This window comes from Desmodus rotundus, chromosome 10 (genome assembly GCF_022682495.2).
Source record: "Desmodus rotundus isolate HL8 chromosome 10, HLdesRot8A.1, whole genome shotgun sequence".
NCBI lineage: Eukaryota > Metazoa > Chordata > Mammalia > Chiroptera > Phyllostomidae > Desmodus > Desmodus rotundus.
In genome coordinates this window covers 105,646,030-105,718,118 of record NC_071396.1, presented here as the reverse complement: position 1 = coordinate 105,718,118, position 72,089 = coordinate 105,646,030, and the positions used below count along the sequence as shown (strand labels likewise).

The following is a 72,089-nucleotide window of genomic DNA, read 5'->3' as shown; positions in this document are numbered from 1 at the left end:
CAGGGACAGGTGCTTGGCTCATCCTGCGTGCTCTCTGAGTGTTTGCTAAATGACTTAACGTATGCGTAGCACATGGTGACGTATTTCTCTTCTCCTCTCCACTTTGAATGAGCAACCACGGGTACTTCCATAATTACCCTCCACACGGGATTTACTGGTAGATTGGAAATATTCAAATTAGAAAAATGTGTCATCCCTGCATCAGCAGTAATGTCCCCACTGAAATTACCCAAGTCATGACATAACTGTAGGTCAAAAAGGAGTCTTGTTTTGGCATAAAATTCCATGTAATAATCTTATTTTATTAATGACTTTCAGTTAAATATATTAAAACACTGGTTTTATAACAAAGATCCCTAATACTAACTAGCCTTAGTATTTAGGTAGCACGATTTGCTCCAGAAACTTAAGGATCTGTTGCTGTGAGCAGGACCAAAAAAATGTATAAGAAGGTGGTCACCTCAACGGTGTGAATTTGGGGTCCCCTGGACTAAAGCAGCCTCCAATATACACTTCTCAAAATATCTTTATCAGAGTATAAACATCCCCTTTTATAATTAGCAATAAAACTTAGTATGTTAATGGCTCTGGGAGAAGTAATGAATGTATCTAAGTTCCTGCGGAGAGGGTGTTGATGGGGTGGAGGGAAGCAGTTTCAGGGTGTGTGAAGAGAGTAAGGGAAAGAATGAGGCTTCACATGAGAGAGAGGGACATTCCCAGAACCCAGGGCAACAGAAAGCAAACCTCGCCTATTTGAAGATAGTGCCCTGAGCCAGCCGTGAGTGTGAGAAAGTTTGCACAGGAATCCAGCTTTGCTGGGGAGTGTAACACCTCAGTCAGAGTATTTATCCTGTTGCCAAGTGACAACCTCAATGGAGATGCCACAGGTGGGATCTGTGGGAACAAATATTCAGTGTTCTGTGAGTCAGCACTTGACAAAGTCAATCATCTGCCCAAAACGTGTCATGCCAAAAGCACGCACCAAGAGAAATTACCTTTTCAGGACCGCTCCAGAACGCCCCGTGAATCAGGAATTCACTGACCACACGCACCAGGTGGAACTCTGGGCTGACACTGTTACATTTCCTTCCTGGATCTAATGATATGATATGGGACTCGTAACCACAAGGGACGTATTATTCAACTTCGTATTATCCTTGGATTATGTGTGGATAAATGGGTTATTATAGTACTCAACGAGTCTTAGTTCAGCCACTTTCTCCTCTAGCACATTCGTAGCTCGTCTCAGCCGATGCTGGACAATGCCTAACAAATGTAACGCATTTCCATGTTAACTTTTATAAAACATATTTAGAAGGTGAACATAAAACCACGTAATATAGGATACATTCCAAATCCAGATGTCAATGACTTCTTTTTACCCTTTTGAGGATTTCTGCACTTGTTTTTTGTCATTAGGAGTGGATAGAAGACCAGAGACCAAGCAAAAGTTGCCATTAAAATACACATGCGACTCACACACGGACACACAGAATTTGGCCCATATAAAATGATTTGGGCATCCTCTGATTTCCAGGAAGGAAATATCAAAGAACAATTAGAGGACTGGTGAGCCAGTGATCACAGCATTGAACCAGAGAATTTACGCTGTCTTCAAACCATGACTGCCTTATTTAGACCTGTGTAACAACGAGGAGGAAGGCCGGAAAACTATTACTCAGTTCTTTCATCCATTAATTAGTCAGAATCCATGGAATGCATGGACAAGAATATGGGAATGTAAGTGTGCTGTGTGGGTGATTTGGGAAGAGGAAAGGAAAGGAGACGAGAAAGGCACCTACTGCAGTATCTCCAGCCTCAACCTCTCCCCCAACCTTGAGACTGCCAAAACTAGCCTCCTAGAGGAATCCCACTTGACTGCCCATGGCCACTCCACTTTCAACATGTCCATTACTAGACACATTACACCCCATCATTCTGCCATACCTGTTTCTTCCTATCTACTTCCCATCTGTCTACTAGCAATCCAAGCCAAAACCAGAGCAGCATCATGGACTCCTCTTTTTATTCATTGTCACATCTACCCCTTAACAAATCCCACTAATTTTAGTTTTCAATTATTCATCTGTAAAAATATTGCTCTGGCTCTGGTCTTCATCATCTCTGGTCTGATCTCACTGTCTCTAGTGTCTTGTCCCGTAAGCCATAAGCTTGATCTAGTTACAAGGCGAATCTGTCCCAGGCATGACTCTTCTTCAAATTCTTCAACAAGTCCCATTCACCAGATGATGAATTGCTAACTGGGTTCACGTGAGTCCAAGACCATCTGTGGTCTGGCCCCTGCCTTCCTCTCCACTCACATTAAATTCAAGGCTCTGGATAAGCCTTTATCAGAATATCTGGCACATAGTAGGTATTCAAAAATGTAAGCATTAATGATTACTATAACTTTTATCTCCATTACTGTACTTAGAAAATTTTATTAAAATTCTATTTTTACCTATCTCATTTTTTTACACTTAGTATAAGATGTGCCCATTAGGGATGCCTACTTAATGTTTTTTGAACTACACTGAACACAAACTATTGTATTCCAATTTTGATGCTCCCTAGCACTACTGAGATATCCCCAAGCCCAAAGCCAGGTTTTCCTTCTCTTCCCCCGTCTGTGAGGATAGAAAACTATCTTCCAGGATAGGAAGGAGTGAAGGTGGAGTCCCATGAACTAGATCTGAGATGAATGTTGGGATTCTGGGTCTAGGAGCTCGGGGAAGTTCAGGGGCAGGAACTGGGAGAGGACTCCATAGGCAAAGGAACAGAGAAATTGATCTTGGCTAACTGCAACAGGCAGAGAGGGGAACAGACCTACGGAAGGGGAATATCTCCTCTCTCCCAGGGCTTGGGTGAAGGCGTCATAGTCGCTGAGCTTCCAGGATTTCTAAGAAGTGAGCAAGTACCCAGCACTGAGGAAAGAGGCAAAGAGCTAAGTGAAGATGGCAAGGGTCAAAGCCACGGGAGGGGATCTGTTTTGGATACTCGACTACAAATAAAAAGAAATAAAACTTTAAATTGGGGGGGAGGAACATTTGAAGATGCTACTAAACACCATGTCCCAGATAATAGATTACATAGAATTGGCAAGAACATTGGCTTCAGGGAAAGTAATAATTTAAATGATTTATGGATTAGATATTGAAATGGACAGGCTATTGAGATCACACTCAGATCAGAACACCTCAGACTTCCATCAGGCCTGGACTTGCAATGGCTTCTTTTTCCACTCTAGATACTTAATCCACCCCTTTGAAACTCTTGCTTACCTGAGATGTGAGTCAAAGAAAAGAATCTTCCCCATGATGTTATTTCTCAGTGGTTTCTGCTCTTATCGCCCTTCCCACCCTTTTTAAATCATGGTTCTTGGTGACTTCAACATTTGCACCTGTATGTTTGTTGCCTTAATATGAGAGTGTGGCTGCCTTTTCCCCCAAAGTGGCAGAGCATGGTATTGAGTACAACAATTTAAGTGTTCTACAGAAGTGGCTTCTCCAAGTTCCATGGCTCTCCCAATCAGCTCCATATTATGTTAATCTCCTGTCTCATCCGGTGGTGCTACGAAACCCAGATACATAAAGGGATAGGGACTAAATCCATACCGTTTGCTCCAGGAAAGTTGCAGGCTTTCCCACAGCAATCAGGCATGTATATTGTTGTGACCATGGTTTAGAGTTACACGTATTTAACTACTCTTACTCCAAAACGAGTTCCTGTTTGTCTGGACAGGAGCACATGAAGCCCATTTCAAACAAATTTTTGGAAAACTTCAAGGAAGAATCTTTTGTCATCATGCTTTTCTAATTGAAATCATGACCCCGTAGCCTGAATTTGTGACTCATATGAAATAAAGTTGCATAATTTTTATAATCTTGAAGGAAGATCCTCTTTTTTCTTCTTGTATTAATGTGGAAAGTTAGACTCATACCCTACATTTCCAAACTTTCTCATTTAGTCATTTAAAATATAATAATGCTCCTGAGGTCTAACAGTTCTGTATGAAATTCTAAACTCATTTTAAAGAGATTTGAAAGGAATTATAACTCCTTTTTATAATTATAAAGAGATTTGAAAAGAGTCACATGTTCTCTGTACAAAAATGTTGTTATAAAGGAAATAATCTAGATGAGACCTTAGGCAGAAGTCCGATCACAATAAGCAGTGCTTATTATTGTTACTGTTGAAGTCCCGGGTGCTGATCTCCACTTGAGCGTTACACCTACGTGCGTCAGTAGCCGTGTGACTGTGGGTGGATCACTGTACTCCTTTGGGTTTCCCTTTCTTTACCTCGTGATAGTCCCATGCAATTTCTAAAACATGTCAATGCACATTATCTTATTTAATGTTTTCAATGGCTGTTTAAGTAGGATAAGTTTGTTTTACAGCTGAGGAAACAGAAGAGCAGAGTACTCATTAACAGTAACCTCAGTGTTAATGCATGGTACGAGTTAAATTAAACCCAAGTGTTTTAGGTTAATGCTCTTTCCACTGATACTACTCCTCATACCCTTCCCAGCTGTGAAATGCTGGGGTTCTAGGTTGCTGTGATTGCACAAGGAGCTGTTAGGGCCCCACAGCCAGAGATAATGTTTGATAGAGGATACTGTGTTAAAATTTGTGAAGAGTCCTGACTTGAGATGTACTGAAATATTTGTGGCTAAAATGAAATGATGCCTAGAATTTGCTTCAACGGAATCAAAGTTGAGGAGGAAAGAGGGTGGAGGTGGGGGTGGAACAAAAGAGGGCATGGGGAGATAATAATCAAAGCTGTTGATGAGTGTGTTGAGATTCATTCAACTTATCTCTCTACCTTTATACACTCGTATAATAAAAATCAAATAAAAATCAATCCCCTAATACAATAAAGGACTTTTGTCAATTACTCCATGGTTCCAGGGGATCAATGGTCCACTCTGCAGTCATTCCCAGACCCAAATGTTCTTACGTTAGCAAAGGAGCCTTGTGCAAGGCTTCCAGCTCAAGGTTATTATGGAGTGCAATTCCAGGGCATCGAGAGGGGAGGGAGACGGGAAGTGATTCAGAGGAACAAGGGAAACTCTCTATTACCTACTTGGCCACAGCTGGAAAACCCAGCCAGATGTTCATTCACACAGGACACCTCAGAGAAGCTGTATGGAAGTAGTGCAGCTTAGAAGAGTCCTTCAAAATGAAAATGAGAGGGATTTATCTATAGGCTTATTCTGTATTCCTTTCTCTCTCTGATTCAGGTTTGTTCTGTGGAACATTAACTCTCAACTTCTGGGTTGTATTCCCCAGCCACTCTCTGCAGCTGGTGGAAGAAGCATCTAACATGGAAAATGCTTTGATGCCATCCTTTCATTTAGATGTTTTCCTTAAATGCTCACGGATACTTGTCAGTCTATTAATCCTGTTTTAGAATGGGGCACCAATAAGCTCTCTGCGTAGAAGAGAATCTGGGAGGAGGGGCGAGAAATGCTGCTGGAGGATGTCCTAGGTGAGGCATTTCTCTGGCATATCCCCATATTTCTATCTTTGGATGCCCAGAGAAGACAGTTCCTACCTCCTGCATGGAAGAAAATGGCAGCCAGATTTCCGAGGCCCTGGGAGGTATGTTTGGTTCAGAATTTAAAGTTTCACTGATTCATCCTTTTTCATTGCGGCAACCTTGATCTTAATCCATGTCTGGAGTGATGCAATCTGAAGGTGACCCTCTCTTTTACTTTCTCTAGAGAAACAGCCTCCAGTCACTTGACCTCCTTCCAGGTTGGGGAAGGGGGCAGTATGCTGAATGCGTGCAATGTGAGGAGGGTCTGAAGGTCAGTCTGCCCTCCATTGGTGTATTTGGGGCTCCCCGCTCCATTCCTGAGGTCCTTGGTGCGGCCACGCCTTCAGCGTTACATTCCGTAGATTCACTAAACTGATTATCAACCTTCCCCATTGCTCACTTTCTAGGATTCAACTTCCTTGGTTCTGCTAACTCAGTTACCACTCATAATAACCAATCCACTTTTTAGCCTCCAAAAAGTCATTGCCATTACATTTTCTTTGATTCCCTTTATGTAAAACAACAGCAGTAACAATAAGAGAATGTTATTGTTTTCTTGGGTGATCTTAAGAAGGACCTAAGGTGTGGAATCTGTCAACTTTCAATCAGGTGTCTCCCCAAATTTCTCACCACAGCCTTCTGTGTTAGCTGTCCCTGTGTCCCTGTGTTAGCTGACTGACCACATTGTGACTCTGATGGCAGGAGTTTTCAATGTTGCAGAAGAGACATTTTTGCACTGATGGGGTCAAAGACGTCCAACGTATATTAGCTCAGATGTGTCTCCCCAGGTATGAGTTGGGTCATGACTCCTTACTGATATGTATCTGAGTCAACTGGCTTACCTAGGATTTTCCAAATGCTTTTCAAGGTTAATTGTGGAGTCAGCTCTCAATCTCGTCTTATTTTGTATTCTGCTCTTTCCCATGTCCACACCCACCCCTTCCTCCTCAGACTCTCTCTCCCCACCGCTCCCCACCCTTTGACACCCACAATGAAGTCGGTTCCAGATGAAGTAATTACACTGCAGAACCCAGGAATTTGGGATCCACAAGCCTGATGAGACAGCCCCTAGTGGGGAAGCCACCACTGTCCTGCTTCCACCAGGCAATGATTCTCTTCCCTAGTTTCAGCTGCTGGGCCAGGGGACCTTCAGACGGAGCACTTTCCCAACCCACCACAGGGCAGCTCTGATCTCGATACTTATCTCTGCCCATTTCAGAGATCAGTAAAGCATTTTTTCTAACACTCTGGAGCCAGGTTTCTCAGAAATTAATGTGCTTAAAAATCTAGAGATCTTTACTTTTTTTTAATCCTCACCCAAAGATATGTTTCTATTGATTTTAGAGAGGGAGGGAGGGAGACAGAGAGAGAGAGAGAGAAACATCAGTGTGAGAGAGAAACATCAATTGGCTGCCTCCCAAGCACGTCCTGACCAGGAATCAAACCCACAACCTTTGGGAGTATGGGACAATGCTCCAACCAACTGAGCCACATTGGCCAAGGCTAAAGATCTTAATATTCAGATTCTGATGAACTGTGTCTTCAGGGAAGCCTGAGATTCCACATTTCTAACAAGCTCCTTGGTGATGGATCCCTATTAGGACCCCACTTCGAGTAGCAGGGCTCTGAGTACCCTTTCCTTCTTCATATCCCATCTACAGTCTCCCATACTGCTGGGTGCAGTGGCCACTGAGGGTGTCTCACCCACATGCCCATCCCCAGTTTCCATCTGCTTTGCTGCAAATAGCTTACACTGGCACCACGCAGAGAATTGCCTGTGGATGCTCAGACAATGTCTCCAGTGATGAGAGCCAGAAGTGCCTGGAAGTTCTCCACATCCCACAAGAGGCCACAGCCAATGGCTGGCTCAGGTGGGAATACAAGAGCCTACCTCCTATGTTCTGGTATAGTGCAGACTGGGAAGTGCTGCTCTCTAAGCTGCCCACAGGGTCGGGCTAAGTCTGGGACTTCACCTGAAACTCCGCCCTCATTTGGCTTCTCCTAATTCACCTTGCCTCCTCTATGCTCCACCTGATTCCCCTGGGACACTTCATTAAATCAATCACTTCTCCATGAATCCTAAGCTTAAGGTCTGCTGTTGAGAGAACTCAACCTAAAACAGGTGCCCTCCTCCAAAGTGGTTTCACAGTCTAGCCGTCTAAACAGAGCAGGATTCCTCAATGAGAGATTGCATGCTGCCGTTTCTCAGCACCCAGCACAGATGTGGGCACATAGTAAGCACTTCGTCAATTTTAGATTGATAAAATTAATGTGTGTACATCAGGACCCACAAAACGGAGGCGCCCCAGTAACCTGGCCCACATCACAAATCTAAACCGAAATGAGCTTGCACGTACAGGAAACACAGGTGCAGGACGTGGAACCTACACCCCTCACGCTCCTCCACGAAGCTTCAGCGAGCTCACCTCACCCTAGAAAACAGGACGGCCTGGCCCTCCAAGGGAATGCCCGCCTCCGAGCCCATCTGCCCTGTTTCCACTTGGCCTCTTCTAAAGCACCGTACAGCTGGTCCTTGCCCCCAAAATCCTTGGTCACAGCGCTCCACTGCTCGTGAGGCACCGCCTCCCCAATCCATGGATGGTTTCCCCTTCAGTAAAGGACATCAAAACTGGATACTGTATGGTTTTGTCATTTGACAAGCTGAATGACTTGTTGGGTGATTGAATCAAATTTCACGTTGATTCGACACCTCACTTGCTGTTCCCTGATCCTGTGGTCACAGCAGAACCTGAGCCGCCCTTATCCCCAGTATCTGCCCGGGCAGGGCAGGCCCATGCACTCCATCCCCTCCCCAATAATATTTGGGGATCTCTAGGAGGTATAGAAGTCACAGCAACAAATGTCACCAAATTTCACTTTTTAAAACATCGATCTGGGCTTGAGTTCTTAGCTGTTGGTACGCCAGCCCTTGCCCCTTGACCCGGCTCCAGGAAAGAACACCAGAGCATCCGGTAATTGCCACACCAACACTGAGCCACTGACCCAACACTCATCCCCAATAACACATCTTTCCAATCGTGAGGAGAGACAGGAAGGTCACCCCACACGCAAAACCCATTTCCTGCCTCTTTGCAACGGCAGCACATCTCCCAGCTGGGTCGTGTAGCAACCCTCGTGCAGCGACGCAGCGGGGCACGGACTGTCGCAACCCTCGGCGGAAGGCAGGCCCTGCACACACGCACGGGGGAGGAAGCACCGTCCTTCGAAGGATGATGAATTTACACAAATCTTCCCAAAATATTGTTTTATGGTTCCTCCAAGTTATTGCATAGCATATCAGGAGATGGAAGAGAAGGAGGCCTGCGTTGTGGCCCATGCAGACACAATACAAAATAATAGAACTCTGGATGCAGTTGACCACAGAAAAATGAATATAAAAGTGTAAAACAATCGCTTTTGCTCAACTAACAATTTCCATCCGGCGGAGAGGGCGGAAGCATCTTATTTTTGGCTTTCAAAGGCGTGAAATCAATGACAGATGTTTGCCAAACGCGCTCTCGCCCCCCTGTGGGTGGCAGGGAGTCTCCGATTTGCATTTCCTCTTGCTGTCTCCCCTTGCAAATCTTCACCGGTTCCCTTTTTAATGGTTTATCGTAGCACTGGCCTATTCCAGTCCATTTCTGGCTATTTCCTCATGCATTTTTAATAGGCTGTGAAACTTGTTCATGTGGAAACAAAAACAGACTCTTTTCTTTGCTCCCAATATGATTCAGCACTTCACTTATAGCAAAAAAAAAATCTCATTCTGAGATAATAAGAACCTGATGGTCAAAGCTGGTGATGGCTTTTCAAATAACAAAACTTTGAAGAAACCCAGACTTGCTGGTAGAAACGACTGCGGTTCTGACTTTTGCTGTGTTGATATGGGAAGCTATTGCCATGACCCTCATGGACAGGCCAAGACACACGAAAGTTGTTTCTCCACTATGAATGGATTACCATAAATTGGGAAACCTCCGTGATTTTGCACATTACTGCTCCCTTCTGAAACCTAAAGTTGACTTTTTCTTTATTTTCCTACATATTTCTGTCTCTGGGTCTTTCTCGTGATGCCCACTCTCTGAGGTTCCACCATCAGAGAGCTCACCCGAGTTCTACACTTGACACCAACAAGGACATGTGGCATGTGGTGCATTTCGACCAGACAGTAGTGACCAGAAATAATCAAAAAGCAATTCCACTCTTTCCTGCCATCCTTGGAAGAACGTTGAAGGGTTTCTAGGTGGACACCTATAGTACGACCTATAAATCTCTTTGCTCTCTTTTCCAAATCTCTCAGCACCACTACTGTCCGCCCCCCATCTGGCTCTCACGCTTGCCTCTCTCTTCTGCCTGCACTCTCTTGCTCTCTACTTTCACACCCCCTCCTTCATCCAGGACCCCCTACTTTACAACAGTTCATCCCACCTCATTCCTTCTTTCCTTGTGTAGGTTAATTTATCCTCCGGCTTCTTTTCATTTCCTCTTTGTTCTGTGCCTTATTCAGCTTTCTGCCTGGAAGCTTAGCCAGGAAGCAAGGAACCTCCCGACTTAATAGAAGCAATGAGAATTGAGGGAAGCAAGAGTGGGGAGATTGTCAACATCATTTATTAGTAATTCATTAATTTAACTATGCATTTAATTCAACAAATCATTAATTTAAATTCAGTTTTAAATGAGGATTTACACTGTATTAATTAAAAAGTTTTATGTTACCGTCATAAAACGGCTGTGCCAAATATTCGCCTTGCTCTGTTCCCTACCCCACCGCACCCAGTTCCTCCAAGTTGTTCAGACATGTCCGTACCTTCCTGGCTCGCAGTTTCTGGTTCCAGATTCCAGTCTTCAGCATTGCTTTGGGCCTCCTTTGGCTTTGGAAATTTTTAAATTTCTCTGTCTCTCTTTTTCCGCCCCCCCCCCCCCCGATAAAGACATTCCCATCTCACTTTTAGTTCTTCTTGCTCTATGTTCTTGCTATGACTCTTTCCTGGGAGGGGAACTTCCCCAAACCCCTCACCGCACACACAGGATTCCTTCATCCCAAATTCAAGCAGGCGGTGCTGGACGTGTGTGTCTTCCTCCCTGGGCTATGGTTTACATTATTAGGTCATGGTGACCTTTGCCTTGAGTAAGGCAGGCCGTTAGTGACTGCTGGGCGAAGTCACGTCAAAGGGATTCTTTTTCATGGTCACTAAGCAGTCCCCAGCTACCCAATGCCAAACTCCTCATGCTCAGCATGTCCGCTCCACCACCTTCTCTGAGCCCCTCCTGGCACCAACGCATCTCTTCCTTCCTCCTCCCCCATTCCACAGCCCTGGTCCATCAAGGTTAAGTTCAACTACCACCTCATTTGTCCTCACCTGGTTTGTACTTACATACACAGTATTTTCTTGAATGAAAGTAGCACAGGTTTTGACATGATTAATAATGATAATAACAACAACATAGTGAAGATAGGCTTAAATATAGCACCTCCTTCATAGGGGTTTGTGAAGATTAAATAAAACAATGCAGACAAAGTTCTGAAAACATTGAGGAATGCTAGTACTCAATAAATACTAGCTTCCGAAAATAAAAATATTAACTTCACATAAAAAGAAGCCCACCAGTTGTAAGTTCACCAGTTGGAAGATGGAACCTCATTTCAGAGGCATTAAAATACACATTTACCACTTTCTTGATCTAAAAGAAAATCCTCAGCATCTTTTCATGTGTTTATTGGCCACTTGTATGTTTTCTTTTGTGCAGTGTCTGCTCAAATGTTTTGCTTATTTTTTAAAAATTGAATATTTTGTCTTTGAGTTCACTATCATTTTGAGTACAAGTCCTTCATCTGATAGATGTATCCAAGCATTTGTTTCCAATCTGTAACTTGCCATTTTGTTTTCTTAACAGCTTCTTTCAAAGAGCAAGTGTTTTAACTTTGAGAAAATCCAATTATCTTTTTTTCACTTATCATCTATTTACTTGGTATGTTAAGAAAGCATTGCCTACAGTAAGGTCACAAAAATGTTCTCCTGTGTTTTCTTCTCAAAGTTTTAACTCTGGCATTCGACTCTGATTAGGATGCGGTAGGCCTGCACGATGAGACCCTACCCAGCGGCAGGAAGGAGCCCATGACATCACGATTCACACGGACTCTCAGAGCCAGTGGGCAGAGTAAAAGAAGCCAGACACAAAAGAGAGTAGATGCTGTGTTGCCCTATTTATAAAAACTCTAGAAAATGCGCACTCATGTGCAGTGACAGATGGCAGATCAGTGGTTGTCCTGGGATGGGGCTGAAGGCAGAGTGGATTGCAAAAGGGGGTGAGGGAGCTTTAAAGAGTGATGGAAATGTTGGTTTTTGATTATGCTGGTGTGTATACAACTGTCAAATTGACCAAATGGATTATTTTCTTTTAAAGATTTTATTTATTTATTTTTAGACAGAGAGGAAGGGAAGGAGAGAGGGAGGGAAGTATCAAAGTGTGGTTGCCTCTCATGCGCCCCCTACTGGGGACCTGGCCTGCAACCCAGGCACATGCCCTTATTGGGAATCGAACCAGCAACCCTTTGGTTCGCAGGCTGGTGCTCAATCCACTGAGCCTCACCAGCCAGGGCCCAAATGGTTTATTTTAAATACGTGTAATTTATTACGCATAACATGTCAATAAAGTTTTTAAAAATGTATACATCTGAGACGAAGAGGATATGAAGTTGTGCTCAAGCCACTTGGTTCAAAATTAAGACCCCACACTCACACCACGCCAACCCCAGCACTTGTCCGACTCTTTATACCCCCCCCCGATACTCTGCAGCTGGCATCAGCTCTGACATCGGCTCTGGCATCGGCTCTGGCATCGGCTCTGGGCGGCTGGCATGCAATGCCCGTCCTCTCGTGTCAAGCTTATTCCAGAAAAACAGTTTAGGAAGCTGCTCAATACACTGACTCATCCTCATGTTATGAAGTAACCTTGAGGTATATTGGGGAAATTCTGTGTGTGTGTATATTTAATTTGCATCAAATAAAAACTGATAGGGTGTAATATGAGAGCCACCTCTTTCCCAGACATATTCCTCTGAGTGAGGACGGTGACAGCTAACATTTTATGGGAGAACACTCTAGTGAAATCTAAAAGGGCCCTTAAATTAGGGACCCCTGGTTTCCTAAGATTTTAAGTTGAAGCACTTTGGAAAAAACAGCCACACTTAGCTATTCAGGTTCTTTTTTTTTTTTTTTTTTTTGCCAGAAGTAAAGGCTGGAAAAACGTCATCAAAGGCAATTATTTATTGGGGAGGTCTACTATGCCTGGGACTGCACTAAGTGCATTAGATAAGCCATCGAATTAATCCTCACAACAACTTTCCGAAGCTGGTGCTAGTTTCTCTGTTCTCAGTGGGGAAAAGGCAGAGAATTAGAAGGCAAATGAAGTGTCCAAATTCCCCTGGTTTCAAGTCCCGGTCTTGTTGCTTTCAAAACTTACTTGATTACCCCTGCAAGATATTATATTTTCATTTTAACAAAGCTTCTCGGGCCTTACCCAGAAGTATAGTTCATTAGTATAAGCAATTTTCAGCCATGGCTGAGGTTTCTGGCCAGAGGGGTTTTGAGGGCTCCTCACATCACACCCAAGGAAAACAGAGTCACCGGAAATGTTATTTAGTGACTTCATAGCAGGCCTTGATGACAAGCTGTTTGAATTTCTAGAGACAAGAATCTAAGGGGAAAACTTTGGGTAATACAGTACATTCAGGATATAACAAATCCAAAAATACAAAATTTAATAAGGATTAATTTTTTTTAAGTCCTGCAGTACTTTGCAAGAGTGAGTTAGAGGGGGAATTCAAGCATCTGGAAATGGGACAATATTCTTGAGGCTCTCTCAGTCTGCGACTCCCATCCCCTCCCTGTGGGAGACTGCCATCCCCCACTAGAAAGGGGGTTCCATCAGGCTATGTGGAAGAAGCGGGGAAAAGAGTAATTCAGAGCAAAATCCTCTATGGTTCTCATCTTGATGATGAAATAATACATTCGAGGCATATTTATTTTCTACAGTTTGATTTATTTTAACCCTTTTCTATTTGAAAACAGCATAGCAATTTTTTTAAAATGCCACAATTACGAATTCTACAGTCCCTGGAATGTTGGAAAAACACCATTGAATGAACCAAACTGAAAAATTCTAGTAATGAATCATTTTTGTTATCAGAAAGTTAGATATTTCTGTTTACAAGGTATTTGTAAAAGCATTCCTCTCTACCACACTCTAGATAGAACGTTGGTTGTCACCCTGGGGTGATTTTGACCCCCAGGGGGCGCTAACAATGTCTGAGAAATTTTTGAGGGACACAGCTTGGGAGGAAGTGATGCTATTCATACCCAGTGGGTAGAGGCAATGAATACTTCTATATACCAGTATATCTATACACCTTTTTTTAAAAAGATTTTATTTATTTATTTATTTATTTTTAGAGAGAGGAGAAGGGAGAGAGAAACAGAAGGAGAGAAACACTGATGTGTGAGAGAACCTTTAATGCACAGGATAGCCCATCACAGCAAAAAATCATTCTGCACAAAACGTCAAGTGTTACGTTGAGGAAACGTCATGCAGAGCAGTCCAGCCCGTCGTGGAAAACCATTTGAAAACTGCAAGTGCAACAAAGAAAGCACTAGGGGGCAGTAAGAACTCAGGAAATGTCACTTCCTATGAACAAATCTTCCACCTGGTGAAGAGTTCCACACTGATTCTAAAACTTTGTGGGACGCATTGTAGGAAGTGAGTGACTACGGTTTTGGAAACCAGATCTTTGTGCTGTGGGAGAAGTGTTCTACACGTCGAAAATGGGGCGAGGTGAGGAAGAACCTTGCACGGTTCTGTCTGACTTTCAGATAGATATCAGTGTAAAAACGGAAACACACACTGCACAAGGCAGAATTCTGATGTTCCCCCAAATTGGGGTTCCCTTGCTATTCATTCATTTTTCTCGAAGATGCCTCCTCTGAGAATTCACTCCGAGAAGATTCCCCCTTTGGCTTCCCTCCTAACTAACACACTACATTTCTCCTTCACCTTGCTCATCCAAGTGGGTCCTTGAATACACACTCCGCGTCTGGTTTTTAATGTTTATAAGCTCCACTGGGGCAGCAGGGGCTCCGTTTTGTTCTCAGGGCACATCCAGTACCCTGTGCTGTGCTGGACACCCGACATGTGTAGACAAGCACCTGTTGGCAGAATCAGGGGTGAGGCGGCTTGGATGGCTCCTGGCGCACCCAGAGCGGAAGATCCCGAGTTTGAAGAAGGCTTGGGTGCAGTGTTGGCAGGGGTCTCGAGTCCCCACATTCAGGCATCTATAGCCACTGGAAGGAGATGAGCCTGCTAGAATTCAGAGATAGACCTCAAAAGATAAAGACTTAAACCCTGGCCAGTGTGGATGAGTTGGTTGGGCATCCTCCTGCAAAGCAAAGGGTCACAGGTTCGATTCCTTGGCAAGCACAGGTTTGGGTTGAGGGTTCAGTCCCTGCTTGGAGCACAGAGACAACCTGTCCATGTTTCTCTCCCTCTTTCTCCCTACCTTCACGTCTCTTTAAAAATAAATGAATAAAATCTTTTAAAAAGATAAAGACTTAATAATATAATTCCATATGATTTTATTCAACATTAAAATTTCTCCCTCTGCCTCCTCTTCTCCCTGGAAATCACAGAAATTTGCATTTCTTCATTGTTCCTCGGTCAGGCCGTCCTAGAACCTACATATATTTATGCTAATGTAGGTTTGCTAGTTTAAGCTCTTTGCTTCATGAATGTGTGGCATGCAATATTTAATTCATGCAAATCCTTAGCAAATATACAACCATTCATTAAAATTCAACAATTGTGTCTTTTTGCAATTGGTGAAAACAATATTGTGTTTTATTCTATATTCAGATTTCCATCCATCATCCTACAGATGGGTGTTTTCTAATGATCTTGTGCCTTTGAAGATTCCTCGGGCTCAGGTTCACTGAAGAATGCCCTCAGGAAGACATTTGTTTAAAGGTTTTATTTATTTATCTTTAGAGAGATGGAAAGGGAAGGAGAAAGTGAGGGAGAGAAACATCAATGTCAGAGAGAAACATGGATACATTGCCTCTCATACATGCCCCAACCACAGACCAAACGCACAACCCAGGCATGTGCCCTGACCAGGAATAGAACTGGTGACCTTTCGCTTTGCGGAATGATGCCCAAAGAACTGAGCCACACCAGTTGGGGTACGGAGGCATTTTTAGGGTCCAAAATGCCTATTCATTCTCTGAGCTTAAGACTATTTTTTTAAACTTGTTTCATTTCTATATCCAGCATTGTCCAGCTTATGAAGTATAGAAAACTTACAGTTTTAACTCATAGAACTGCTTTGGTAAACAGAAGGGAAGTCATTTAACAGTACACAGAATTTTTCTTTTGTCTGTTTTCCACCTGAAAAGGAAAGGACGCACATGCTGGCACAACAAGACTGCTTTCTTATTCTCACCTAGAGACTCTGACGGTAGGTCCTGGAAGAGAGGTCAGCCTTCACTCAGTGTGGCCCTTCATTTCCCCTAACTCTCTAGTCTTGCCCGAGGGTGTTGGTGGAACAGCTCTGCCTGCTTCACGCTACTGGACGATAAATATTTGAAAGGTATAATTAAAAATGGGACTAAAACATCTAAGGCCTGAATAAAGCAGGTACTTGAAAATTCTCTCTCATCCCAACCCCTATATTTTCTAAAAATTGTATGTAAGCTGAAACTGAAACAAATTTTTACACTGAAAAAGCATACAGCCTCTGCCAATGTGGAAGTGGCCATCAGCATTGTGTATCTTAAATAATTTGTAATATGTCACAATAATGTATAACAATATAATAAGATTGAGTATATGGAGTCATATTATACATTCCACTAGAACTTGTTGCTAAAGAGAGCTATGCAAAAAATAAATTCGCTGACTTATCCCTAAAATCTGTACACAGGGGAGGGGAATAACAGGGGAAGGACGGGGGAGGGTCATCACGGAACTTGTATAAAGGCCCCATGGACAAAGGGGATCCTCTCCCATGGGGGGAGGATCAAAGGTGGAAAGTGGGGGCTGGGTAGGGCAGGGGAGAGTAAAGGATGAAAAATGAGGACAACTGTAATTGAACAACAATAAAAAAAACTTTTTGAAAGTAAAATAAAATAATCTGTATCCAAAAGGAGATACGAATATAGTTTTCAATGTCTTTCCTCACTTTACTAACTCGTGCTTTATTAACTCACACTGAGTTACAACACAATGAAAGGAATGCCATAACTTACAGATCCCTGGCCAGCCCAGAAACTGCACTGGTGCCGGGGTTGTTTCTTTAAAGAGAAAGTGCCACGGGTCCTGGAAAGGAAGACGTGGACCACTCCAGGAAGGGTTTCCAGCTCCTTGGAGAGCTGCATAAATTCAAGGCATTTGCCTCATTTCAACCTTCTTATTTTGCTTCTTCTATGTTTCTTCCCAGATCAAAAGCACAGCCCAACTTTAGAAATAACCAGTGCCAGTCTCTGACCTAAGCAAATCATGACCCAGATAAAAGTATTAATTAAAATTGGAAGCAAATAAATAGCTTTCCTCTTAGTTTTATTTTAATCATTGTCGTGATTGCTCACTCCCACAGTTTCATTGCCCACAGTAAAGTTTCTCGCCAAGATGATGGTCACGGGCTGTTAAAATTCGTCACAGGGGTGGGGGGTTGGGTTGGAGATTGCCCAAGGAGGTTTTACAGCTTTGTTTTGTCCTACAGTTCCTAAGTAGAATGCTTGCTTCCAAACAGCAACTTGTGAAACCATTTAAAGTTTATTTCTCAGACAATATTGTTCTTCATAAAGAAATATGGGATTATCTGTTCTGAAGTTTTCATTACTACCATAACATCAACTGCAAGCGTTTACTCCTCATCGCTCTGACCATCTGGGTGTCTGGTCTGAGACAGTGCCAGGTGAAGCTTATTTTAAATGTTCAACTCACTAAGAATGATTTATTTGTTATTTTGGCAGATCTCCTTCCCCTCATTCCTTGTCCTCAATTTTGTAATGTCAAGATCAAAGAGATGAATTCATAAAATACTGTGTTTCAAATGTTATCTCCTATCGTATGCTCTATTTTTCTTAAACGAGAGACGCAATAAGGCAGCCTCCATCTGCTAGAACAGAGATGCACACACAGGACGGCCCTCTGGCAAGCTGCCCTGGAATGATGGCGGGCGGGGAGGTGAAGCTTTCTTAGGCAACCGAGTCTCTTTGTTGCTCTGTTGAAGGTGGAGGAGATATCTTTGTGTGGTGCCATATTCCCTGTGGATCCCCAAACAAGTGGTGGCTAATTTCTCTAATACTGTCATTGAGTCGTGTATCCATCCAAATGTAACTATATACTAATGAACCAAGTAAGCGGTACACAAGATGAGGCATGAAAAGATGTAAATGTTGATGACCAGAAATGAAATATTTTTAGCAGTACAGAGCAAGGATTTTGAACCAATTATTCATGCAAATATAGGGTGGGGCAAAAGTAGGCTTGCGGTTGTGTTATTATTTATTAATTATTGTATTTTCCATACAAGCAACTGTAAACCTACTTTTGCCCCACCCTGTATATAACTCCATAGTCAGTTTTGCCTGTCTGTCTCTATTCCACCCATGTTCCAGACTCTTTTGAAACATGTTCTTTATTTGAAATAAAGGCATTTTTCTCTAATCCACGCTATCTCCCAGAGCCATCATTAATTCGTTTTTTTTAAATATTTATCTATTGTAATAACTATGCATGTTACCAGGTCAGTACTGGAAATATCAGGGGGAGCACTTTGTAAAGTTATATGACCATCTAACCACTGTGCTGTACACAAGAAACTAATATGAAATAATATTGAATGCAAGAAATGCATTTGTACAATCTCTATGAAGAACAATTTGGTGATGTGTATCAAAATGACAAATGTACGTAAAATGTATCCAACAGATACGATTTGCATTTTATGGTGAAGTTATACTAACCTAGAATAGGTTAACCTATTCTAGGTTAGTATAACTTAGAGAGAAGCTGTAACATGTATTGTTAAGTGAATAGGGCCAAGTGGAAAATGTCAACATTTGTTTTAAAGGGAAAGAGAAGGAGAAAACTAAGCTAATTTGATTGTATGTGGTTTACATGCCTCTGGAAAGATACATAAACTCACAGGATCAGTTGCTTTTAAGGAATGAGATGCTGGGGGTTTGGTGAGAAGGAGCTTTTTCACTATATATTCTTTTGTACTTTTTGAGTAAGAGTCATAAATGTAATATTTGCTCAAAAATAAATATTTTAAACATAAAATAAAAAAGATTCACCTTCAAAACCCAGTGTTTGTTAGGGGTCAATCTACAAGGTGTTTATACAGATTTCTAAATTTTCTGTATTTTTTTAATTATTGTGTTTTGGATATATTTCATTTTACACAGATATTATCTCTCTCTCTCTCTCAATTTTTCTTCTGTTTTGTTTTGATTTGTCTGCATCGGGCAGGTGGAATTCACAGAATTCTATTGACAATTCCTGTCATTGGGTGTTAAGAAATTTAGAGTATCCGTGGGTGGTGCTTAGTTTATATGACTCTTGCGTGTCCTGTATGCAACATTCTTACCTGTACCTGTTTTCAGGATAGAAATTGCAATCTAATTCTGATTGCATTGTGTTACAGTGTATCAAATGTATCCTATGCTGTTTAAAACACAATGAATGATTCAAAGATGTCAAAGTATTTATTCAGCAATGATTTTATGATTAAAGCGAAGCTCTCATCCATTGCAGTGGAAAGAAAAATGTCTGATTCTTACATAATGTTTGGCATCATTTAGTATTATTAAGCAATATTTCAGTTTGTTTTTAGGGGAGGTAAGTCTATAAGGAAATAATTAGTATTCCAGTGGACCCAGTAAATCTTCTCCTTCCCTGAAGGAGAAGCAGAGAAAAAACATCGCTAAAAGAATAAGAAGGAAGAGTGGAGAAAGGCAGAAGAATGATTCGAGAGGCAGAGCCAGGAAATGTGTGCTCGGAGAAGTGATTCCTTGAGGGGAGAAGGCAGAGGAGCGTGGGGAAGAAGATAGTGTGTGTCGAGTAAAGATGAAATCAAGCACTCACATCATCTAATTAATATTGAAATGCAAGTCTAAGGAAAAAGTTGCAATGGTCTGAATTTTAGAAGAGAAAACGGTACTACTGAGGGCACAGGGCACCTGATTAAGTAAGTAACTGATGACATAACCCAAGGTATAGTTCCGAAAGTAGAATCCACTCCATGGGTTCATTCCAGGACAAATCCAGGCTTTTAGTAAATTCGTGTATGAAAAAAAAAATGCTAAAATGACTTACATATCTCTACTTTGAACCAACCACATTTTTTTAATGAGTGTAACCAAAGGTACCCCATGAAAAGTCATGGCCAATTGAGCTTCGTGATTCTACTTGTTGGGAAGGGCAGGCTACCATTCCAGGAGCAAGGGCTCCCTTGGGCTGAGCGGGCAGCCACGCCTTCCAGAAACGTGTCCCTGGCGAGGAAAGCTTTGGGGAAAATAGCTGAAGTTTTGTTTACTTCAGTGATGTACTGGTTTAGAATGCAGCCTCTGTGCATTATGTTTGAGCTAGATTAGACTCTTAGAATTTTATTTTTACAGAAAAGTTCCCCAAACTATGAAAGGCCCACTTTCCCCAGTTAGGTTTGTTTTTGTTTTGGGTTTTGTTTTTTGTTGTTGTTGTTGGGGGTTTTGGGGTTTTTTTTTGTTTTTTGGGTTTTTTTGCCTGTATAGCTGAGCAGGAGGCATGAATGTAACAGCTTAATAAGAAGAAAAATTCCCAGCATGAAAGTGAACAAAAAGTTAAAGTCGAGATGTTTCAATTTATGGACTACTTGCCCTTGCCCTTCACCTTTCTTTGACGCCCGTGGCCTGCCCAGCCGTAATTGTCGGCTCCCGGCAGTACTGCATTCTGAAGCCAGTGACTCAGAGGTCAGCGTAGGCAATGGAAGGTGTTTGCAACCAGTTCTGGGACTGCGTTACTAGGGTGGACCCCGTCAGTTGCCAAGCACACGGCGCACAAAGTGGTTCAATGCAAAGTCCTCCAGGCAACTGGTAAATGTTTAACAGTACCATTTTACCAATACTTTGCCAGTATTTACGCATTACAGCATTTTTGTTCAGTTCTGTCTAAGTATAACTTCTGTATCCAACATAAAGTTGTTAAAAATCTAAATTCTGAGATAGTGGAGCTTGAGAAACCATCTCATTACAACAAACCAGCATTATTGGAATGATGTGCCTGACAGAAGTCTCCGAACAGTGAGTTAAGAAAAGTGGTTAATACTAGATTTATCAGTTCATTTAAAGTTGAATGTTAAAAAAAGCAAATGTTTACGTTTTGACATGAGCAAAGGTATTGAACTAGTTGTGAAGCTGAGTGTGTCCCAAACTCACTTAAAGGGAGAGCTAGGATTCAAATTTCAAATATCTGGGGGAAAATACACAAAATTGCTTCTCTGAATCATTGCCACTGGATACAAGTGAAAATGCAGAGTGATGGCAAAATTATACCCCAGGGAATATAATTGGCAGTAAACAATCAAGCCCACAGACGACGCAAAGGAGTAAAACTCTTCCCATAAGAGAAAGCAGAGAGGAAGAAAGGGAGAGGCCCAATAAAAGAAGGGATGCCCCCCAAGAGGGGTCGCAGGGCCCCTTTGCCATGTCCGTATACAGAGGTACATTTTGGTGGCATGTGATTCTAAAGTTAACAACCTTAGCATTTTCTTCAATGTTAACTTTTGAACCTCCCAGCAGCCTCAGGAAGGGGGCATGATTGGAACACCCATTTTGCAGAGGGGGAGACTGAGCCCTGAGATGTGAGTGCCTTGCCCAAGCTTGTCACTTACTAAGGGCACAAAGTCAGGTATTCAGCTTAGATCTCCTGACGCCACATCCAGAGGGACTGGAGACAGTGACGCCCCCAGGAGGCCAGGAGTTAGAAAGGCTTGGTGATCAGAAAGTGGGAATTAAGAAGTGGGGAGGGACACACACGAAAGAGCATAAAATAAAATCACATTTTCCTATGAACTAAGTGCAAGTATGAACTTTGTAAACTAGAAAAACTCTGCCAGTGTCATTTCCAACCTGTGCTCATTCCTCTGTGAGATAAAGGAGAAAAACAACTCCCCGCTTTCTTCTCGCTTCATTTCCTACCACAGAAGTCGCAGCTCTCCTGGCTGGCTAAGAGTTGGGGACTTGTATCAGACTTTCTGGGTTTGGAAGTCCAATCAGTCACTTGTGTGTTAAAGAACTGAATCTGAGTCTCAGTTTCCCATCTTTAATGTGGAAGAAACAAACGATAATTCCTGGTTTGGGGAGGTTTTGTGAAAATTAAATTAGGCCATCAGTGTGAGTGCCTCGTACATGCCTCACCCCCAAGGAAGGTTACCTCCTCTCACTAAGCACCTTCAGTTCCGCTCCTGGTAAATAACATAGTTCCTTTGGAAAAGGGCAGTCTGAGGTTTAGTAGCCTTTGAGTAAGGTTGTGAGCAAGTGGAAGGCAACTTAAGAAAGAAGTGGTGGTGATCCTAATTTCGTAGTGAGTCCATGGCGTGCTATGACTAGTGTAGCCCGTGCAAACCAAACCAAGGACAGCCATTCTCTGCGAGAGAGTGGAAAACTAGAAACACTGCTCGGAAGCACGGTTTATCTCTTTCAGTTGCACTTGCCCTGTTTTCTACACGTAAAAGTCAGCGAATTTGAAGAGTCACAGAGTCGTGTGCATATACACTCACTCTCTGGCTTAAGGGGTGAAAACTCTGCTGTAGAAAAGAGTAGTCTCCTTGGGAAGGTTTCCTTGGGAAAGATAAGGAAGAGGAAAGGATGGCCCACCTTGAAGGTCTGAGGGTTCCTCACTCGGCTGGTTCAGTTGGTAGGGGTTAATTCTGAGTCACCCATGGTCATCTCCAGCACAGACGTATGGATTATCTTGGAGACCACAAGGCCTGAGGCTAGCTCAGCAGTTATGCCAGCCAGGGTAGCCCTGGAGTGGTTGAAGACATCAGTCACTCCCAAGGGCGCCAGTGTGGGAGTCAACTCTCCACCACGCAGGTCTCAGAGGGACAGGTGTGGAACCACAGCTGTGTCTTCCAGGTCGGCCGAGCCTAGCCAGTTTTTTGGTTTCTCCTGAGTTCCTCAACAGCCTATGGGACAGATAACAGGAAGCACCTTATAAATAAATTGTATTCAGAAAGATAAAATGATGCCAAAACGTGAAGCGCCCTAAGGGCTGGATGTGAGGTTACAAATGGGTAAGGCTACTGCTCACTGTCATTTTGGGAAGCAGAAGCTGTCAGAGGAAGTGGGGAAAACTTGGCCATGGGCAGGAACCGCAGTCAAAGCATGCAGCCCTGGAATCTGGGCCTTTGAATCTGTGATCCAGTCACGCATTCTCGGCCTTAGCACACCGTCCAACGGCCACTCGGAAAAATATAGATGAGCACGCCACGTTTCTACGTTTCTTCCTCCTGTGGTTCTTCTATAAATTGCTCAGTTTATGAATTATAACTGCACACTTTATATAAGTGCCCAACCTTTGCTGTTGGCCACATGGAAAGACATCATTGAGCCCTGGCCAGTGTGGCTCAGTTGGTTGGAGCGTCACCCCATAAACTGAAAGATCGCGGGTTTGATGCCAGGTCAGGCCACATACCTAGATTGCTGGTCCGGTCCCCAGTTGGGGTGCATATGAGAGGCTACGGATAGATGTGTCTCTCTGACATCGATGCTTCTCTCCCTCCCTCTCCCTCTCTTCCCCTCCCTCTACAATTAATTGGCATGTCCTCAAGCAAGGATTAAAAATAATAATAATATGTAGAAGAGATCATTGGAACCTGAGATCCTCCAATTCTGACAACACAAATTATAATTCTAGATGGACCAATATAACAGTCTACCTCAACTCAACTCAAAATTCTCATTATCAGGTATCCATAGAGACTGAATTTACATCAAAGTAACATACAAAACAACCACCACCAACTGGTAAGGCCAAAAGGGAAGCCCGTGGTTGTGCTTTGAAAGCCAGAAACTTTTTTATAAGTACAGGCAACACATTCTAGTGTGTGGGTGTTTACTTTACTTAGGGGTTCTGCTTATTTTTTAAGTGGACATTAGCGCTGCATGAGTAGGCTGTAATCGGTTACTTTAAATACTCCAGTTTTTTGCGTGTGTAATCCTCAAGCCCAGAGCCTTCTCTTGTGGCTGTGGCTGCAAAGGCTCAGTGGTTTACCATCCCAGGCTGATGTCCGATGTCCTCGCTGAGTGAGTGGATGACCATACTCAGGGCACCCTCAGCACGGGCACCTCAAGGGCCCAGACCCCTGGCTCCTTCACAAAGCCCAGTTTACAGTGTTCTTGCAGCTTCGTCGTCTGCACAGCTTTGCTCTGGGACTCTAAACATAAAAACTGAAACAACAAAGCTAATTCCTTCTCGTTTTTCCATGTAAGACAGGAAATTCACATTTCTAGCCATCCTCCAAAATTGCCTACATTGAGTGATCCAAACAAAAGCCATTCATTTTCTCACAGAATCGCATATGATCATTATTGTGATGATTTAAAGGTGAGGAGCCTAAACAAAGTAGCTATTGAAGTACAAAGGATATTCTGTTTTTATTCAACTGTCCTTTTTTTGATGCCCACAAGCCGTTAACTCACTTCAAAGAGCTGAGAAATATGCAGCACAAGATCTTATCAGGATAACCACTTTTAAAAGTCAAATAGGTCCTTTCAGGAATATAATTTAGGAATCTCTCCAACTCAAGTAAAATCTGACCAGGATGGCCGCATTGAGTTACAGACTACAAATTAGCTACGAATGTAACAAAGTGCTGAGTTCTACATAACGAGGCCATTTAAGGAAATGTAGTTATGACTACAACCATATTTTATGTTTTTCTCTTTGAAAGGCTAGTTAACTGGTTAAAGATATCTCTATTGTGTATGTCAACCAGTAGACCAGATTCTACTGTGACATTAAAGGTTCTGTTTTATTAACCATTTCCTCTAGCAAGTCTGTTTGCTTTGGGCCATTTTTACCCCTTCGAGTATCTCTGTCTGAATCCTGCTAACAATGTCTTACTCCATTTTCCTTATTCTGCAGTCCCCCAGCTAGGCTGACCCTTGAATAGACCTACAAGGGCTACTTAAAAATAAATACACTCAAGCACTTCTTGCAGTTCCGAAGCTTCGGGAATGGGGCCCTGGAATCTCAAATTTAAAAAATGCTACATTCGTTATTTGTTTTATGACTTAAATATTTGATGGCAATATTCTTTGGAAAGATAGTTCTAGATACTTATAGATGTGACTCCTGCGTTTGGCTAGGGTATTACATTTTTCCTTAAAGTCATTCACTATTTCTTTTACATGAAAAATATTTATTTATAAGTATAAACCCTCTTTATTTTTACCATCAACCATAACAAGTTTAAAAGTAACCGATAATTGCAAGCGTTTGTTGGTAATACATTTAAGAGAGAGAATACAGTTGATAGCTTAGGGACTTAATTATAATGTACAGACCCATTCTTTCATATTAAATAGCATGTTTTGTTTTGATTGCAGTCTGGTGTTGAACACACTTGTGGGCAATAAGAAAAGAAGCCCGAAGACTGAGGATGATAGAGAGCCTACCTGGAACCATTTATTTTGACTAGGAAGCTTTTTCATCAGTTTTGATTTGTTTCATGAGATCATGCCCATTTTACAAATAACCTGCCTGTATTTTTTTTCTGACTATTTTTTTAAGTAAAAAAAATGTTCAATGACAGTTGACATCCAATATTTCATTAGTTTCATGACTTGCCTCTTAATTCCAGGAATGTCTGTTAGGTCTTCCCCATCAGCTGACTTCATTTCCAGTTTGCAGTAAGTAAATCACCCCACAATGAGTTAAGCTAAGCCCAAAGCCTAAACCTACTGTAAAAGCTTTTCAAGGTCTATATTTAATATCAGTCTTTCATTTTGCAACTAGAGAGCTAAAAAACAACGTATCTGCTTTCAAAATAGGATAAAAGTACTATGGAGAATTTTGTTTAAAGGTTCAATTTTTTTAATGCCTTATAAATCTAAGCCTGCACCGTATTGAGTATGGAAGGATAATCACTTGGAAATTAATTTTCCTACCAAGGCCAGAAATAATTTAACATATTTTCAGGGAAAAAAACTTTGAAGATTACCTTTAAGAGAAAAACAAATTAAATCATGAGACTACCTCATCCAACCTGAAAGCCATAGTTTTGGTTTGGTCTTTCTGAAATGCACACTTCCAGGTCCCTCTGAAGGAGGTGCCACTAACCAGCACCCATTTTTGAAAGAGCCAAGGTGATAGGTAACCTTAAGTGAAGGTGGATATTCTCTCATGTTTAGAGTCGTGTGTCTATGAAATCTCCATAACAAGAGGGGTTTGAAACCATCACTTGATTGTCTTCCAGGTACAACTACAAGTGCATGACTTTCCTTTTCTATCTGAAATGCACTGTCACCTCTAGTCCCAAAGAGCACCACAGCCAGGGTGGACAGTAATGCAAGCGAGAGAAGACATTCTCAGTCACGTGGTCAGAGCTCATCTCTTTAAGGACGTCAAAGCAGAAGTGTGCGTTTGCTGCACTGAGTGAGCCCACTTCTTCTCCTGGCCTCTGCAACACAAAGGCAATCAACAGCAACAAAAAGGTAGGTCAGAATACCACCATGTAACAGTTTATCTCAAATCAGGAAAAGAGTTACTTCCATTTTGTAAACTCTAAAATGGTCAAAATGAGGCTTTGTGGAAGCAACGAGAACACAGATTTTGGAATCAAATGCATTCCAGCTCTGCCACGTTCTAGATTTATGACCATGGACCATTCTTTTTTCTACATTTTCCTAGTCTCTATTTTCTCTTCTGCAACAGTGGCTAAGTAACAGGTTCCTTACAAGACTAGGGTGAGCGTCAAATTACGTTACGTTTATAATGTTTGTTTAAACTGTGCCTCAGTGAATGTTTTCATTATTGTTGTTGTTTTTGTTAGCTTAGCTAGTTCACTGGGTTAGATAATAACAAAAAAGTACAAGGTTATAGTTTTAATCCTAAGAGACACATGACCTCTCTGAGTTTTCAAAAATACACAAAAGAACTGACTGAGTAAGAGGGTAAGGACACAGCAGGCAAAGCCCATTCCCACTATCACAGAAACATCTCAAAGGGCACGTCTCCCCTACGGCTTGGCATTGCTATTACCATATATAATAGAGAGCACTGCTTTATATGAATATTTTAAGAGGGGTAGAAATATAACTAAGCACGTAAGAGTCCTACAAAATTTTTATCCCACTTTCTTCTATGAAATCATCCTCCAATATCCATTAAGGAAAGACAGACCTTCCTGTTTTGGCATCTGTGGGGCTGGCAGAACTCACCTGGGCTTGGGGCCTGCAGGAGGCTGTCCCCAACTACACAGGACTCAGGAGCCTCTCCCCATACAGGGCTCAGGAGCCTCTGCAGAGGAGCCAGACCAATGTCACAGGGTGTTCAAGGAAGAAGCAGTAGCCTGCCGTTCCCACCTTCCTTCCTTCTTTCATGCACTAACCCTCCTTTGCCCTGGGCAATGTTTAGGGGAATGAGGTTAGAAGATAATAGGGAAACCTCAGCATTTCTGCTTCAACCTGCTGCTTGGTGCAGGCAGGCAGGCCGTGGGACCCCTGCTACTGTAGAATCACATTCTGCATCTCCCTTCTGTGAGGGATTATTTGGAAGAACCACCTGGAGTAGATGGCCTCTAGGGATTTATACTGGGACTAGGACGAAGGAAGACCCTAGGGTGCAAAATTTAAGGAAGCTATGACTTTAAGTGTTGACTCTATGGCCTGCAACCCTGAGCCTGGAAGTGAGCACCTCTTTAAGAATGAGCCACCCACTGAGCAAAATTTAAGGAAGCTCAGAATCATACAAACACTAACTCACTACTGAGAATTAGTGCTTCCTTAAGTTTTGCTCTCTTTGGAGCTTTGCTTGCCTCACCTCACTCCTGACCCTGCTTGAGGTACCAGGTCAGGGTTTGGATACAGGAGGCTGAAAGTCTGTATTTGGGTGGCTGTGCCATTATCTTATATTGCACTGCAGATACCTTTAATGGGCTTCCATTAAGTTATTGGAACTAGGGGAGAACCAAGATGGCGGCGTAGGTAGACACACTGCGCCTCCTCGCACAACCAGAACTGACAGAGAATCGAACAACAAGGGGGACCAACACCAAGAAAATAGAAAATAACCATTCATCCAGACTGGTAGGAGGGGCGGAGACGGGCACCGGGGTGGAGAGGACTCGCGCGGCTGTGGCGGGACTGAGACTGGCGGAGTGTGGGACAAATGGCGCAGGCAGTCCGAGCACTAGCAGACCCTGCGGCCCCACATCTGCGCAGATAAACCGAGAGGGCCGGACTCAGAGTGGCGGAGAGTGGGGCAGGCAGAGCAGCGGGTAGCACCCCGCGCGGCACCAAATTCGCCCACAGATAAACCTGACGTACGGAGGGCAACAAAGCAGACTGTGCAACCCAGGGCTCCAGCTCCGGGAAATAAAGCCTCAAACCTCTGATTGAAAGTGCCCCTGGGGGTTGGGGCGGCAGCAGGAGAGACCCCCAGCCTCACAGAAGAGGTTGTTGGAGAGACCCACAGGGGCCTAGAGTGTGCACAGGCCCACTTACTTGGGAACCAGCACCAAAGGGGCCCAGTTTGATTGTGGGTATCGGAGTGAAAGATTGAAATCCGGAGGAGAGTGAGGCGGGCGCCATTGCTCCCACTCGGCCCCTCCCCCACGTACAGCGTCACAGCGCAGCGACCAGCATTACCCCGCCCCGGTGAACACCTAAGGCTCCGCCCCTTAAAGTAACAGATGCGCCAAGACAAAAAAAAAAAAAAAAATGGCCCAAATGACAGAACACTTCAAAGCTCCAGAAAAAATACAACTAAGCGACGAAGAGATAGCCAACCTATCGGATGCACAGTTCAAAGCACTGGTTATCAATATGCTCACAGACTTGGTTGAATCTATTCGAAAAACAGATGAAAAAATGAAGCCTATGCTAAGAGAAACAAAGGAAAATGTACAGGGAACCAATAGTGATGAGAAGGAAACTGGGACTCAAATCAATGGTGTGGACCAGAAGGAAGAAACAAACATCCAAGCAGAAAAGAATGAAGAAACAGAACTTGGAAAAATGAGGAGAGGCTTAGGAACCTCCCGGACGCCTTGAAACGTTCCCACATCCGAATTATAGGGGTGCCAGAAGGAGAAGAGGAAGAACAAAAAATTGAAAACTTATTTGAACAAATAATGAAGGAGAACTTCCCTAATCTGGCAAAGGAAATAGACTTCCGGGAAGTCCAGGAAGCTCAGAGAGTCCCAAAGAAGCTGGACCCAAGGAGGAACACGCCAAGGCACATCATAATTACATTACCCAAGATTAAACGCAAGGACCTACATCCAAGATTACTGTATCCAGCAAAGCTATCACTTAGAATGGAAGGGAAGATAAAGTGCTTCTCAGATAAGGTCAAGTTAAAGAAGCTCATCATCACCAAGCCCTTATTATATGAAATGTTAAAGGGAGTTACCTAAGAAAAAGAAGATCAAAAATTGGAACAGTAAAAATGACAGCAAACTCACAGTTATTAATGGCCACACATAAAACAAAAATGAGAGCAAACTAGGCAAACAACTAGAACATGAGGGTTGTCAATAAGGGAGTGGGAGGGGGAGAGAGGGGGAAAGGTACAGAGAATAAGTAGCATAGATGATAGGTGGAAAATAGACAGGGGGAGGGTAAAAATAGTGTAGTAAATGTAGAAGCCAAAGAACTTATAAGTATGACCTATGGACATGAACTATAGGGGGGGAATGTGGGAGGGACGGGGGTGGGCAGGATGGAGTGGAGTGGGGGGGGAAATGGGACAACTGTAATAGCATAATCAATAAATATATTAAAAAAAAAAAAAAAAGTTATTGGAACTAGACTGAAATTCTCCCCCTGTCTGTTGTTGGCATAAATGAAGTATCTCAGTCTTAGGGAGGTCAAATGGTCTTAGGAAAATGCCTTGTTTGTCTGGATGCTCTAAAGGGGGAAAGAGACTCTATATGGTGAGGCTCCTAAGGAGCATCTGAAAAGAAAAACTGGTAATTGATGGTTTTCAGTGATAACATAAATAGAAAAGTCATAATTCTTTCTTCTGTTGACTTAACTTATAGTGTCTTGCCAGTATCCGGAGACCCAGCTGCCATGTCTCCAGGCCAAAGGGTGTGGTTCCAGTAAAGCAGCCTGAAGAATTCCTACACAGAGAAGAGCAAGTTTAAATCATTTAGCTGGCAGGGTGGGTCACGTTTTATAGAAATGTTGCCACTTGCTTGGAAAGCTATCAATCTCTTCACATTGACATGGAAGTCAAATCCTGTAAGACATCAGTGTATTTCTATTGCCTGTTGTCAGATAACTAAGAATGGAGTGGGGAGCGGGCAAGAAATGGGGCTGAGATGAGTTCAAGTTCACAAGAAAATAGAAGTAAATGTACAGACCGGGACCTATTTGTCAGTCTGTGAAGCACTTGACCATTGGTTGTTTACCTCCTTGCTAGGCTGTGTGGGAAGCCTGCCCTCTGGTAATTCCCATGCTCGCCCTACACTCAAAAACCTTCTTCTGGCTATATCAGATTATTCTACTTGGATTCACCGAGTCCAAAAAAACATGTTCGTTCTGCTGAAGGACAGCTGAGAGAAATAGCCTATCATGGGTCTACATAACAGAGAGCTTTTAAATCAGACAAACTTGAGTATTAACATGAACATTGCCTTTTGTCATACATGTAACTTATTTGACCTCTCTGAACCTACCGTATTTTGCTGTGTATAATGTGCACCCACATTTTTGGCCCAAACTTTCAGGAAAAAAATCTTTCGTTTTAATTATTTAACTCGATTTATTATTTATTTATATTTAGAAACAAAACCAATTATCATATTCCAGGATATTATATTTTGCATATGGATATCATTATTGCTTTCTAGAGTTACACTTTTAATGCATTAGCATAAATAAAAGAATTTAAAACATTTATGTAGATACAGAATTAGGGCTACCCATGTATAATGTGCATCCTAATTTTTCCCTCAAATATTTGGACAAAAAATTGCACATTATACACAGCAAGATATGGAAATTATAAAATAGGGATAATAGTAGACACCTGACAGGAGGTTGTGTTAAATGTGATCACGAAAATGAAGACTCTAAACAGAAAAATTATTCAGTAAGGTTTATCTTTCCTGTACCTTTGTAGGGATTATGGATTTAACTTAAATAAGAGTCAGAGACTTGAGAAGAAAACTATCAGGTCCCCAAATTAATCCTACAAATGAGGGAACTGAAGTCCCCCTAAGAACAGAGTCTAGGAGTAGGTTATTTTTGAATGGCAATCAGTGGGAATGGAGTTGATCAGAAAAACCAGTTTCTCCCCACCAGAAACATACCTGCAAAGCTCTCTGAAAGACATCATGGTCACTTCAGGTGTGGCAGGTCGGTGACCAAATTATTTGTGTAAGCAGCTTCTCCACATCTTTTAAATTATGTCTCACATTCATTCATTCATTCATTCATGCCATAGTCATGGACTCCACAATATTTGTTGAAAGTCAAGTGTCTGCCAGGTCTAGGACTAAGCACCACAGAGCCATGCTTTAGGCTATTAGGACGTTCAGCATGGTCTACTGATTCTCAATTTATGTTTGATCTGTCCTCTAAAGCTACCTGTGACTTACTATAAATATTCATGTATACTAATCCTTTCCTCTTATGAATTTAAATTTTAGTATTTAAACTGAGCTCATCAGCCCATGTAAGTAGCTGTAAAAGTAACTTTCATGTGTAGTAAATGAACAATATTAACAAAATCAGATTTATATTTGGAAAGCATTCTTTCCTTTTCCTTGCTTGCTTGCTTGCTGACTTGGCCTAGAAAAGAAAAGTGCTTCCAGTCTCACCATTGGCGACAGGAGAACAATCACCCTGTACAGTTATGCTGTATTTCTTTAGTCTGATAAATGGAGAAAACACATGTAAACTGCACAGCATGTGAAATAATATAGTGTAAATAACAACTGACAACAGTTAAAAGATATTTTAATATTTGAAAAAATTATGTACATATTAAGTCTCCATCAGGGAAAAGCCAAAACACATTCACTCACTTGAAGTTATTAATAAAATATTTTGGTTGGACCCAGTCCCAAATCCCTATTTTTTTTTTTTTTGCATTTAGAGACTGATTTCACATCAGCATCAAAGTCAACTCAAATGTCTTCTTAGGTCAGCAAGGAAAGTTATCCCTCACCCTTATTTCTAGCAGCTGGGCTTACTTCTTAGATCATTTCCAGTAAAACTAGACTATCTGTGATACCTATTGAGTTTCAGAAAAGATCTCCAGGGCTGTTTCCCTGCTGCCAAGACCAGTGGAGCAGACGGCCGCTGTTCCCAGATGCCATGCCTAGATGCCTGCATAAGTAGCTATGGGGCAGACTGGTCGAAATGGGAGTGGGCAGAAAGACAATGACATTACAAATAGGTGAGGCAGACAGTGGTAGAAATGCTAAGAGCAAGATCGGGATAATCAACCAGGTGTCTGAGAAGGATCAAGTCACCAAAATCATCCACTGACCAATGTTAAAAGAAAGGGAACTAAAGGAAACACGACATGCTTCCCATTAAACTGTATCTATTCACTGGTGGCGGTTCCTTGATGTTGACGGGACTATCGTAAGAGAAACCAATCAGATTGTCAAGGGCAAGAGACTTTGCCACTAAACAAGATGATGTCATTCTTCCTGATGACAAATAGGAATGGGTGATCAGCTCTGAACACTGTAGACGCTGGGAGCAGCTTTTCTACGATGTTGTTTCCAGAGACAGCCGCCGCCTCGGTGCCGTCCTCGTTAACCTCGATGTGTGACTTGTGCATCAGCTTTGACAGATACAGGCGGCCCCCTGAAGCTATGCCAGAGAGATCAGCGCGGGACTCGTCGAAGATATCTCTCAGGCCCAGGGCTTTCAAATGGCGTTTGATTTCATAATCCTTCTCTATCTTGAACTGAGGAAGAAACACTTTGACATACTGGTGGCTCATTTTTCGTGGACTGGTCCATTTCATTAGATTCTCAAAAGTCAGTTGGTTTTCAATCTGTAGGAACATGTAAAACGCAATTTAGAACCGTATGGTTAAGAAACAAATGAGAGAACCACAAAGATATGGTTTTCCATAACGATCCTCTCCTGGGTACTACTGTATTTATGTGTAAGTATGTGAATGGGTCCTGGAGGGTTTGGAAATGGGAAATGATGAAAACATACTTCAAGCACTCTTTAATGAGTCACATATTTAATTTCTTCTGCCATGACAATATGCAACTGTATCATTGTATTTCAGGGAATTTCTCTTCTCTGTCCACATAGGAACATGGATAGAATTCAGGATTCAGAGACCATCAGAAGAAGAAAAGAGCTCAGTAGTCACTTAAATCAGTGTTGCCGGACCATTTCCTCATCGTGAAAGACAGAAAATGGTAATAATGTTTGCAGAGCTCACAGGAGTAAACCAATGGAAGGAACCCCAGGTCACCCGAGGCAAGGAACCCAGAGCTCTAGAACACAGAGCCCTAGCCTCAAGGTCCTGGATGATCAGCCTCTCCCAGCACAGCCTCCCACACTGTCAGCGAGGCTGGGATCCAAATGGACTCCCCAGCTCAACACAGGGGCAACTGAAACTCAAGACAATGTCGGGAGAAGTGCCTGTAGGGCAGAGCTAGGAAACCTCATTACACAGCTGGGCGCCAATGCGTCTCTCCAACAGCATCTGCCCTTAAATGATTCACATATTAAATTCGCCAACTCCTGAGAATTAGTCATAGGTTATTCTAGACTTATAATGGGAAGATTTTTTCATGCACATTGTTCACAGGTCTTATATATGGGCATTTGTTCTCAAATTCGGGCTCACTAGAATCCTAAACAGATTTTCATAGCTATTAAACTTTACTGTATTCTTATCAAGAATCCAAATTTATGTAATCATAATTTAGTCTCATTCAAATTTTCTGTGTGTAAATCATCCACTTTGAAGTTAATCTGTCATAACTTTTTATTCTGAGTTAGAGCTTTTTTCTCATTTAGCCCACTGCAAAGCCTACTTCCCCAGAATTATTTAGTAATGGAGGATTATGCAGACACGTGCATATGTACTAATCTGACCCTCACGTTGGGCAAAATCTATTACAGAAAAAGACTACTTAGGCAATAAGTACCAGGACAAATCTATCTTTTGACTTACCTACTGCTTGTTTTATCTAGGCTCCTTTTTCTATTATTGCAGAATATTTGAAGTTAAAATAATTGATGTGGGCTAAAATCTCATTGGTATAAAGACTGTCAGGTGAATAATTTAATAATAAGAGTAACAACACTTTATATCATCACACTTTCCATTTTTAAACGTCAACTTTATGACATTTCACTTGCTGTTGATTACAAACAAGATAATATAACTGAAGCACCTGGCACCTAGTAGTTGCTCAATAAATAGCCCTTCTGGTTGGAAGTACAAAGGAGGGAGATGAGATCCAGGCTTCTGGGAGTGCAGGCTGCAGACTGAGGTGGCCAAAGTCATGATGAGGAGGAGGGGACAAAGGGCTGAAAGAATATAGGGATCTGAGATACAGAGATGATGTCTGGCTCACGTGGCCACCACCGTCTGCCCCTTCCACTGTGCTGGCCGGTTGCTTTTGGCTACATCAGTCACAGGGCGGCCCCTAACCTTTGCTTTTCCTAGAGACACAGAGGCACAGAGTGAGAGCACACATTTTAATTTTTAAAGGGCTAGGACTTCAAAACTCTGTCACACCATTCCTGCCTGAAAATGCTTAGTCTGTCAAACTTTCAATAGACATGAAGGACAGTTTCCATGGCCAAGGGCAAAGAAGACAGAAACTCATGCCCCTTCCCTGCCATAGCTGAGATATGCAAGGGCTCCAATATTACAACTATTTAAATAAAATTATGTTAATCGGGGGGGATAAGGCAATCTTGACACCTGTAACCATGCCTGGCACATAGTAAGTACTCCTTAAATATTTGTCAAATACATGAGCAAGCAGGTCAGTCTTTAATACTCCAACAACCTGAAATCTTAAAGCTGATGGATGAACACACGATGAACAGTATCCTAAAAGCCATCCCCGCCAGTGACAGCGGGAGTGGCAACTTACCTGGGAGAGGTCGCTCTCGGGCAGCATTACGTACATGCTTATGCCCCCACGATATCTGAGTTCAAGAACTTGCATGTGTGGGTCCTGAATGACAGACAAGTTGAACATCCGCTCTTGATACATCATGGCAACCGTTTTCCCAGGACACTGGAAATTAAGTCACACAAACATGTTAATGAGCCCAACTTGTTCCACTTATTCACCAGGGACGAAAGGAAGAATGACTTCAGCTTCCATTCACTTGCTCCCATAGGTTTTTCCTGACAAGTTAGCGATAGTGGTTGGGTTGGTGCACATCTCAGTGGTAACAGCACACACTTTGACTGCCCAAGCTGTGTGACCTTGGGCAGATCACATCACCTCTCTGTGCCTCCACGTCCCATCTGTATAACAAGCGTAACGACAGTCTCCACTGCACAGGACCATTGTAAGGGCTGTGAGAGCTAATACTATAGCTAACACTTGGAACACCACCTTGCACTGAGTGTTTTATCTGAAAATGTCTATATAATAAGTAATAAATAATCATTAAATAGCATTACAATTGAAAATGAATGCTCTAGATTTTTACTCCACCTGAAGTAAAATACAGACTAGTACTATCAAAATTACACAATTTAAGAATAAAGTCTTATAACAAAAAATTTTTTAATTCCTGTAAAATATTTGACACTATTGCTCAAGTTAACTTGGAGGGAACATGGTAGCTCTAACCTTGAGGGCACCCTCTGTAGATTTGGAAACACCGTGCAGGTGTGCTAAACCACCCTTTTCCTAAAAGACGGTGTGATTCTGCAAACCTGTCAGCTGGCCTGTCGCATCTCCCTTTGGTACAGGAAGCTCTGCAGCAGGAGGATAGATTATTATCTGTTCTGGAACCAAAGGCTTCTCCCCCCGGAAAGGACCTCCTTTTTGACTGAGAGTTTGAACCTCAGAAAGAGCACAGCTGGAACAGTGGAGGGGAAACAGCCGGCTCCTGCGTAGAGAGACAGATCAGCCGAAGTGGGCCTGGTGCAAACGGGCCCGGCACAGCGTGACCCCAGTCTTGCATTTCCACACCGGGCAAGAACCACACGGCGGAGTTATGCTGGAGAGAGGCTGACACAAGGCTTCTTGGCAAAGAGGTCATTTCCCCCAAACTGACATCATTGGTATAGAGTCCACAGTCTATTAGAACCTCTGTACTATAACTATAATATAAGGGACATCAGATAGGCAGGAAAATTATTTGAAACAGTTATTACAAACAGTGCAGAGGAGAGGCCCGCTGTGTCTTCATCGAAGGAAATGAATCAACAAGTGCAGCCTGCTCTGTGAACAAGGCCAGCTCCGTCCTTAAAATTCGAGCACAGCCTAATGTCCTTCCTGTTGCAACTATATAGATAATGTCTCTGAAGACACAGCTGCACTTTTATTAGGATTTATTATACCTTACAGATATTTCTGGGCTCCTCTCTTTACTCCCACAGAGACGCCTGCATGGTGAACTTGCTCCTCAGGCCTGTCCCTACGACGCTGCTGTCATCAGGGGCTTGAGGCAGAGCTGGCTGCCGTCCATGCAAGAAGGTGCAGGGGGCAGTTGCCAGAGCCAGTCTCAGGGTCACCCCGGTCCCTGTCTACTCTGCACTCAAGTGTCCTCTCCCTCCTCTCAGTTACCTCCCAAATGCCTTGCTCCTGCCACGCCTGTGGTTCCACCTGCTAGGTGGCCTCTGATGCCCCACCTCCTCACTGGTCCAGTGACCTTTCATTTCTGCAGCCCCCAGCACTCTTGTGTCTCAAACTTCTGATGTGGGGAAATGCAGGAAGAGCATTTCAGCAGCATTTTCCACTTGAAAAATAAGACCAAGTATAAAAGTTAAATCTGAACTTCTCTACTTCAACATAATAGACTGAGGGATGGACAGGCATACGAGATGAGAATCAATGGCACCCCTTTGCTTCACTTGTGAGGTCTGCAGTGGTTAAGTTAACGTGCCAAGACAAGGCTGCTTCTGTGAGGCAAGGCGAGGACCCCAATGTGGTATTTCTGACTCCAAGGCCTTTGACGTTTCTACTATACTAAGATGATTATGTACAAGTTGGCTTAGAAAAAAAGAGTATGTATTTTATGAAGGTGGTTTTAAATCAAAGATAAATAAATGATGAAATGCATGTAAACGACACTTAGAAATGCATAACTTTAGTAAACATGCTTTTATGTTTTGTAAAAGAAAACATAGATTTGCTGTGACTCAGGAAAAATCATTGATAGTAAATGACTCTAACTGTGTACCCCGCAGTTAGAATCATGAAAATAAAGCTTACACTTTTGTCATATTTTCTTCTTATAGGCCCCCTACCAGAATATCTTCAGATAAATTCACACATTATTAGTTTTCTCAATTTCAAATGTATTTTAAGAAATATCAATTTACAGGACGCCTCCAGTTGTATGTTTCCATAACCTGCATTAGCAGGAAAACAGAAAGTTTATTGTGTAAACACATCTCCGTGATCAGGGTGTCCAACCTTTTGGCATCTCTGGGCCACACTGGAAGAAGAAGAGTTGTCTTGGGCCACACATTAAATATATTCCAACACGTAATCACAAAACATCTCATAATGTTTTAAGTAAATTTATGATTTTATGTTAGGCCTCCTTCACAGCCACCCTGGGCTGCATGCAGCCCGCGGGCCGGGCTGCAGTTTGGAGCCCCCTGGGCATGTGATGTTGTTACTACGGTAGAAAAATGAGGAAAGCGTGGGTGAACCCAGCATTTGTCTATGTAAATGCCACCATTGCTGTAAAGAAATACCATCAGCAAAAACCCTTCCGGCGTGAAATGGAGCCCCATACCTGGGGAGACTTGAAGGGACAATGCATGGTGTCACTCTTTGGAAAGGCTGACTCCCACTGGCCTTTGAAGTACACGGCGTTCACCAGCACCATCACCGCAGACGAGCTGAAGCTTTCCTCGCTAATGATGTTCTTGATCTTGCCTTTTGAGAAATAAATTGAGAAAAAAATGTTCACATTTTAATGTAAATTTTTTAAAAAATGTAAGATGACATAAGCATATTTCTCTTATCATGGAACTGTAACAATTATTACATTCATAGCAATCTATGAGCAGTGACTCCGTCCAGCACTTTTTAAATCCTTCCTGTGCAATATTTGGTTTACTCCTCACAAATCCCTGCGAAGTACACATGGTAATTGATGCCAGTTCCTGTGTTAGGAACTGGGCGGGGAGCCGGTAGGTGATCTGTACAAAGTCCCACAGCAAGAAGTCCTGGCCAGAGGATTCCCATCTAGGAGACAATCCCAGACCCTCTCCCTGCTCATGGGCACCAGGCGGCCTCTATTTGTGGACGAGGCCGCAGTACCCCATCCTGTTGAAAGAGCTAAAATCCTCCCTTTATTCCACAGTCATGAGATCTTTGCTAAATGTTTGCACTTCACATTCTGGATACTTGAGGCACACCAGTGAAAGGCACAGCCCGTGCCATCCTTGGGCACACACCCCGGATGCAGCTGCAGCACACTGCGAGCAGAGCCGAGGGTGTGCTCAGTGTGCGGTGCACTGGGGTGTGGTGGGGTACACTGGGGTGCGGTGGGGTGCGGTGGGGTAAGGCTACAGCACCCTCTCTGGGCAGCCCGCCTGCTGAGCAAAGGGACTGTTTGCAGAAAGACAGGGAAGCCAGGAAGAGCGAAATGTATTGTGGACGCCCTGATGCTACAGGAAGAGTAAAGCTGGGGAAGTTGGACACAGGGGCCAAATAATGAAGAGTCTTCAGTGTCTGGTGAGAATTTTGGATGATCCTGAAGACAGTGGAGAATTATTATTCATGGTTCATCGGAAGACAAGAAAGGGCCTGGTAATGAAGGATCGGATTTGTGTTTCAAGAGGATGGCTCTGGTCGAGTGTGGAGGATTGGCTGGGGAGGGGGTGTGGCAATCAAAGCTGGGTGGGTTTGCTGCAATATTGGCAGCATTTGAAGTATTTCCCCAAATGGGTATTGAGTATACATGCTTATCAACATGAGAATAATTACATATGTACATATATATTAGCATGGAAAAAGGAACAGAGATAAATAAATGGTCCACACAGAGAAAAGTATTAGTAATCTGATACCTTTAGATACTGAAGAGTAAATAGAAGCCTTCCTGGGTATTAGAAAGGTAATTTCATAGTTTCTCTTGATGTGTGAATAGTAGGTATTGGGAAAGTGTGGTGGCAATCGTCAAAGTAGCCCTCTGCTGATGTTATGAATTAATGAGCAAGAGGAGAATTGAGACTCTGCGTTCTTGCTCCCAGGACCAATTGTATGCTGCTGAATGTTCGCATTTAACAGTCCAAATCACACATCCCATATTTCTAACACAGAGCCAGGTAAGCAAATACATGTGTATTGGTCAGAGCATAAAGCAAAGCCACGCCTTAGGTAGAGAAATGGCTAGCTTTGGAGTCCGTCGGTGAACACAACGACAAGGAGCAGGTTTCCTTATTCGCTTTGCACAGAACACCAGCTGTGACTCCATGTCGAGTTGTGGAAGACACCAAAAAAGAAGATGCACGTTTTCTTGAAGGTACTACATGTGCTACATATACTCTTTTGATTTAAAATTTTTTTAATTAAAGATAAAGTATGCATCCTTAGAAAAAGCAAGGATATCAAACATATTTCTTAGACAGTAGGATGCCATAAATTTAACGAGACCCTTCAGTCCGAGAAGGAACAGGAAGATGCAGGATTGGTCGTTAGAATGAACTGCACTGTGGTCAGTAGAAACAATGTCCTGTCACCCACTCTCAGACTTGTTCACTAACCGGGTATGAGATACTGAGGATAACTGAGTGAATTACTTTAACTTACCACTAATTTATGAAATGGCCATCATCAAATCTCTTTGTCTCACGAGAGTATTTCCCAATCAAAAGGGATAACGTAATAGCCAAGACTTCTTAAAAGTATAAAGCATTCAGACTGTTAGGATGCCTCAACACCACACTGCAGACAAATACTAAAGCCATTTCAAATAACAACGATCATTACTTTGGATGAGGAAGAGCAGTTCCTTCTGTGTACAATAGACTCCTAACTTGAACATAGACAGTCCTCAGCCTTCACATATAACCGACAAATCTTGTAGAAAAATCGAGCATTGCACTCACCATGTGTCTCATTTTCAACCCATTTATTAATTTTGTATTTGCTGTCTTGTACAGCATTTGTAAAGTCAACTCGTTCCACTTTGGCATGGTATAATTTTTCAGCACACTTAATATAGTCCTAGAAATACAAATAACATACAGTTCTATAAGTAATACGCAGTTCTTACATTTGCAAATCACCACCAACTAAGCATATAAAGAATATATTCTTGAATTCACCTCTGTAATTTCACTACTTGACTCAAGGATTCATTCCTGCCTCGAAGATGAGGGAAATACAGCTAAAAATAGGAAAACTCGAGGGAAATACAGCTAAAAATAGGAAAACTCCAGCTAGCGGGGAAGCTAGACAGCTGGAGCACCCAGCTGAATTTAACTTTGTCTGGAACGGAATGGGGAGGACCGACAGGGATGATGGCTAATGCCCAGCCCCTTGCCTTCACTGATGCTTTCTCACCATAAATACTTCATGAGCCTCCAAACTTGTGTCCCTTGTTCATGTCACCCCTTCCTACCAAAAACATGTCAAGGCTGCTTCCTGCACTTATGATAAAGCCCAAATCCCCGGACCTGGCCTGCAAGGCTCTGCCGATCTGCACCCCACTTCCCTCATTTCTGGCCACTGTCCCCTTCATACTCTGCTCCCCACCTAGAGCCAGCTGCAGGAAGCTCCTCAGAAATGCCATGCGTCCTGTCTCTCTGAAGGCCTTTCAACAGCATCCATCCTGCCTGGAGTGCCCCACAGGCCCCATGGTTTCTTTTGTCAGTTCCAAGCAGAGATGCCTCTCCCTGAGAGAAGTCTTCCCTGGGCCCCCCCCCCGTGTCCTCCAATAATCCTTCAGCTTCATTTTCTGACCAGCTGTTATCACACTGCATCTTACTAACCTCTGAGATTTCTGGACCCCCTCACAACACAGGAAATTCGGTGAAGTCAGGACCATATATATCTTACCTATTATTGTATTACCAGCCCCTGGCACATTGCCTTGCACATAGTTGGGGCTCAACAAATATTTATTGTTTTTAATAAAAAGACATCATAGCAAGCTAATTTGGCAACACACCAGCAGTACAACAAATACACACATATACATTTTAATGGAAATATTTTCATAATTGGGCAAAATAAGATTCATTGCAAATCATACCCTCGTGTGTATTGTCTAGAGATAGCCTGATGTTACAGGATTCCCAACCCCAATCCTGAGGGTTGGTTAGGTATCCACACTCTGTCTGCAGGGTGGTATTACCTCTATAAAGAAGGTAATACCTGTGTGGTTTCCATGAATAAGGCTCTTTCCATCTTCTCACCCACCATCCATCCCTCCACCTATCCATCTACTCTGACACTGGCTACAAAGAGTATTAAGAACCAGTCCCTGGCCAGAGAAGTTGATGAGCACAGAGCATCAGCACTTCTAGAAAATTCTACAAGAGCTTTGGGCCACCAAGAATTTGTGTGTGTGTGTGTGTGTGTGTGTGTATGATACATATAATTTTTGTTAGCCCAGCTAGTAGGTCTTGCCAATCTCCTTCAAGCGCTGCCGCTTATGTCCCTAAAAAGAGATACATGAAACATAAATGACAAGGAATCAAAGTATTGAGATTGACTGTCAGTCCATATGTTTATTGGCCTTTTAAAGATGATCTTTCGTAAAATGTCAATTCAAGATTTTCTACCCAGCTGTTTGTGTTTTTCTTACTGTCTCGTAGGCGTTTCTGGTTTGGACATGAGTATCTTCACGCTTCCATGTACTGAAAATACGTTCGACCACTATGGTTTGCCTTCTCACTCTCTTTGTGATGGCCTTCAGTGAAAATAAATTCTGAGTTCTCATGCCATCCATCCTGTCTGCTTTCTCTTATATGATCAGTGCTTTATGTATCCTAAAACAAGGACTTAAAAAAATCTTTGCTTATCCAAGGTCTTTAGAATAATATTTGTCTTCTAAGACTTTGTTGTTTCACCATGCACATTTATCTCTATGATCCATCTGGAACTGATTTTTTTGTATACAGATAGGTGTCAACAAACATTTTTCTCTACGGATAACCAGTTGAACCAAAGCCATTTATTACAAATGTCACCCCTTCCTTATTGCTCTTCAGACATTTACCATAAATCAAGTGTCTCTGTGTGTGTCTGTTTCAGGATTCTCCACTGTGTTCCACTGATTTATTGTCTATCTCTGCAAAAATGCCACAAATCTTAATTATTGTAGCTTTTAAGCCTCAATTTTTCAGTAATAGAAGCTCTCTGAGTTTTTTCCTTTTCTTCACCACTAACTTTTCTTAATTCTCTGCATTTCCACATAAATTTTAAAATCAGCTCATCAATTTCTCCAAAATCAATTGTTTTGACTCTATAAATAAATAGACATCATTATAATATTGAGTTCTACCCATAAATAAAATATACCCTTTGTTTTTAAATTCTTTCTCTTTGCAGCTTTTTTTGTTTCTTGGACATCTTTCATTAGATTTATTCCTGGTATTTGATGTTTTATAATGCCACTGTAGAAGTTAGTATTTTTAATTTTATTTTTAATTATGAATAAAGCATAGAAATACAAATGAGCTTATATGTTAACAGTGCTAAATTCACTATCAAATCCAATAACTGATTTCTAAAATCTTTTAGATTTGCTACATACACAAATTTTATCTGTGAACAATGATGATTTTATTTCCTCCTTCCCAATCCAAATACATTTTACTTCTTGTTCTTCCTGCCTGTGACCTCCAGTTCAATGTCTGTATTGGTTTATGGCAATGTTCCAGAAAACATACTCTTTTTGTTCCTGGTGTTAGGGCAAAAACATCTGGCATTTTGCCAAGAATATTTTATGTAGAAAATTCCCTTTCTAGCCCTGACCCATGTGGCTCATTTGGTTCGGCATCATCCCACAAAGTGAAAGGTCACCAGTTCAATTCCTGGTCAGGGCACATGGCTGGTTTGCAAGTTCAGTCCCTGGTGGGGCATGTACGGAGGCAACCAACTGATGTTTCTCTCCCTCACTTTCTCCTTCCCTTCTCCTCTCTCTGAAAATAAGTAAATAACTTCTTTTTAAAAAAGGAAATTCCCTTTCTAGATTGTGAGAATTTTGTTTTCTGCATCTATGGAATCGGTAGTAAGTTCCTTCTGCTTTAATCTCCCACTGTGGTAAATTACACGTATTGGTCTTTAAACGTAAACTCAACGCTGAATCTCACAGTCATCTCTGACTCCCTGCCATATCTGCATGGTTCTTGGCTCTTGGTCCATGTTCAGGAAATGGCTGTTGACTATTGATTGAAGAGGGTATGTTAGTGCCACTTTAATTTGAGCTGCCACAGCGAAACGATGCACACTTTCCATTTTCAATGCATATCAAAGATTCAAAATTACAAATTAAACTATAAAAGTTGAGAGCCATAGAGACTATTTAGTAAAATTCTCTTATTTTATCAACAAGGAAACTGAGGTTTGGACATTTCGACTGATGACTGAAGAGCAGTAAAGTGGCAGAGTTAGGACTCAGGTAAACCCAACTCTTCACCTGGCACTCTCTTGATTATACTCGAATGCCTTTAAAACAGTGGATCTGTGGCTCAGTCATTTGGGAGGCCCCTTGGTTACACAGAGCAACGCAGGGCATAGGGTTGGAAAGAACATTTTTCTGACAGTTCTTGTCCTCCTACAGGCTACAGTTCTTCCTTCTCCCCTTCAGGGACTGTTCCCCACTGTCAGTGGTCTGAGTGATACTCTTCTTCTCTGGGCTCTGCAAGGATGCAGTCACCTGGCTGAGTTGTTGAATTAAAGGTTTTTGACTATTGTGTCCCTGTAAGCAGAGGGAGCTAACTGAGATTTCCTCATCTTGTGACCAAGAAAAAAGTTTTCCCTTTTAAAAAAAAATTTCAAAAGTTAAATGGCTTTCATGAATCAAAGTTCCATTATGGTATCATGATGCTTAGCCTGTTCCTCATCTCTCACTTTGGAAAATATCTGATGGTCCTCAAGTTGCAGTGGGAAGAATGCCCTGTGCAGTGAAGCCACCTGGGTGAATTCTGCATGCTGACCTTCAGTTCCCTCTACATTTAATGAAGACAAAGTATGTGGCTGTTGATTTGCAAGAACCAACTGCTCTATCAACCTCACTGTCAATCATCTTCATGTTAATAAACAATGAGCAGATTTTGTCTCCATTTTCCAAGTTCTTATGCTTCACTGTGCTTTTAGGTGCATTGCTCCGTACACACACCAAGGGCCAGACAAGGGACCGTGGGAGTCTGCTACAAATAGGAGCATGACAGACACATCAACTTACAATTTAAGAGAGTTGGCAGTCCCTCGGGGACACAGCAGTGTGCGTGGCAATAGAGACACGAGATGTGGAGCCGAACATACAGGGTAGCCCCTGTAACACTTGTCCAGGATTCCTCGGGGAAGATTACTAAACAAAGAGCCCTAATGCTTCCTAATTGGCAGGCTGCCAAAGGACTTGGGCGTGGTGTAGGAAAGGGCGAAGAATGTGAGTGGGTGACAGCAGAGGAGACAATAATGGCTGGGTGGAACACAGAGAGCTGGGAAGATGCACGAGGGGGTGAGTCCAGAGATGTCACAGAGTAGTTGTCTCAGAACCGGAGAATTAAAAGGCAGGACGAGCATGCCCAGGGGATTATGGCCGCTGTGTCTGCCTGCATCGCACTCACCAGTTTCTGGTTGGTTGGCACAGCAGTGATAGCTCTAAAGCATTGGGGTGCACACGGCAACGTGCAGAGTGCGTTCTGGTCTGTTGGTCTTTGGATGACCACAGTACTGTGGTAAATGAATTGATAATACAAACACCACATACTCATGCTGAAATTTATTCTGCTGACCTCAAAAGAACCTATTCCCCACCTCCTGTCCAGCCTGAGCTGCTCCCCTGCCAATGGCTGGCCTCCTCTGGCTAGGTCGCTTACTAGGAACCCTTTATAAATGATCTTACTGAAAAGATAAGTAATTCAGTGCTGCAAGGAGAAACGAAAGGGCACAACTGAAGAAAAGGAGGTGAATTCAACACTGGAGAAATGAAACTACCCCAGTAGACACAAAGCTCAGAGAAACAGTGGACAGATTTTTCCCCTGCTGCCCACGGACGCCCTAAGTGGGCGGTCTGCTTCCCCCGTCCCAATGACAGCTCCACATCAGGAACAGGAGACAAGTTCTCTTTGGTTTTGGAGGCTGCCTGCCTAGGGACCCTGAATATGTGGGTCACTCAGGTGAAGAAGTACTTTAAAAATGGGCAATGATATTTGGAATACGCCTGAGAACATAATTAGTAATGACAGGGGAAAAATCACCTTTGTGTGGCTCAGTAGAAAGATGCAAGACTTTATTCAGATGCTGGATCGGACAAGACCCAGGCCCAGAATGGAAATAACCTTCTGAGACAGGAGACTGAACTTACCTCATGAATGTCAAACACTTTTTCTGCGAAAACACCATTGACTATGTTGAGTTCGTAATCTTTGCGGGATGTGTTTATATCAGAAAGAAGTCTTTTCAGTTGATTTTGGAGTCCTTGCTATGATTAAAAAGATGTATAAAATTTATTCTTGGACTGCAAAGAATATATACACATTCTTATTTATGTGGAAAGTAAAATATATATCATACTATAAAAGAATTGAAAAATAATAACACTATAGAAGCAGCAAACAGTGCTACATAAATCGACAGTTTCTTACTCTTTCTCACAATAGTGTCTGTGATCAAAGTGAATTAAAAGATTTACTAAGATAAATGATCAACCTTCAAATAAAATTATGAACAGAAGATAATGAATTTGACTACAGTGTGTACTAAATAATTCATTTTACCAATGTAAGTTGGCTGTGAATATCCAAGATAAAAAGTAAAATATTTAGTTCCATACAACCTTGCCCAAAGCCAGCCGGCACACAAGTAAAATATTGGTAAATTAATAATTAACAGAGAAATTATCAAAAATCATGTTTGCAATATTCACAATATGGAAATTGGAATAAAACATGTTCCTTTGCTTTTAAAGGAGAGAGCGCATGATTCCATACACCAGCGAGACGAGAATTTTTCTAACTTATTCTTGCAGTCTGCTTTTCAAAAGAATACACTGTCTTCACCTGCGCATTAGAAGAGTCTCCGTGTCCTGAGATGCTGTTGAAGTGGAGGACCTGTGAACAGCAACAGAGACGGAGGTCAGCAGATCATGCTCGACAAGAAGGGACCTGGGGAAATAAAATAAGGCAGGAGACTCCATTGGTGGTAGAGCGTGTGCGTGAGTGTGTGAGTGTGTGAGTGTGAGCCCATGGGGCAGGAACGAAATGTGCAGCTGCCCTCCTTATTTGGGTAAAACAGGGGGCTCACTGGAGAAAGTATGAACTGAGAGAGTGAAATCAATGGCTATAAACATATGAAATGTGTTTATTTTAGTTTTCTCATTCTGGGGGAGTAATTTCATAATTACTCACTAATTAAACCTAGACAAGGATGAAAAGGGGTCCAATGAAAAATGAAAACTTTGTTTAATCAAGTAGGAGGCAAAATGGAGGCTAACCACACAGGCACCAAGGCATAAAACAAAGTAGTTATTGACTATCTAGAAATTCCTAAACCTGAAGCTAAATTGGGACTTAGGAGATATAATTTCTGATCCTGCAATTATTCGAAAGTAAGCAGTTTTAAGGTTTTCCTTTTTCACTGCGACTCTCACAACCCCATTAATCTAATAATTGCTCTATGCCCCAGTCTTGATTTTCTGGTGCACTGTATCTGAAGCCCCCTCAAATCCTTATGTCTACGGGATCTGAAACGAAACCCCTCTACGAGGGAGTGACAAAAGTGTGCTACCCATACAGACAATCGCCTGTGCAAGTGACCAGGCCCGACGGCGTGTATGCTGCCTCCCTCCCAGGCATGGATGGACAGAACACGGAGATAATCATGGACTCACTCAATGTATGTTCCTCCAGCCAATTGTTGGAACAGTCTAAGCAGCCACCAGGCAGTGGTGGATTTGTTCGACTGTCTCGGTTCGTGACTCTTAGAATTTTATTGGTTGGATTTTTGTAGGAATACAGTATGAAGCTTTTCCTTAAGGGATCTCTATGCTGTATTTGAACCACACCCATAGAGAGCAGTGAGGGTAGGCAGAAGGGAAATTTAATTAAACCAGTCAGTCTTGCTATTGGTGCCTCTATGGGGGTTTTCGACGCCAAGACTTGAGATCCCTAATTCAAAACACCATCTTATTGGCTATGGGAAAATGAAACAGCTCAGAAAGAGATGTGAAAACTTAACAGGGCCGTGATACCACTATTAGCTTTACCAGGTCAGAGATTTAGAACTTCCTTCAGTTCTATATCCTCTTAATCTTCAATAATAATATGTGATGAAGTGAGAGATAGGTAAAATCAACAAGGCAATTTAATATACAAATTAGAAGTTAATTTAAAATCACAAATGGGGTCTTTGCAGGCATCAGAACACCCTTCTTAGCAGCCTCAGCATCATTTTTCCCTCTAATTCAATGATGTTATGGAGCTTAAAGAACATCAGCCCCCTTTTTCATTTTGCTCTGGACAAACATGGAGATTTGCAATGCCTTAAAGAATATTGTAATTATCTCTTCCACACTGATAGAGTTGTGGTGTCCTTGAACAATTCTGCTTCACAGTTTTGTGGTCGATTTCATTGTGGCTATGGCCCCTCTGTTGGTGAACATGGAGTTGGTCACTTAAGGATCAATGGGGACCCTTCATTTCCATGGAATCATTTATCTTGTTACAAGGAGAGGAAATAAAAGAATGAGTCCTTATAACTTAGACAATGTCATTATAGTTTTTCATTCTTTATGATAACATTTATCTTAGAAAGAAATGAAATTTACCTCTCAGTACCCCCAAAATGAAAATGAAAAGGTTGCAAACCGAAGTTATCACCAATGATCACCTCAGTATAACATGGAGAGGGAGAGGAACACTGACCAGATGGTGCCTTTGAACTCGAACTTAACCTTGAACTTGAGTGGTCCCTATGTGTCTTTCCTCCCTTAGATGAGGAGTTGGGGATGGAAGGATCTAGTTCTATGAGCTTTGAAATAGCTCAGGAAGAAAGATTTAACCGAAAGAAGACCGAGGAAACATTGGAAGTCATAGATATTATATGTAATTGTGAGTAAAATATCAATGGCTTTGTGGGAAAACACTGAACAATGTCTGCTCCTCAGAGTTTTAAACATTTTACTCACTACCTCCTAAGAAGAACCTAGTAATTAATGTGAAGCCTAGTAAGAAGGAAAAAAATCTCCCCCTTTTTGGCCAAAATTCCTCCTTAATCAGACTAACTTTTTAAATCTCCTGTAGTTTTCTTTTTTAAAAAAACGTCCTAAAGTTACCATTGGATAGATTGGCATTTGTAATTACATGGATGTACTAGAAAAATAAAATGCCACCATAATGCGCCAGGACTCAAAGGTCCAAATGTCTTTTCTGAGCTAACTCTGGTGGAACCCAGACAGTATTATAAAAACTATATGAATCTCCAGAAATCATTCTTCTTAACTTTTGAGATAAGCTTTAATAAGTACCAATATTTAACATCACTCTTGTATTATTTCTAATTGCACTCCATTTTGATATTAATTTTGTTGTTTTCTTCTCACATCCCTAGTTGGCTTTTATTAGACTGGTATAATATCAAGGTGATACATATCTATTTTTATATTTTTTTAAATTCTAAGAAATTACAGATTAAATGATAAAACTACCATAGCTAAAGATGCATAATGATACTAGTACATATTTAAATGTGATAAAAATTAAATGACATTTCAAAGGGCATATTTACCATAATTCAAATTACTAGGAATTCTATATTTTCATATGCCCTAGTGTCCCTATGTAGAAAAATCAAAATTTCTTTTTCTTGTTAAATAACTGGTAACATACTCAGATGATGACAAAAAGAGGAAAATTGGGGGTCTATACAATGTAAAAAGTTCCAGGGTATTAGGATTGGGGGTAAAAACAGATACTATGAGACACCTGTGTCCCAGGGGGCTTCCACCTATGTTTTCACACCAAATGGCAAAACCATTACATCTTCCCACAGAAGTGGTAGAGTAAGTCATATATTACAAGTCATATAAATCATATATTATAAGTCATAAGTCATATAAGTCAAAAAGTCATAATGATTTTTTTGGTATAACCTAATTGTGTCTTAGAAAATTTAAATTTGTATAACTTTTAGATAATATTGTAATAAAAAACATGATTTAGGATAAACATTTATGATATATTCTATTTTAATGGAAATGTTATGTGAGAGAGAAAAGAGGGGCAGGAAGCTCAGAAAAAGAGAAATAAATTTTTAAAACTTTGATATGAAAACTAGAAAGTACAGTAATATTAGAGCTAAATAAAGAATATAAACCTGAACCTACAACCTTATAAATAAATATACTTTTCTGATTCTTTCCCCTGATGGCAAGCAGCTCCCAGCTGCCTTTAACTCCGTGGAACCTCACTGCTCGGGCCGACTCTGGACTTTCACACTGTTATCTGATAAAGGAGCCACGCTTTGCAGAGAGTAGCTGACCCCTCTTTGAACCAAGAAAATTCAGGACAGGTCTAGAACATCTTGTTGTCCGCAAGCAAAGCTATTTTAGAGTCATCTGGAAGAATTTATTTATTTTAATGATTTTTAAATGTATTTTTTATTGTTGACACTATTCTAGATGTCCCCCCTTCCCCACCCCTTGCCGCCACCCTCCACCGAGCCCCCACCCCCCAACCCCACCTTCATCACGTGGCTGTCTGTATCCATGGGCTATGCATATATGCGTATATATTCTTTAGCTAGTTTAAAGGGATTTGTACTGGCCCAACTGTGAGCATTTGAGCATCAAAAAGAAAAAAGACTCTCAGCCCATGGTAGTGCTTCAAAGAGACATATCGATGGGAGCCATAAAGAGAGGAGTCACCAGGTGAAAGGGATGACGACGGCCTCCACGTGCATCCTGGACCTGGTGTCTCTCCTGCTACTGAATTGCGATGACAAATTCCTGAGAGAAGAGAAGGAAACTGTGGCCATTTACCTCCCTGTGCAGCCTGGCTCAGGGCAGTGTACAAGAGTGAATGAATGGGCACTTTCTAAAGGTGGCGGTGACAATCCAATGGCCGTCCAGGCAGGCTGCTATTGTCTGGAATGTTCTATTATGCCATTTGTGCCCAGTCATCGATGTTTAAACTAAGACTTCATTGGTATCTCCTTGGAACTCTTCTTTCTCGTCCATATTTACTCAAGCACTGGTTCTCAAACTTTTCTGTGCACCAAGAGAGTTTATCAAAACAGGGATTGTACTGGGCTCCAGACCATGGTTTTTGATTCAGTAGGTCTGGGGGAGGCCCAAGTATTTGCATTTCTAACAAGCTCTCCAGCTGATGCTGTTGGTGCTGGTCTGGGAAACACACTTCGAGAACCTGTCCTAAGGAAAAGGACCAAAGCTGCAGTTCTGGAAATATCTTTGCTGTCTCCCCACTGCCAGACAAACCCTGCGAGTTGTGTGCATTCTTCACACCTGGAGAGGGGCTGTTGACCTGCCCTCACTTCCCTGGGACCAGTGCCACCAAATATTTTCTGGGGGAGAGCAAGTTGCCCTGAGGACTAACCGCAGAAGCCACAGTTCGGACTGACCTTATCCATCTGAGAAGCACAGTCACCTCGCGTGCCCAAGCGGACCACGGCCAGGGCTGTGAAGATGCTCAGAGAGGAAAAGAATACATTTCCACTTCCGTGATTGGTATCCATCTCTCGGAAGAGGTTGAAGCCGAAGTCCGCATTCACTGCAGCAAGGGAGGCCATCGTGGAACGGAGTGCCACCTGAGCAAGATGAAGACATGAAATGAATTCCAAGGACATTTTCCGTCAATGTCATGGGTTTTATATTCCTTTACTTTCTAAAAGCTTCTTTTCTTCAGCCCTGGATGTAACCATAAATAACTTAGAACAACAAAAAAAATGTTCCTTTGCTCCAGTATTCTTGTTGCCAACATGCTAAAACTCTCTCTCCTGGCAACAAGAATATGATATACTCACTTTTTACATTAATATTGTCTAGTGCAATGTTTATGTGCTTCTGCCCATGGTCTCATATTCACACCTAGGACATATTCCCATTTCTTCTTGATGTGGCATTTCTATTGAGTGGCCTCTGATAATTTCATTTTCAAGTCCTAAGCAGACACATTCATGAGGTCTATTCTAAAATCACCCCAGATTTCTAAGCTGAAATAAAGCAAAAGTACTGTTTGCAGTAAAATAAATATTATAACATTAGACAGGCTGTTAAATGGGCTCCAGTCCTGGAGATTTAATGCAGCACTTTCTTAGTCATTCTGTCCGTTACAGCCTGCGCACACATTTTTAGAATAATCATACATCCCAGCTTTGGGGGGACCATCCTAATTTCCAATATTATGCATCCCTGGGCCTATAAGTGTATTTATTATTTTTAGGATTTTTCTGCTTCTTCTGGGAACGGAAATATAATTTTCATATTATGTATCACAAACGTTCATAAGATTTTCCAACACAGAAATCCATCTCTTACTAGAGAACCTAAGGTACAAAAGCAAATTTAGAATTCAGGATGAAAATGAGAGTATTCTTGAATTCTTAATGTTGTTCCTGCCCCCCTGCCCCCCGCCAAGTGGTATTCTTCAGTAATCTATTTTGGTATTTTTTTTCTTGCAGACTCTACATAGTATTCAAATTGATCCCAGTACCACAGTAGAAGCTGTCTCAGACTATGTGAATTAACATGAATACTCCAAATTATTCTTCTTGAATATTCTGTGCTATTACACCCCCCCATGGCATGGCAGGTCCCAGAAGATGTGAACCTTTAAGGGACCCAGTCCTAACCCCAACCCTGTGGCTAATGACTTTGTGATCTAGGTCAATTCTTTAACTTCTCTGAGTTTGACGTTTCATCTTCTTCACTGAGATTACCAATTTATAGGACAGAAAATCATGTGTCCTTCCACCCTCCCACCTGTAAGAGAACCACACCATAGCATCAGGCATTTGGGGTGAGGTGTCAGGGCGTGGGGTGGGAACACAAAAAAGTCAGGAGGAGGGACATATCTGTAGTTTGCAACAAGAATATTCTAAAACTCATCATACTTACTTCATTGAAGTCACAAAAACTTAATGCCTTGCAAAATTAAAAATGACACTAAAAAAAGTTTTTGGTTCTATTTTACCAAATAGGAGCTTAAGTTTAACAATGAAATTGAGAAACAGCTCTATGTAATGCCTGACCCATTAGAGGTGGTCAGTGGACTAAAGCTGCTACATTCATTGTTCTCTATTCTGTCCTGCAAAGCATCAGCTTGGACATTTCCAGAGTGTTGTGAGGACCCCACATTCTGCACTTTGGAATTCCAAGCCCTAAGAACATCATGGAGGCACAAGGCTGTAAATGAGACCGTCTTTCAAAGTCAAATTCAGCTACTTTTCAATTCACTATGGGTCCCATTCTACAGCTATACCCCCAGGAACACAGAGTGAGAATATCATTCACTCCACATACCCTTTACTCCAAGAAAGAACATCTATGTTTTTTTTCATAGTGATCCAGAAAAATTTTAACTGATTTCATACAGAATCCAGTGAGCAATATTAGCATTGTCCAAGGCCCCCAAACTTTTCAGGGATTCAAAATCATACTTTACATCTGAAAAAATATCTTGTTTCTCAAAATATGAAAAATCATAAGGTTAAAATTAATGAATACACAAGTAAATACACTAAATTGAAGCATAAGTTGGTTTTGACATTCAGTTTAGCCGTCATAAAAAGGTCCTTAATTTTAGGGAAAAAATGTGAGCTAGATTCTCTTGAAACACTTTCCAAAACCTCATGTTAATTGCTGAAAATCATAATAAGTGAAATTAATCACTCTTAGGAAAGTAACTTTAAATGCAAAATCATAATAATCCTTTCAAACCTTTTACAGTGAAAATTATATTTAATGGAGAATTGTGGGTATATTTTAATATATTTGGTATAATGTGGACTGGAATCTTCAAAATGAGACCTGAAAGATTTTTAAACGACCCTGTTTGGAGACCTGTTTGGTCCAATGTGTTCTGGGAGCTTACTCACAAAGCACAAAAACACACTTTTCAATGCACTTTTCTTGGGTCAAGCTCCAACTTGTCTTATTGCTTTACAAATTTAATTTTTAGGATTTTACTCCCTAGGGTGAAAAAACTCTTTCAAATAATTCTTTAAGTCACAATTTTTTTTAATCCTCACCTAAGGATATACTTTTAAATTGATTTTAGAGAGGAAGGAGGAGAAAGACAGAGAGAAGCATCGATGTGAGAGAGAAGCATCGATGTGAGAGAGAAACATCAATCAGTTGCCTCCCCTATGTACCCCTGCCAGGGACCAGACCCTCAACCTAGGTGTGTCCCTGACCAGGGGTCAAACCTGAAACCTTCTGGTATCCGGGACAATGCTCCAACCTCCCAAGCCACCCGGTCAGGGCTAACTCACCCATTTTCAGTTTCTTTTGGTCATCCCGGTGTCTTTCACAAAACATTGAAGAGAAAAGAAGCTACACAAAAGTTGGTGTATTCAGGCATCAAATACATATTTTTTTATCACTTTAGCAGAGAAACCATAGTAGACAAATCATCATTATAGAGAAATAGGAACGGAGACATTCCTAGACCATCATCCGTTCTTGAGCAACGGCTTTTAAAGTGATAAATGGCATTAGCTTACATATCTTTCAGCATTCTTGTTCATACACGTTGGAAATAAATACCAAAAACTATGTTCACTTCACATAAGTGATTTTATAAGCTTTATGCAGGTATGCTGTGGGTTCCAGAAAAGAAAGCAAGATTCTTTTTTTTCTCATGCTGACTCTTGTTGGCAAATTCAACACTGACTTAATTTCCATCGGGGGAAAGATAAGTAAATATTTACATGATACTAAAACCGTGATTTTTCTTTCTGCTATAATTTCTTTCCACAGCAACTCTTTAAAAACAACAACAACAAAATACAACAAGCCATCAACAACTACACGATGACTTGGGTCCTAGCTAAATAGCTAAAGGAAAGTAAAAAAGAAAGTAAGTTTTGTTGCTAGAGAAATAATATTGGCATGATATTGTCCGGTCTGCTGTTCTTCAGACACAGCAATGAAGAAAAATTCTTCTCCCATGGTAAAAACTTAGCTTTCAACTAATTTTGTATCTTACTACAAATATACCATATTCTTATGTTTCTTACACGGGTATTTTTAGCTTCATATATTGATACGTAGTTGATTTATAACTTTCAAGTTAGTAAAACCCATGAAGGTTTTTCAGTCCCAAAGAGACTTGAGGACCAAAAAGCCCATGGAAGCCCGAAGCCTATTTGCTTCTTTATGGTATATTTCAGTCCAAGAAATGTGTTACCCCTCCCTCCCTGTCATCAACACGAAAGGTTAAATATGTACTCACTAAAGCACTTTTTTAAAAAGTCTAATTAAAAGAAAGAAAAGTAATTTTTAAATAAAGCATAAGAAAAACCAGGGACAAACCACATTCAATAAAACAAAATTATAATGATAATATTTCATGTACCCAAGCATATTATACTTAATTGATACATCATATGCCTTCAATATTTGATCAAGATATCATCTAATCTTAGAATAGTTTTCTCTGTTCAAAGAAAAATAGTCATATTTCATAGCATATTATTGAAAGAGAAAAAAATTCCTGTGTTACAAACCAAAATACATGTATTGGAGGAAAAAATGAATAACTGCTATCTCACATGTTTAATTCTTATTGTCACCATGTAAGTTAAGTGGAATGCTACAGAGTTACTCCTTTACAGAAATATTTTCAAATCTTTCCATTTCTATTAAAAATGTGGTTTCAAATATTGATAAATCCCTAGTGAGATGTGCACTTTACTACGTAATTAAAAGAGTTCAATTCTAATCTCAAAAATTAGTATATTTCAACCTGCAATGCCTTAAATAAGAACACTGGGCATGTAGACTCGAGATTTGTGCATCATCCCCTAAATGCTATTTATCATTCCAAGAATGTACCACGAGGTGTCCCACGGGTCTCTGACCCCTGGCCAGTGGTGCGCGTCAGCCTCCCGGGGACACCGCATGGAGTCGGCCGTACACACAGCTGTCACATAGAAAAGCTGAGAACCAGACCAGGCAGCAATTTTGACATGGTTTGAAGAGTTTAGACTCTCAGAAACAGAGAAGCAGCCATAATTCACTCACTTCCCTCTCTCAAAAGTGTCTGGCCAGATTTTAAGTGGCGGGCTTTAGAAATATTTACCTTACTCTCTTCATAGAGGAAGCTGGCAGCTGGTTGGGTGAGTCTGAAGGAGCGCCTTGCAGTGCCCTGAGATATAAAGCCTCTGACTCAGACACTCCCTGCTGCCTTTTGTGATGGCCACGGCAGTTTTAAGTAATGTCATTAAGACGGGCTTGTGTTCGGGCCCTTCCTAGAGCAAATTAAAAGAAGTGGGTAAATTATTAGCTACAGATCCAACTCAAAGAAGTCAAAACAGATATTTTTTAATGAATCAAATTTCCACATAAAATTTAATTTGATATTGCCATCACGAAGTATTTTCACATAGTGAGTGTATGTATTCGCACATTGGGGTACAACTAGCATTTACACATGGAAAGGGATGCTTTTACAGTTCAATCACTGATTTTTGTTATTGTTTGTTCAATTCCTCTTCCTCCCTCGCCGCCTCCTCCAACTCTGGCATCTAAGGGGGAGCACAGCACAGCCTCACTCCCCAGGTTTCCTTTTCCAGCGTGTCTGCACGCAACTATCACAGAGGAGTTTCAGGGCAGTCCTAGACAGGGGAAGAGGGCACAGTACTGGAGAGGGGGTTGGGTGGGCCGTGGGGAAGCCCTGCTCCCTGCTCCATTGGGGAATTGGGGGCCACTGGATTTGAAGGAGATGAGTTAGCTGACCGTTTCAGAAGGGATAGGTTTCCCTTTACATGGTGTTTCTGACTTTACCTTACATACCCTTCCTACCAGCATTTGCTCACCCTCTCTTTAACTGTATGTTGTAATGCTAAAGATAGAGCACGTTTTTATGTCCTGACCATTTGAAGTTCCCTAAGGTGAGTGTTCCACGAGAGGGACAGATATGTTAGCCATGTTGGACACCCAGAGAGCGCTCTGCCTCCATGGGAAAAAGCGTATTAGTGACGGGAACAATGAAAACTAAACAATGAAAACATGATGAGTAACTCCAGGGAAAACAAAGATTACACAGTGAAATGTGTATCGTACCACCCGTTATAGTTCAGCTGTGCATGATGTTCTCTTAGTTGTGATGATTTACATACTAGGTAGTGAGCTGAACAAACTTGTGATGTATCTCTGTAGTGGTCTTGGGAAGAGATTGTGGGGGGTGGGGCAGGATACAGAATGTATGCGAGGCACATGGTCCTTCCATGAAAGGAGGTCTGTAGTGAGTCTCTAACAGTAAAAAGCAAAAAAAGACCAGCATTGGCATGGTATTTAGATGTCTGGAGGAAGAATTTTAAGAGGTTGAGACTGAAGATAAGTATACACCTATGAAACCATCACCTCCAATCAATCACATCTCAAAAAAGTAATTTAAGGAAAGCAATTGAGAGTTGCTGTTCCTGTCAAGTGGGCGGCATAGTGGGAGGCAGGGAGGAGGCTGCTGTTTCGGATGATAAGCTTTTCGGTCTCATTTGGACTCCTCACTCCTTAGGTCATATATAATATAAACTTGAGATAGATGAAGGATGAACTACTACATGGACGTTAAATCCAAGCTCAGCAACTGTACTGGCTGTGTGACCCAGGGACTTCATTTCTCGGAGCCCCCATTTTCTCACCCATAAAATACGAATTCAGATCAATTTTATTATATTCTCATTTTAAATGCTTGTCTGCATATGTCATATGTAAGTATGTGTGTAAGTATATAATCACCAGCATGGTGTTCAGGATAGGCCTTCAATAATTTTCATCCTTCGCACCTGCCCTCCATGCCCACAGGCCCGCACTACGTTGTATTATGTTATTACCCTACAACATAAGATGCTGGATCACGGCCGCCATTTTTATACAGCCTTTACCTCCCAGACTCTGGGGTTTCATTGCTACTAACCCTCTAGGGTAATAGTTCCATCCCTCTGAGTCAAATGATACTCTGGCTTCATCAGGAGCATGTTCACAGCAGGAGTAGAGAGCAGGTGTGAGTGAAAGCTCAGAGACAAGAACAGGGAGAGGCGAGGACTTGACGACACGGAGGTTGATGTGTGGAGGGAAAGATTAAGGTGACTAATGTGACCCAATTTGCCTGGGACTCCCCTGGTTTTAGCAGCCAAAGTCCCGCATCCTGGAAACCCCCTCAGTGCTGGAGAAGTGCCCACTGGGATGCTTCCTCCCTTTGGCCACAGTTCCCAGAGCTTTCCTCACATCATCTAGGGCATCGCTTATCTAGGGCACCCCAAATCTGGGCTCCCCACCATCACATAGTCACTCAATTCACACCGTCTTGAGACACACAGAATGTATCCCTGACACCCCAAAATACGTCCCCATCTGCTCACTGATACTGGAAATCACCATGATGGGAGACATGGGGTCCCATGCCACAGTTAGAAGTCAGGTTTAGGAACCACATAAGTCAGGACAAAAGAATACAGAGTAGGGTTCCCTCATGAAAGGATCAAGCCAAGCAAAACTGGATTTTCAAAGATGCTTACGTAGATGAGCAGGGCATGTTAAGGAAATGATTGTCTCTACTTACCTCCAGCGGGGAGGGATAATTTTGTTAGTAAAAGGATGGGGGAGTGTGGCTTCAGAGGGTCTGGCAATGTTCTATTTGTTAATATGCAGGCATATACTGAATGCACTTTGATGTATCCAAGTTAGGTTTCCTAAATTTTAAAAGTCAATCAAAAAATATAAAGAAATAAGGTACCTCGGAGACAGGATCACAGCGTTTGTATATAACCAGTCATTGATCTGTTCCTGAGAGCAGGGTTGGATGGAGGGGGCAGCTGGTACCTGAGCCCAGGATAAGTGCACTGGCAGTGAGCTCAGGAATAAAATGCTGAATAAAACCAGGAGGTTTTATTTGTACTGACTGACAGGATGCATGGCAGAAACCAGGGCTCCCCGTGTTCCCTTCAGCAACTCCGAAGCCTAGCAAGAATTCCTGCCGTGACACAGGCTGCTTCCCTGGAAGGGCAAATCCCTCCGGAGAAGCACCTGGAGAGATTTCAGGCTTCTGCCTGTGATCACTGGCCATTTGCTGCTTCTCTCTCACCTGAGGCAGTGGACATGGGAGAAGTGTATATGAATACGGAAGTCAATAATGTAATCACACCACTTCTGGTAGAAGCAATGATGAAAATCTGATCTTCTTTCCCAAAGTGATCCCTTCTCACTCACAAAAGAAATGTTTTCCCCATGTACTTGGGAAGGCGATGATGAAAAGCCAGGTAGTAGTCTGATTAACCACTATCTAATGAAACCAAGCAAGCATTTCTAAACCAATTTTTTTCCTAAAATCCTTAGCATGAGGTCTTAAAGGCTGTCCCTAGGTACAGCCAACACCCTGCCTGAGCACCTGCTACTGAGGTGTAGACCCAGCTTCTGGGATGGTCTCCCTGTGACTCAGGGAGTAAGTGTTGCCCATAAAGAAATTTATAAGCATTTCGCCTTTGCACCAGCTTTCAAACTAGTATCTAAGGAGGTCATTACGAGGGCCGTTCTCTTTGTGGGAACCAGATTCGAAGAGGTAATTTGCCCATCTCTGTCCTTAATGATGCCAATCGGTTTAATGTAGTCAAACACACAAACACCAGAGTCCTCAGTGTCTATCAGCCCATCTCAGCACATACCCTCTGTGAGAGGGAGCATCACCAGACCAAAGCAAGACAGCAGTGACTTTGAGCTTGGTGCATAATTTTATTGCATTGTGTCACTGGGCTCTTGGGCTCTCATTCCTTCCAGCCCTACCCTGTGCACATGTGCTTGGGTATTTAATAGAATAGAATTTAATACGATATCTTCATCATTCCTCAAACTCAGGTGTTCATCTGGACCCTGAACTATTTGGACTGTGGCTTCTCTTTTTAACTGTTCTCCATCTTTCCCTGACTCCATCTTGCTCCCTGTTTTCTCTAACTTGGAATTTTCCAAAGACCTATCCGTCAGGTTAGTAATCTCACCTGGATGCTTACCTGCACTAAGCAGCTTCAGATAGGAGCTGAAACTTGAGGTGTTAGTTCATTCTTGTTACCCTGCCAGCCTCTCCCCCACCTTTCTGATCTGGCAGTTGTAAGTCATATCTGCAACACCCAGACCCTCCCTGCTGGATGGTACAGACCAGAGTTCACTCAAAAGGGTTTTCCCCTTGACAGTGGCCAGCTATAGGCAAAGGTAGGTTAGGACCAATCAGTTGCTGACACCTTGGCCATGAGAACATGCCACACAGGGGCATGCCTTCCCGTCTTGGCTCGAGCATCACATCGTTGTGCTAGAAGTTGCACCCACCTGCATCTGCTATGCACAGAAGGAAGAGCAGGCCTGGTTCTTCTGGCTGAATGTTTTCCAAAGCATAGATAATGCTCACTCTATTGTGAAAAGCTATTGGAATCTGTTAGGTACCATCATCTTATAGTTGCTTCTCAATTTTGTCTAGTTTTACCTCTTTTGCAGGACAAAGAGGACCCTAGACCTTACCCAAAGTCAAACAGAGCGCTCTTGCTCAATTCCATGATGGCTTATGAGTAATATATAGTAGAGGAAAATAAAGCCACAAATAATGTCTGAAAATTAATCTTGATATAGTGGTTGCAGTCAATTTTCTGATGAAAAATATAAGCTTACAAATGTTCTCTGTATTCTAATTGTAGTGATCTAGAGGGAACTGGAATATTTCTAAATCCACACCCTTTCTATAATCTTCCTACGGGAGGGATCAAGGACTCCTAAGTGGTGAAATGGCTGGTAGGTAAAAGGCAAGGGGCCTGAGTGATGTACAAACCGGAAATCCTCCTGGAATGACCAGTGTCAGCCGTAATTAAAGCTCCTGTCACCATTGTTTCTCCCTCCACTTAAATCCAACCAAACCCTCCCACTGCTGTGTTTACCATAGTTCACTCCCAACTAACCAATCCCAAAGTGGCACAAGTCTGAGAAGAAACTCAGCCATGGGAACTAGTATGTCATACACATTCTTCTCCTTCCCCATACAATGATAACCCAAATTTCCAAGGCCTTACCAGTTCATGAGTACAGATAAGGTCACACAAGCTGTAATAAGCTAATCTGACCATCGCCTGGCCTCACTTACCCAGAATCCACACTTGCTATGGAGTTTGCTCACCACCTGTGGCCACCACATAGGCCTTCAGGGTCTCTCTTCCATGCAGATGCCCTCATCAACATCCTCATCTCCAGGATTTGGGGGACTCCCTCACCTTTGTCACTGCTGCTGATACTCATTGAGAGAGCCCAATGTCCCCGTGAAGATACTGTTTCCTGGTGCCATCACAGACCCCAAGCAGGAGGTGAGCACCTTCATTTGGTCCCATGCAGAAATAGGAAGAAGGTCTCTTCCCCACCCTTATACCTTTCTGCCAGCATCTAGCAGAGATGCTTACTGTACCTATATCTTCTAAATCTTAGCATCTATAAGGTTTCTTTGGCTGCTGCTTATCCTTGGGATCAGGCAAATAACAGAGATTCTCTTGTGGTCCTTCATTCACCCATTGTACCCACAGAGACCCATATCCTTCTTGTAGGTTCCTTGCCTCAATTAAGTGAACTACTACTGTAAATGGGCACTTTGCGGCACTACCAAGCCATCCAATGACCCGTTTTCTCTACTATTAATGAATTTTCCATCTTTAACAGTTTCTATGAAGGTTTCATCTGAAATATATTTTACTGTTATTCTCTTCACATGAACCACTAGCCATATCTTCTTTTTAAAGGCGTAATATAAAGTGAATAAAAATGTTCACCCTTCCCCCAAAAAAAGGCTAGGAAATAAAACAAAATGGTCCACCTAGACCCAAAGTCATTCTCTGCTCCAAACGGCAGATGTCCCACCTCCCTAAGGAGGTGCTTCCTAAGTAATGAGGGGAAACCCTGGCATCTGGTGCCAGGGCTGCTTTCTCTAGCATATTCACACTGCAAGGAAAGGGGTGGTTTTCCCACAGAGTTTCGATGTCACAACTGCCAACCTCAGAAACCTTCCTTATTATTTTTTGTGTGTGTGGTAGTTCTGCAGCTACCTGAACAACATTTTTTCATTGTTTAAAGATTAAAAAATATTGAATTAAATTTAACATGGGGGTTCTCTATATATATGTTGTATATATTCTAGATACTAGGAGACCCCTTCAAGCCAGAAACCAAGACTTATTTCCCTTTCTTCTCCCATGTACATGATAGTGTCAGCCTTAATAAAAGTTACTAATGAATACAAGGGCCTAGAGTAAAATAAGTGTCATAACAGAAAGGCAAGCCAATGAAAGCACTGAGAAAGTCATAATTAATTGGAAGTGGGCCTCACCAATGAGTGAGCATTTGAGCTGGAACTTGGAAAATAAAGACGAGAAGCATTCCAAGGAGAACAGCATCAGTGAAAACCTGTGGGAATTCATGTACATGCTGTGTTCTGGGGATAGCTAGCAAACACCTAGTAATGCAGTGTGGAGGGGTGGGGGCACGTCAGGCTCCGTCGCCTGGAAGGATGAGGATGGTGTTAACAGGGACAGAGAATTCAGCAGTCAAAGTATGCATGACAGAAGGAGACGAAATAACAAGCTCTGCTTTGGATATATTGAATTTGAGATGCCCACAGGACGTCCAGCTGGACAAAGTAGCTGGAAATTCAGGCCCCTGTATAAAAGCAGTTGGTGATAGAGATGTTAATTTGAGGGCCTTTCACACATAGGTTATAATTAAAACCATAAACGAGATTCCCAGACAGAGAATCCAGAGCAAGAAGAAGAAAAACTCATTGGGAAGACTCCTTGGGAAATTCCTACGTTTAAAGGCGAGGCGTAACAAGGGTGTAGAGAGGCAGAAGCAAGAGGTGGGGAAATTGCAGCGAAGATGGGCTGGCCTCCAAGATTCTTCTTCTTCTCAATACACAAAACTGTCTTCTATTCATCCATGTAAGATTTTCTTTTCACCTTTCCCCCGAAGATTCTCTTTGCACAATTAAGATGAGGAAAATTAATTGTTAAAATACACACGTGACTACTTCCTTGAGCGTCACCTTTGAAAAGCAATGAATTCTTACTACATCATGTCTGTCTTTTCTGAAGAGCACTATTTTTGGAGGTAATTATTAAAATCCAGCAATAAGAATAGCAATAAAACATTAGTCAAGAGAAAGTTCCTTCATACCCTAAAATATATTCGAATACCCCCTGAAAGCTGAAGTCATTTGTGTTTTATTTGTTTGGTGTCTATTTGTTTGTTCTGAATTGCAGAGATTGAAATTTGGATATAAAGTGTATTTATGATATCTAATCCTTCTCATCTAAGTCATTTATTTGAATAAAATCTCGTACTAGCAAGTTCCATGACTTAATGACATGTTGTGTCATGGGTAATTCATTCTAAATGCTTTGAATGTTAGGTCTATTTCTACTTCTTGACATATTCTCTGTTGTTTCATTATGGGCAGGGCATAAAAGAATCCAATCGGTCTCCATCACTTATTTACACGTCACTATTTACCCTCTCTTTTCTTTCTACCTTCTCCAATTCTCCTGCTCTTGTGCAATGGATAAACTTAGCTTTCACTTGGCAGTAAATACTGTGGTAGAGTATTCTCCTCAGACACTTAAAGGAAGGCAGTCATTGGCACTTCCTAGGATGTCTTCCCACCGGAATTCTAAATCCTGGAGGCCCGGCTGGCTCCCACTTATTTGCGTCATTTCTTCCCATTGACGTGGTCACCACGTCATGAGGGGCACATTCCCAAAGGATTCAGTCATCACTGTTGTCTGACCTTTTTACTATAAAATCTTTCAGTTCTGTGATATTTATGAACACACTGAGACAGGAGGTTTCTCAAAAAAAAAAAAATCCAATTCGAATTTCTTAGGAAGAAAATGAGAGTACCCTGTCCACCGCAGAAGTCCTACTTTCCAAATAAATGCAATAATTGCCCCCATTTGATTTCCTGAACTACTTTTTCACCTCATCGTGGAATATCATCTTTCGTGAAAAAGAAGTGTTTTAAAACTCCAGATTCATTAAGCTTTACCCTGATCAGTCCCAGTGACAAAGTTAAATGTAAATGATATATTTATTTTTTCTATAGGCTTTTATTTTCTTATACTTTAAAATCATTGTACAAGTTCTCAGTGGCTGCTTTAAAACTATATTCTAGCTATATTCTTCTACTTGCTATATTCCTTACTTTAAAATATCCACATAAATCATAACTAACTCTATAAATTCAGCAGCTTAGGAGGTAAACATCAATCCAATTCTTTCTTTATTAACAGATAGGTATATAATTAGCTAAAGGAAAGTTAAAGATTATTTAAGTCTAAATCTCCCATTTTACAATATGAAAAAAATTAGACTCAGAAAGTCTGTGCTTGTTTCAAACAAGAAATAGTTGGGACTGCTTCCTATGATTATTTCAACATAAGATGAAACAGCCATTGACCCAATTCAATACCCCATTCATAATTTTCAAATTTTAAAAACAGAAGAAAATAAAAAGATGCCTGATATCTCTGTTACTATTAATCATTGCACTGACTATATTAGCAAGTCAATCAGAAAAAATGAGTGAATCAAAATAATAAATAAAATTATCTGTATTTGTGGATGTAACAGTATACCTGGGAAACCATAGGTAATTAATGATAGAAGCAAGCCAAACAATGAAAGAATTCAGTGAAGTAACAGGTATAAAATTAATGTACAAAAATCAATAGAAAGCCCAGAGTTGCACCCCAAAACGCCTATGGAAAGTCAGAAGGTGACAAGGCAACATCTCAGGTCAGTGGGATAAAGACGGATATTTAAGTAAACAACTCTGGGACAACCGGGTAGCCGTTTAGGAAAGATAGAATTATATCCACATCTCACCCATACCCAGGAATAAACACCTGATGAATTAGGGATCCAATGCAGCAAATAAAATCATGGATGTACTAGAAAAAATACATGTATGCCAATTCCTCTTAAACTTCTGTGAAGGGAAAGGCTTTCTAACTAGGACTCAAAATCCAGAGAAAGAAACGGAAAGATTGATAAACTTCACTACAAAATAAAAATTAAAAGTTGTGTATGTCAGACAAATACCATGTGATTTCACTTACGTGTGGAATATAAAGAACAATGTAAATAAACCAACAAAACAGAAGCAGACTCACAGATGCCGAGAACAGACTGACGGGTGCCGGAGGGGAAGGAACTTGGGGGACAGGGTGAAAAAGGTGAGGGACCGAGAAGTACAGATTGGTAGTTACAGGATAGACACAGGAATGTAAAGTACAGCACAGGGAGTATAGTCAATGATATTGCAATACCTACGTACGGGGCCAGGTGTGCAGGGAACCGTTCCGCATGGTGTGGGAAGGCAGCCCAGCCCCCACTTGGAAAGGCCAGTAGGGAGCAAGCTCGGCACACAGGACCCACGCCCACAGATAGGTTCTCCCCTGGGGAATCAGGCCTGCATTGTACTTAGGCCGCTTTGAGACTTGCTTTTTGCTAAAACTCCCTCACCCTGAGTTGAGGCAGCAAACGTTTACTGCATATCTTCCTAAAATCTATGCTAAACCTCCCAAGGAGGAGTGTAACCAGTTCGACCACTTTCCCCTTTACATTTCCAAATATCCTTCTTTTTTGATGTAATTAGCAACATCCTCTCCTTTGTTGTCTGTAAAAGGTAACCACCTAAAGGAATCTGTGCATAGCAAATGAGGACCATCCTCACTAGCCTGTCCAGGCAAGGGACGGGGAGGCCCTCTCTTTCACACTGAAACAGTGGCAGTGTCATCCCTGTTCCTCCACAGGATTTCTGTGTTCCGTGTGGATTTGTCTCATCTCATCCATAACGTCGTGGACACTGTGGTCTGGTGTCCGCACCCCAGGTGGCTACTGGAAACACCAGGGGGAACGAACTAAAGTGTATGACTGTCTAACCACTATGCTGTACTCCTGAAACTAATACAAAATAATGTTAAATGTAAACTGTAATTGAAAAAAATTTAAAATAATGTAAAATAATAAAATACAACTTGTGTATGTCAGAAAACACCAAAACCAAGCCCAGCTGGAGAACATATTCACAACACTCACCACGAAGGCTTATATCTCTATTATGTAAAAACTCTTAAGCGTGAGGAACCCAAAAGTACCAAACCTTAGTAGAAAAAAAAAATGTAGAAAAGACATGAACAGGCAGTTCATAAAAAACACTTTTTTAGCTTTTGAGAAACTTTAATTTTAGACCAATTTTAGGCTCATAGCACAACTGGGCAGAAAGTGGAGAGCTTTCCCTGACAGCCCCGCCCCATATATGCATTAGCCCCCCACATAATGAACATCCCCCTCAGAGCGCTACGTCTGTCACAGCTGATGATCCTGCGCTGACACGCCAGGATCACCCAGAGTCCGTGGTTTGCGTGAGGGTTCCTTCTTGGTGGTGTATGTTCTATGGGTCTGGACAAGTGCATGACACGTAGCCACCAAAATAATATCGTACAGACTGGTTTCACTGCCCTAAACGTCCACCCTCTGTGCCCCACCCAGTCATTCCTCCCTCCTCCCCACTCTTATTTTCAATTGCTGTGCAGTTAAAAATATGATTTCTTCTTCTGCTCTGATGCTTAGAAACTCCTTCTCTTCTCTGAGATCCATTGCCTAGCTACCCATGTCTTCTGCTAATTTGGTTTATTTTTAGTTCTTCTGTAATTTTTTGGTATAAAGTAAAAACCTACATATTTAATTATAGTAATAATCAATTATTCTACTATTATTTCTTTGAACTCTTTCCCCCAAATATGTATGGTTTCCAATTCATCACAAGCTAAATTGTAACTATGTAAATAAATTACTGAGCTATATTCTGTTCCATTAATCGGTCCACTTTTTTAATCAATTAAAACTGTTTAATAAAAATATATTTCAGCATTTGATAGGACAAGTCCTGCAAAATTGCTTCATGTTTTCAAAACATTCTTGACTATTTTCACTTATTTAATTTTTCCACAGGAATTTTAGACTTACGTTTTAAGAAAAACATCCCAGTACAGAGTACAGTGGTATCAATTCCTGTGACTTAAAAACCGCGCTGAGTCACGCGTTACTTTAAGGAGCAGAGCCTCGGGGCAGTGGTACAGCACGTCCTGGAAGACTGGTGCAAAGGATTCTCGGGACACTTCAGCCCGCAGCCTGGGAGGAGCAGGAGACTGCGAACATGGGACAGAGAGATGGAGGGAGACATCCAGCACTCAAACAAGCACAGACCTGACTTCCTTCAAGAAAGAGCCAAACCATTCAGTCACTCAATGTTTACTTGAATATGAATCAGGGAGAAAGTAAATTTGGCTTTGAAACCCCAAAGGTAGAGGAATGGAGCTAGAATAGAATAGAGGTGTAGCATCTTCTCAGATTAGTTAAGAGAATCCATAGGTCATTGAGGAAAATTAATCTAAATCCCATCAATCAAGACTCTAAGTCTTGGGAGAATCCTCTTCTTTTACGCTGAAGGTTGGGTAAGTTTCACTCTCGGACCTGCCTTCAATCTAGTTCATGCCACATAAATGGCATGCACAGTTTCTGTTTTCATAACTGGGAAATGCTACACAATTGTAATTGTATCACAGGGCAATTGTTTACAGTGACCCACTTAGGGACACAGGTCAAACTTGTTCCTGTCTGGCTCCCTTGGCCTGGAATACGTTCCCGAGTCATGGAATTCTCAAAGCACAGCACGGGGAGATGTCAAAATCAAAGTCATCAAAAATGAGTCCTTAATCTAGGAAGTAGTGAGTGTACATTCAAAGGACATGCTCTTTACCGAAGGAAAGCAGCTTCAGTGGTTTTTGCCCAATAGTCGGTCATTTCTGCCACCACTCAACCGAAATCAGCGTTATCACTGAAGGTCACAACTCACCTCATTACGGTGTGTTAGCCCCCAATCTCCTTCACTGACTTTCTGCTATTTAAAGTACTCTTCATAAATGTTTTCTAGTTCCATAACGCCTTAACATCAGCCACTTAAATTCTGGACTAGTCATCATGCTTTAGGTCAAGCATCTGATGAATTTGAGTATCACCAGATTTAGCTTCTGACTCTGACTTCACCAAGATTGTGTTAAAATAATAAAAGCCTATGTTAGACCCCTTCATCAACTTGAAGGGCACTATTTTCCAATTTTTTTATATATTAAATGTTACACCAGCTCAAATATAAAATAATTGTAGGTTGAAAATTTTAAAATATTTAAGTAATAACAACAGAAACCCTACAAACAGTTTATTCTAGTGACCGAAGTTCCTTCTGAGAGATGCTTAGTTGTTTCCACTTGTTACCATGTGATTTGTGCTTGTTCACTTAGTGGCAGGAAAGTTTGAAGCACGAAGCTGCATAAAGGTGGCAAAATTTTCAACAACTCTCTGGAGGATCCCAGAAAAAATTATGTTAGCATTTCGATACGGACAGTAGAGGTGAGGGTGCTGAGTCTCTTCCTAGAGCAGGGTTTTCATCCACCCTTCCATTCCTTTCCACAAGCAATGGCAAAGTGAGTCTGTGACTCACCCCGACCCCCCCAAACCCCAAGGCGATGGAATAATTTTAACAGTAGACCACAATTGCTGAGTCCCAGCACCCTCCATTGTTTTCTGATGGAATCTAAAAATAAGGATACAACCTACCCTCCAATAAATCTCATCAAATACTTAGTCTACAATTATCTGCTTATATTATGGGCCTACGGGTAACTCAATGTCTAATTAAAAACATCTTCTTGTTATCTTTATATAACTCTTGTTTTTGACCAAATACCTGAGAACTGAGAAATAAAGATCACTCTAGTATATGTTGCTGAATGTAGTGATATATGTCATCACATTAAATGACTCTTTCTTTCCCTACGTATTGGTACACGAAAAGGCAAAGATGGTTGTCTCCAGACACAACCTCTCCTTTATCTCCTGTATTCTAACGCCCACTGACATTTCAGAGACACCTCAGATGTCTCATCTTCACACCTGTCCCCATGATCTTTCCCCAAACCTGCTGTTCCCTCCAGACTTGCCCTTCTCAGGAAACAGAACTCCCATCAGCCCAGCTCTGCAAGTGTGAAATCTGAGAGTGACCTTTGACATCTCCATCCCCACTGCTTCTTATTCAAACCATTGCCAAGCGCTACAGATTCCTCCTCCAAAACATATCTCAGGTCTGCCCATTTATCATCTGTCAACTCTTGCTATGGTTTCCTCCTTCCTAACCCCTGGAATGGGTTGAATTGTACCCCTAAAGTATATATCTAACTCTTATCCCGCAAGGACATGTGAATGTGATCTTAATTGTATCTACTTATCTGTTGAATGTTTGTCTGTTACACTCCAGGCTCCGTGAAAGCAATCTCTGTATCTGTTGCGTCTCTAAGAGAACTTCTGTCCTAGCGTGGTAGACACTAAGAATGCTTCTTCAATAAATAAAATTACAGAGATAAAGGAGGACAAAAGGATCTCCTTTTGTTGGTGACTATTCTGAGAAGAGTCATGTGCCATGACGAGTCAGCTGAACTTCATCAACTGTGGAAAAGTTAAATTTACAAAATGTTGCTAAATTACTTCCCATAGATATAGGATTAATCCAAGTAAATCAATATAACATTTGAAATTAAAATGCCATTATAAGGAAGCATACTTCTTCTTTAATGTTTGATATATTGGAGAAGAAGGTGGATTTTGGCTTGCACGCACCTGCTAATCATGGGAACAAGCTGAGACAGCCACGATACACAGGTCAACACCACGCCAAGGAAACCATGCAAATCAGACCCTTGGCACAGGAATGTGCCTAAAGTGAGGGTCCTTAATATGCATCATCTCTTCCCATTGCCTTTCAGGCCATGAGCAGGCCTAAGAGGCCTCCACGTCTCCTCAGCCTGACCCACACTGGCACATGTCGCCATCAGAAACTCAGACTCAATAACAGAGGCGAGTCTTGGGCAGGGAAACCTGAATCAGGATACAAAATCTGTATCACCAGAGAGAAGAGGAAAACGTCACAGTCTTGTGTCAGGGGGAAATTCCATGGACATTTTGGCATTGCACACAAAGCCAAAGAAGAGTGTTAACTATACTAAAATTTACTTTAACAAAGTTGCCCATCCAAATCCTTCATCTTTTCACCACCCTTGATTCAACATTCATCCACTCACTAATTCAATGGACTTACATCGAGGGTTGACAAGGGGCTGGGCCTGATGCCATGCCTTAGGGATACTGCAGTAAGGAAGACACAGTGTCTTCCTCCAGTGGACCCCTAGTCTAGGCTAGGAGACAACTGCTGGGCAGTTACAAGGCAGCACAAAAGGTGCCACAGGGGGGTGATGTCTGAACAACCACGGAATAGAGCTCATTGAGCACCGGAGGGAGCAGAGAAACCTAGACCAGTTAAGATCAGCTGGACTTGGCCAGGCCTGGAGGGGCAGAAAACAGCCAGGGCCACACAGGCAGCCTTTCAGGACAGAGGACAGGGTAGCCCCTCAAATGACCAATGGAGCTAGTGGTCAAAGGCAGGAAAAATAAAATTAAAAAGTCAGAATGGGGGAAAAATAAGGAAAGAGATAAGCTAGGTAGTGAAATAAAAAGGAAATCAAGATTTGAAAAGAATCAGTTGTGGAAGAAAAAAAAAAAAACGAGTATGCCCAGAGAGCCTGCTGCTCTCACTTACATCCCCGAGTCAGGTTTCTGTGTGAAGGAAAATACATATTGTTGCCCATCAGTTTTAAGAGGCGAGAGTCATTACTGTTCATTATCATGAAGAACATTCTTTTTCAAACTTCAGGTCACAAGCCATTGGGGGAAATGAAATAAATTTAGTGGGTGGATGCTAGCATTTTTTAAGTGAAATACAGTAAAACATGATCACATAGCACAAAGTAGGACACAGCAGAGCAGATGCAGAGAATAAAACAGACCACGGAGCACGGCGCACAGTAGGGGCACGTATTCTTTCGTGTGTGTGCATGCATAGGACCAATGACGATGTCATTGGGGGTCACAGTCAAAAGTACTTGATAGCCACTGGCCACGAAGTGGGTCCACATCTAATGTCGATTCCGCTCCAATCTTGGCGTACTTTTGAAATCTTTTTTAAATATTTAAGGCTTCATAGACACACTCTCAGCCCCTGACCACAGCAAGGTTCTTGCTCTTGCACTAAATGCACTCGGACCCCGGGAGGGTGCCTTTGAAGAAGGGGCTTTCTGCCAAACCCTCATAGTGTTCATGTTCCCGGCAAGAGGGTGAGGTGCTGGAAAGGAGTGGGCCCGCCACACACAGGCACCGGGACCCCTGGGACCATTTCCTTTCCAGCTTTCTGTTGTGTATGTTAGAAACCCAGACAAGGAGGATCTGGTCATGGAGGGGCCAGGCCCTAGAGAACTGTCCCCCATGCATCCTTCCATGGTCACCTGCTACGTCTCCAATGGTCAGACACAGAAGAGTTGAGACTGATGCTAAGTCACGGCCAGGGACAACCAGTCTCTAGACAGCAGTTCGATTTTTTAGTATGACGGTGAACCAGGAAGCATCTTTAAGAAAGGAGGTCATGACTTTTTGCTCTACTTTATATTAACCGATCTGTTCTAGACAGCAAAGCATTCACTGTGAAACGGAAGTCCCACCTGCCACTTTCACCAGCCGGGAAGTGGACAAACAGGTGAGAAAGAGCTCATCGCTGTGGAGGGTGTTCTGTTGTGGGCGTGGCTGTTCTGTCGGGATAAGCCATGGTCAGGATACGATTGAAGATTTCTAGGGTTTTATATTCGTGAACATGCGGAGGTCACAGAGGTCATGCCTTGCTTTGCTGTCTGCTCTCTAGGCTGAAGTCGATAATGGCAGTTTGTACAAAGTGTGTGTGTGTGTGCACATGTGTGTGAAGAGACAGAGAGAGAGAGAGAGGGAGAGAGGGAATGCTGTGAGAATGTGAGAAGGCGGCGATGTGACAGTGGCCCCAGATATGAAGAAACGATTATTAGAATACGAGGACAGCACACCCTCCTGGCACAGCCACTGCAGTTGAGGGAGCCGGTTAGGGATGAACAAGCAAACAGGACAGGATCCCTCAGAAACTGAAACCCATCAAGAAGGCAGACCAGACTGTGAACTTGAAAGGAAGCTCTGCGGCTATGTTTCCCAGGGCAGCGCCCAGTGCTCACAATCACATGAATGGTAAAGCGCTACATTGTAGTTCTGTGGATGTGTTTCATCAGGACCTCTCCAGAGCAGGGGTTGCCGAACGCTTCCTGCAAGGGGCCAGGTAACGAATGATTCGGGGTGTGGGCTCTATAGCCATCCTCTGCAATTTAATTTTTCAGCTGTGCCATGGAAGCAGACGTAGCAAAATAATTAAACAAAGGACACAGCTGTGTTCCAATAAAACTCCATTTATAAAATCAAGTGGCAAGCCAGGTTTAGACCAAGAGCCAAAGTTTGCCAACCCCTACACTACATGGCACCATGCAGGTCAAATATGGGGTCACAGGCTTTGACAAACCACGCAGTTGATTCCCGACAGGTCTATATCTGAAACTCTGTATCTTAAAACTATTGCACCAACAAAATCTAGAAAAAGATAATAGCAAATTAGCCTCTCGTTTGACCCTCATCAGCATCAATATATCAATATTTCTTCTATTATTATTATTATTCCTATTTTGCAGATGAAAATTAAG

At 41.9% G+C, this 72,089-nt stretch overlaps 1 protein-coding gene across 1 annotated transcript; it reads right to left on the bottom strand.

Moving 5' to 3' along the window:
• Nucleotides 1-31,814: 31,814 nt before the first annotated feature.
• Nucleotides 31,815-50,930, bottom strand: SERPINB7 (serpin family B member 7). Its single transcript, XM_024580698.3, has 7 exons — nt 50,763-50,930; nt 46,187-46,237; nt 45,493-45,609; nt 40,061-40,178; nt 37,738-37,880; nt 34,902-35,048; nt 31,815-32,821 (listed from the first exon to the last, which is right to left on the bottom strand). The coding sequence occupies exons 1-7, from the start codon at nt 50,928-50,930 to the stop codon at nt 32,423-32,425; spliced, it is 1,143 nt and encodes a 380-aa protein (XP_024436466.2). The 3' UTR covers nt 31,815-32,422.
• Between the last annotated feature and the right edge of the window lie 21,159 nt (nt 50,931-72,089).

Bases quoted from the DNA above. Each gene is read 5' to 3' on its own strand.
- SERPINB7 (XM_024580698.3), bottom strand. From the start codon at position 50,930: ATGGCCTCCCTTGCTGCAGTGAATGCGGACTTCGGCTTCAACCTCTTC. The intron at 35,049-37,737 runs GTATGGGGCTCC...CTTAATTTCCAG, and splicing joins GTCCCTTCAAGTCTCCCCAG to TGTCCTGGGAAAACGGTTGC. The intron at 32,822-34,901 runs GTAAGTTGCCAC...ATGTTCCTACAG, and splicing joins CCGAGAGCGACCTCTCCCAG to ATTGAAAACCAACTGACTTT.